General features: G+C 40.8%; 1 long non-coding RNA gene across 1 annotated transcript; it reads left to right on the forward strand.

The window, feature by feature from the left end:
• Positions 1-46599: 46599 nt before the first annotated feature.
• On the forward strand, positions 46600-54508 carry LOC140871157 (uncharacterized). The gene is made up of 3 exons (XR_012147625.1): positions 46600-46646; positions 46716-46748; positions 54348-54508. It is a non-coding gene; the product is annotated as an uncharacterized lncRNA (long non-coding RNA).
• The last annotated feature ends 17581 nt before the right edge of the window (positions 54509-72089 follow it).

A 72089-nucleotide genomic window follows, 5' to 3' on the forward strand; every position in this document is an offset into this window, starting at 1 on the left:
CTTCCAACATTAGTCGAGGCTTAGGAGTATCAACAGGTTTCCTTGGTGATTGTTCTGGTCCAGTAATCCTTAAAGGCTTGTTAGAGAACATTGGAGCCTTGAGTTTTTTATCCGTCTTTCTTGACTCTTTCATCTTCTTTAGATAATCATTGAATTTCCTAGTCATGAGAGAGATCGAATCATCTTCTAAATCAGATTGATGAACTTCTTGATGAAATTGAACATACTCCTCGTATGAGGGTTTTAAAGCTTGAAGGGCTATTGATTTTCCTTTATCCTTCTCTTGTTCTGTATTGTTCATCTCAAAAACTTGAAGAATGCTAATCATTTCAGTCATCTTCATCTTTGAAGTGTCTTTTATTTCTTCAAGTGCCCAAATCTTCCCATTGAATCTTTTAGGCAAGGATCGAAGAACCTTGTTCACCATAGTTTCACTAGCAATAGGTCCTCCAAGAGCATGCGCCTCTGTGGCTATCTCCTTAAGTTTCTTATCATAATCAGCAATAGTTTCATTCTCATCCATCCTGATATTCTCAAATCTTGCTTTTAACAATCTCATTCTTGTTCTTCTCACGCTATCAGTTCCTTCACAGTGTTCTGAAGGGCATCCCATGCATCCTTAGCAATGGTGCAGTCAGATATGATTCCATACATCCTCATATCCACAGTTGAAAAAATTGCATTGAGTGCTTTAGCATTGTAGCTTGAACTTTGTGTTTCCTCGGCAGTTCAAGTTTCTTCTTGCTTGATGATATAGTCTCCATCTTCATCTAGCGTCTTTGGAGGAGTCCAACCAGTCAGAATACTTTGCCAAGCACGAATATCCATAGCCTTAATAGTATATCACATTCTTCCATAATGCGTAATTCGTGCCATCAAGGACCGGAGGTTTCAAGAACGAGTTCGCAACAGATGATACGTCCATCTTATTCCCTGTAATAAAATAAACAAACCAAGATCAGTTCTTAGTGTATCAAGAATATGGCTCTGATGCCACTTGTAAGGGAATGTGGGTTGCACATAAACAGTTTAAGGTGTTGTCACAAGGTGTTGACAAATCCTACAATAACACCTTGAGTAATTTGCAGCGGAATATAATTTAAGCGTGAATAAAATAAATAAGCAACCAAATAAATAGACTCAAATGAATTAAACAAGAGTATAAAATACTCTTGCAGCGCCTCAGGATAAAACTTCACTAGAAAACTTTTAAAGAGTTTTACAAACCCTAAAACTAGTGATTATTGTAACAATCAATTTTCTCCAACATATGAAAAAATAAAGAGTAAAATTTCTCCTAAAAAATTCTATATGAAATAGAATAAAGAAAACGAAATAAAGAGAAAAACTCTTGATGCCAAAACTTGTAGAGACGAAACACTCTTTGATTTTTAATCTTCGAGTGCTCTCCAATTCTTCAAGGCAACAAGTAAGAACACAACCTCAATTAAGCTTTTAAGATCTTCCTCAACATACGTATATGAAGCTCATAAATCTCTCTTCTTTATGTATCGGTCGATCTCTCCAATATATAGACTCGAATCCATCCTTATAGATGTTTACTTGCAGACATAAGATTCTTTAGATTTGTTCATATCAAATCTACACAATATGAAAATAATATATTAGATAAAATATTATAATGAGCTTATCAAAATCTCAAATCACGTTATTCAAGGAAATAAATAATTTCATGTCCAAGAAAAGCAAAATATATTTAAATAAAATCTTTTCAAAATAGGATGATTTTAAGGAATAAAATATTCCTTTCAATATTTTTATCAAGTTAACATATATGTCTTATGTATAATCATAAGGGGATATATAAAATAAATAAATTAATTAATTAATTAAAATTTGTTATTTATGAATTTTCTATATTCTATATATATATATATATATATATATATATATATATAAAAGTTGGTTACGGATTATCATAACATAAAACCGCAAGTCTCATGTGTAACTTTTGTGAAACAGATCTCTAATTTGACACCATCAATGAAAATTATTATTTCTTGTTGTAGATATTGAAAGAGTGGGTGCCCGGTGAGCCAACTTGTGGCTAAGGGCTTTGATGACTCTTTGTATAAACAATCTTTTGTTTAATATAATTTACACTTTTATTAATGGCAATGACTTTGTCTTTCTTCATATTGTGATATTGTGATATACTATTGTTGTTTTGATAAAGACCTTGAATATACTATAGTGTATGTAAGATGTGGTAGAACATGGAGATGTCTATCATGAAACACATCTTATAGTCACTGTATATTCTAAACTGTTCCTAGTCGATTGAGCCGTCCGATAATAAGGATAAGGATCGCTCGAGTTTGAGACTAGCATTTGCGATGCAGAGTACCACGTTTCATTGGTAAGGAACATAGAGATGTTCGAAGCATGCAAATGGATATTCATATGATGAATGATCGAACTACCCTATCCGGACTTTCCAAGTGGTTATCACTTATCGAGTGGATAAAGTCCGCGGTTTTGGTTGTACACCATTAGTCCTTATTACTTGAGACATCATTGAGACTCTATATGCTAGTACTGTGCTTTGACTCGTTTACCGACTCTATTGGGGTCATCAGGTGTCGGGATTGGGTACAGTTACAACACATATAGGAGTCGATGCTTTGTTGTCAAGGATTCACCACATACTTGCGAGTGTGGATATCCTATGCGATCTGAGGAGATATTAGTGTGACGAATCTCTGGCCAGAGTACATGATGTGATTTAAGAAATGGTTTCTTAGTAGCACATGCGATGTCACTATTTGATCTTCAAGATGTATTGCATAGTTATCGAATCTCGAGCGACTCTCGATATACCAATGGTTGTTGATTCGATCGGGATATATGGATGAAGGGACCGTACTGTACGCTAACCAAAATCTACTGGTTCTTGTAGGCACTATCAGTGATACCTAGGGAATCATGGGGTGATGTTGCTAGGCGCTCATACCATGATTCGATGGGCAAGTCGGAAATTGTTGTTCCGAGTCACAAGGATTTGTGAGCCCACGGCTAGCTGTATCCCTGAACCATTGAGGGTCACACAGTGTAATGGATTTTTAATCCCCGTTGAGATAGTTAAATTTAAAGAGTTAAATTTAATGAACGAAGAAGTTGGACTTCTTATTTAAGAGTAGAGGAGTAAGATTTCCTAAAATGACATAGGGATGGCCATTTTTGGAAATCACTGAATTCGGATTCAGAAAAATTTATCTTGACTTTAAAAGGTGCAGAAATGGTTTCTGTGCACATTGGTGAAATCGGTTTATCAATCGGAGTCACGATGAATTTTATATTAATTTCTGAACATGCGGGCTTTGCTTGTCGGGCTTGAACTTATGACTAATGGGCCCTAAGCTGTTAGTGGCCTACATTATAAATAAGTTATTGCAGTACAGAAATATACACAACAGGTCACAAGGATTTTTCGAAAACCCTAGTCTATTTTTTTAAAGGTGGCCGTCCCCCCCTCTCCCTTTACTCGAGAAAAATCCAGCCTGTGATTTTGAATTACAGTCTGGTTTAACGGATCAAATTCGTTAATCTCTTCGTAGAAAACTTCTAATAGATTTTCTAGTGCAATCTATCAGAGGGATTAAATATCCGTTCGTGGACCTGATTGAAGAACAGTTCGTCCATCAGTTCCAGGGATATAAAACAAGAGCAGAGAAATCTGTTGGTGTCCAAAATCTCGATTCGAGATTAAAGGTAAAAATTTTATAATTGTTATTTAATTTTTACACACACAATTTAATCGTAAGGTTGATACCCATTATGGAATCGTTCCATACAAAAATTTTAAACTTCCGCTGCACCGGGTATCAATCATAATTGATCTGAAGGCCGAGTTGTCCAACAGTGGTATCAGAGCCAGGTTGCTCAGATCAAGCGATTAAATTAATCGATTGTACAAAAATTTTTAGGCCTCGGTTTTTGAAACAAAATAAATATTTTAAAATAAAAAATATTTTTCGGGCAAAAACCTGGGCAGCGATTGGATCGCTGCCCGGGGCAGGGGCAGCGATCGTCGCTGCCCCGGGCAGCGCACGGCGCTGCCCTAGGGGCAGCCGGGCTGCCCGGCCTGGGAATGTCCCGGGCGGCCCGCGGGAAAAATTATTTTTAATTTTTTAAATTAAATTTTAATATGTTAAAATTCTATTTTTGGTCCGATCGAAAATTGTTTTGATTGGTCCACGAGGCGTCGGATCGAATTGTTCGAGTCCGAAAATTTTAAAATTGATTTTTGGATAAATTTGAATTTTTGGAAAATTTTAATATTTTATCCTTTAATTGAATTTTGAAATTAATTATTTTTGGTACAATTGATGATAAGATATGATCTTATGGATATATATTGAGTAAAATATGATTTTATGTATAAAATTGGATTTTATAGATAAAATATGATTTTATTTGATAAAAAGATAAAATATGATTTTGTATGTAAAATAAGATTTTATGTATGAAATATGATTTTATCCTTTTAAATTTAAATTGTCATTGCATGTTATCCAATAAATTAATTTTGAATTAAATGTTATTGTATAAGGATGATCGATTGCCATGACCAATTTTGTAGGTGTATGTTAGGAATTTACATTTGTTTTTATTGTTGTTGGTTTTATTAATGGGCCTGGTTTATGGCCCAATATGAATGTCATATGTAATAAAAGTGGGCTTGGTTTATGGCCCGTTCCCACCCCTTAAAAATGTATCCCCTACTTGTCATTGTTATTTATTGTAAATACATTAGATTTAGTGGGAGATCAAGATTTGAAGATGGAGGTGGGCCCAGCAGACAATAAAGACAGAAGAAATGTAAATTGGAAGCAAATGTAATAGGATTGCATTGCATACTGCATATTACCTAGGATTGGACTAAGACTCGTGATTGGCAACCACGGGTCGATTAGAAATGGAATCGATCATCCTATATAATATGTGATATTATAGTTGTATGCATGTTTTAGACATAATTGTGTGAATCCGACAAGCATACAAAATTTTAAAAATGATTAGACAAATTTCTATAATTAAAAATCCCTCATTTTAAATATGATTTAAAATTGATATCAAGATAAATAAAGGAAATTTAAATTTGTTTAAATGTTCCTACCTTCCATCAACGATCAATGTATGAGATGCTACCCGCGGATACGGTCCGGCTCATATTATTGGGGGGCCCGTTCGTCGGAAAGCTGTACATTGGATCGACACATGTTGTAAGTTTGGTGGAACTCCCATGGGATCGGCTCATATTATTGGGGGATCCACATGGCGACCGTCCATCACAACTTAATATTTATGGGTCATCTTGACATGTCACAATAAACGGCGTCATATTATTGGGCCCTTATTGGACATGAGGTAAAAACATGGAGGTTGCTTTGGAAGCAATTGGGCTCTACCATTTTGAAAATTATGGTTGGCTGATATTATTCGGGACCATAAGTTTGTCAATTGAACTCCATGTTCTCACTAAGGAAAACAGTTTCCCGTTTTCACTAGAGGGTAGTGAAATCGTTAAAATAGTGGGAGTGAGATTCATAGAATAAATTTTGCCTATTTTATGTCTTAGTAAATTGCTTAAACAATCACTGATATTTGTCTGTTTCTTTTCAGTATTTCATACGATGAATTCGCGTAATCCACTTTTCTCGATCCTCGAACAAAATAAGTTGACTGGCGCAAACTATACGGAATGGTTCCGTAAGTTGAAGATTGTCTTGACTTCGGAGAAGATGCTCTACGTGTTAGAGAAATCTCCTCCGAAGGAAGCACCAGCTGACGTAAGTCCGGAGGAGTTAGCCAAGCTTGATACATGGTGGGACCATGATATCAAGACCAAATGCTATATGCAAGCCTCGATGTCTGATGAACTCCAGAGGCGATTTGAGGACACCGTGAATGCTGCTGACATTCACGTTCAACTCAAGGAACTTTTTGGGGCTCAATCGAGGGCTGAAAGGTTCGCTACTGTAAAGGAGCTAATGACGTGTCGCATGCGTGAAGGGACTTCGGTCCGTGATCATGGGGTACGAGTGATTTGGCTCATACAGAAGTTGGTAACCCTTGATTTGGTGTTGGAGCATGAACTCAACGTGGACTTACTACTTCTGTCTCTTCCTTCTTCGTTTGACGGATTTGTGGTAAATTTCAATATGAACAAGATAGAGGCCTCCCTTGAAGAGATGGTCAATATGCTTGTGACATATGAATCCACATTAAAGAAGGATAAACCGGCTTTCTTGGTGGGCTCCTCTTCTTCTGCTAAGAAGGGGCCAAGTACGAAGGGTAAGAAACGTTCTGCCCCACCCAAGAAAATCGAACCCGAGAAGAAGTACAAGACAAAGGCTTCAAACATGGAAAAATCCAAGGATGTTTGCCATTACTGCAAGAAGCCCGGTCATTGGAAGCGTAACTGCAAGGAATATCTAGAGCAGTTGCGAACTGCAAAGGGTATGTTCTATATTGAAATAAATGTTTCACTTAATACTACTTCTTGGGTATTGGATACCGGATGTGGATCTCACATTTGCAATGATTTGCAGGTGATGACAAGAAGTCGCAGGCTTAGGATGGGTGAGACCCAGCTGAGGCTCGGAAATGGTTCCAGAGTTGAAGCAAAAGCCGTGGGAGATGTTTATTTAATTTTGCAGAACGGTTTTAAGTTACTTTTAAGAGATGTTTTATTTGTTCCGGATTTGATTAAAAACATTATTTCTGTTTCTATGCTTGATAGAGATGGTTATTCTTGCAATTTTGTGAATGGGATTTGCAATATTTACAAGAATGAATGTTTGATTGGAAATGGACAACTTGAAAACGATCTATACAACTTAAAACTAAAAGATGTTCCAATAAATTATGCTGATAAACCGGCAACAACAAACAAAAGGAAAATCGATAGCCAAAACCCGGCAAACCTTTGGCACGCTAGGCTAGGTCATATTTCCTCAAGGAGGATGAACAAGCTAGTGGGAGAGGGCATGTTTGATATGTCTGATATTAACTCTCTACCTACTTGTGAATCCTGCCTAAAAGGAAAAATGACTAAATCTCCTTTTAAGGGGAAACCTGAGCGTAGTCAAAATCTGTTGGATTTGATCCATACAGATGTTTGTGGTCCATTTAGAGTTGGGACTCAATATGGCCACACCTACTTCATTACCTTTACTGATGATTATTCAAGGTATGGGTATTTATATTTAATTAAATATAAGTCTGAAGCATTTGAAAAGTTCAAAGAATTCAAGGCTGAAGTAGAAAACAAGCTAGGTAAAAGTATTAAAGCACTTCGATCGGATCGAGGTGGAGAATACTTGAGTACCGAGTTTTTGGACTATCTGAAAGAGAATGGGATTCTCTCTCAGTGGACTCCTCCTATGACACCACAGCTAAATGGTGTATCGGAGCGTCGTAATCGAACTTTGTTGGACATGGTTCGATCCATGATGAGCTTCACTGAGCTTCCACCTTCGTTTTGGGGCTATGCACTTGAAACGGCGGTATTGTTGTTGAACAACGTCCACACTAAAGCAGTGGACAAAACACCATACGAGTTATGGAATGGCAAAGCTCCTAAGTATTCGTACTTGAGGATTTGGGGATGTCCTGCTTACGTGAAGCGGACAGTGGGAGATAAGTTGGATAGTCGATCCAGCTTATGTTATTTTGTAGGGTATCCGAAGAATTCAATCGGATATTATTTCTATTATCCTGATGAAACAAAGGTGTTTGTTTCAAGGAATGCCACCTTCTTGGAGAAGGAGTTCTTATTGGATAAGAAAGGCGAGATGATGGAACTCGGAGAAATTCGAGAAGAACCCGAAATACAAAATAACGATCCTACACCTCAGGAACCATTGCTGGACACGCCTGTACCTAGAAGATCCGAGAGGACTTCTAGACCTCCTATTCGATATGGTCTTCTTCTTGAAGGGGATCAAGATGAACCCGATGTTGGATGTGATCCAAGAAACTTCAAGGAAGCAATTTCTGATGCGGATTCAAATTTATGGCTTGAAGCTATGCAGTCGGAAATAGATTCGATGCATACAAACCAAGTTTGGTCTTTAGTAGATCCTCTCGATGGAATTGTTCCAATAGGGTGTAAATGGATCTACAAGAGAAAGCTTGGGCCTGATGGTAAGGTATTGACCTACAAGGCGCGATTGGTGGCGAAAGGTTATACTCAAAGACAAGGAGTTGACTATGATGAAACCTTTTCACCAGTTGCAATGTTCAAGTCCATAAGAATCCTTATTGCCATAGCTGCATGGTATTACTATGAGATATGGCAAATGGATGTGAAGACTGCTTTTCTTAATGGAGACATTAAGGAAGAGATCTATATGAAGCAGCCTGAGGGGTTCACATCCATGGGAAGCGAGCATAAGGTATGCAAGCTTCAGAGATCAATTTATGGTCTAAAACAAGCATCAAGAAGTTGGAACCAAAAATTTGATGAAACAATAAAAGATTTTGGTTTCATCAAGAATCCGGAGGAACCATGCGTGTACAAGAAAGTAGTTAAGGATGCTGTGACATTCTTAGTACTTTATGTTGATGACATCCTACTCATTGGGAATGATGTAGGGATGTTGCAGTCAACAAAGATATGGTTATCAGGTAGATTCTCGATGAAGGATTTGGGTGAGGCATCATATATTCTTGGGATACAGATCTATAGAGATAGATCTAAGAGAATAATAGGACTCACTCAATCAACCTACATCGACACCATATTGAAACGGTTTTCAATGGATGGGTCCAAGAGAGGACATCTACCCATGTGTCATGGAGTTTCTCTATCCAAGTCTATGTGTCCCAAGACTGATGAAGAGATAGAGAAAATGACACATGTACCATATGCGTCAGCCATAGGTAGTATCATGTATGGGATGATATCTACCAGACCGGATGTAGCATTTGCTCTGAGTGTCACGAGCAGATATCAAGCTAATCCCGGTCAAATGCATTGGAAAGCCGTGAAGAACATTCTTAAGTACTTACGAAGGACTAAGAATATGTTCATGGTATATGGAGGAAGAGAACTAAAATTGGAAGGCTATACCGACTCTAGCTTCCAAAGTGACGTGGATGACTCGAAGTCAACCTCTGGATTTGTGTTCATGCTCAATGGCGGTGCTGTCTCTTGGAAGAGTTTCAAGCAGGACACCACAGCGGATTCCACCACTGAAGCTGAATACATTGCAGCATCAGCTGCTGCTAAAGAGGCCGTTTGGATGAGGAATTTCGTCCAAGATTTGGGCGTCATTCCTGAAGTTGTTGGTCCAGTCCCGGTGTACTGTGACAACACGGTTGCCGTTGCTCAGGCAAAGGAACCAAGGTCTCATCAAAGATCCAAACACGTACTGAGGAAATACCACATCATCCGGGAGATTGTGGAAAGAGGAGACATCACTGTCGAAAGAGTGGCCTCTGCAGACAATATCGCTGATCCACTTACTAAGCCCTTGCCAGGACCATTATTTGACAAACATCGCGAAGCAATGGGTCTACGTAGTATGACTAGTTGGCTTTAGGGCAAGTGGGAGATTGAAAGAGTGGGTGCCCGGTGAGCCAACTTGTGGCTAAGGGCTTTGATGACTCTTTGTATAAACAATCTTTTGTTTAATATAATTTACACTTTTATTAATGGCAATGACTTTGTCTTTCTTCATATTGTGATATTGTGATATACTATTGTTGTTTTGATAAAGACCTTGAATATACTATAGTGTATGTAAGATGTGGTAGAACATGGAGATGTCTATCATGAAACACATCTTATAGTCACTGTATATTCTAAACTGTTCCTAGTCGATTGAGCCGTCCGATAATAAGGATAAGGATCGCTCGAGTTTGAGACTAGCATTTGCGATGCAGAGTACCACGTTTCATTGGTAAGGAACATAGAGATGTTCGAAGCATGCAAATGGATATTCATATGATGAATGATCGAACTACCCTATCCGGAATTTCCAAGTGGTTATCACTTATCGAGTGGATAAAGTCTGCGGTTTTGGTTGTACACCATTAGTCCTTATTACTTGAGACATCATTGAGACTCTATATGCTAGTACTGTGCTTTGACTCGTTTACCGACTCTATTGGGGTCATCAGGTGTCGGGATTGGGTACAGTTACAACACATATAGGAGTCGATGCTTTGTTGTCAAGGATTCACCACATACTTGCGAGTGTGGATATCCTATGCGATCTGAGGAGATATTAGTGTGACGAATCTCTGGCCAGAGTACATGATGTGATTTAAGAAATGGTTTCTTAGTAGCACATGCGATGTCACTATTTGATCTTCAAGATGTATTGCATAGTTATCGAATCTCGAGCGACTCTCGATATACCAATGGTTGTTGATTCGATCGGGATATATGGATGAAGGGACCGTACTGTACGCTAACCAAAATCTACTGGTTCTTGTAGGCACTATCAGTGATACCTAGGGAATCATGGGGCGATGTTGCTAGGCGCTCATACCATGATTCGATGGGCAAGTCGGAAATTGTTGTTCCGAGTCACAAGGAGTTGTGAGCCCACGGCTAGCTGTATCCCTGAACCATTGAGGGTCACACAGTGTAATGGATTTTTAATCCCCGTTGAGATAGTTAAATTTAAAGAGTTAAATTTAATGAACGAAGAAGTTGGACTTCTTATTTAAGAGTAGAGGAGTAAGATTTCCTAAAATGACATAGGGATGGCCATTTTTGGAAATCACTGAATTCGGATTCAGAAAAATTTATCTTGACTTTAAAAGGTGCAGAAATGGTTTCTGTGCACATTGGTGAAATTGGTTTATCAATCGGAGTCACGATGAATTTTATATTAATTTCTGAACATGCGGGCTTTGCTTGTCGGGCTTGAACTTATGACTAATGGGCCCTAAGCTGTTAGTGGCCTACATTATAAATAAGTTATTGCAGTACAGAAATATACACAACAGGTCACAAGGATTTTTCGAAAACCCTAGTCTATTTTTTTAAAGGTGGCCGTTCCCCCCTCTCCCTCTACTCGAGAAAAATCCAGCCTGTGATTTTGAATTACAGTCTGGTTTAACGGATCAAATTCGTTAATCTCTTCGTAGAAAACTTCTGATAGATTTTTTAGTGCAATCTATCAGAGGGATTAAATATCCGTTCGTGGACCTGATTGAAGAACAGTTCGTCCATCAGTTCCAGGGATATACAACAAGAGCAGAGAAATCTGTTGGTGTCCAAAATCTCGATTCGAGATTAAAGGTAAAAATTTTATAATTGTTATTTAATTTTTACACACACAATTTAATCGTAAGGTTGATACCCATTATGGAATCGTTCCATACAAAAATTTTAAACTTCCGCTGCACCGGGTATCAATCATAATTGATCTGAAGGCCGAGTTGTCCAACAGATATTGATTATGTTGAAATGTCATTGTCTTATAGAAGAACTACTCTAATTATAATTCGATCTTGAACTCGAAATATCACCTGAAAATTGTCGTTTTGGTATCGGATGAACTACCATTATCGTCCTTGAGAGAAATTTGATAGATTGTTCGACCTGCTTCAATTCACCTTAAATTATGAAAAACATTTTCAGATAACAAATCGATTAAAAAAAAGGGAAAAAAAATGGGGGCGGTGCTCGTAAAATTCAGTATTTCTATTAAAATTTTGGAGGTATTATTAGGCCAAGATTAACTCGAGGTGGAATGAGGTTGAACCCATTGTAAACAGGATCAGCTACCAAAACACCTCATGTTTCGTGACATGTTATTCAGCAGAAGATCGAAACTCCACACCATTATTGGAGTCAACATCACAAAAAAGTGATTTTTTTTTTGTTTTTAATTTTTACCCCTAAATAATTCAGATCTGACAACAAGCTCTTTTTTATTTTAATTTTAATTAATAATACGGCTTTTTTTACTGAGGTCGGCCGGGCAGGGGTGGTGGGCTGCCACGTGGCATATCCTCTGCTGAATACATTCTTTCTGGGCCTATGACTTGTCACTGTCAGGTCCATCGGGAAGGCCCACTGGCTGTCCATAAAAAGCCCACTCTCTATCCTCATACCTTTTCATTCACATTCTTCTTCCACTCCCAATCTTTTTTAATTTTTCTCCTTCTCATCATCACTCTGTGTTTCTGCGACTTTCTTTCTTTTTCATGGAGAAAAGAGAAAAGGCTGCCGATTCTGCAACGTTTCGAGGTACATATCTCACTTTTTCCACACGAGATATTGAATTTTCATATATTAATGCTTTGATTAATATTCTAGGCGAATACGGATGCATTGGCACATATTCGATCGATCGAGAGGATCGGATGCTGGTTGATGGTTCCATGGAGATGATCGAACATGGACTTGAATCCGTGACTACTGTTTGTTGAGTTTAATCGGTGCTATCCTTGCTGAGCTTTTTTCTATTCATTTTTTTTTAAATTTTTTTGACTTGTTGCCTTTTGTTCTTGTATCGTTTCATGTTTTCTTGACCTTGTTAGACCTTTTCTTGACCTTGTAAGACCTTTTTTTGATTTTTTAAAACCCCACGTCATATCATACGGCTTTATTTCTCTTTTGTTTTCGGATACCACACCAGAACTTTCTGATGTCGGATTTATCCAACTTCTTCCTTCGTTCTCGCCCAACTCACATTCTCCTTCCTTGTCTATCCCTCCTGAGCTTTCCAATGTTGGACTCCTTCCTCGTCATATGCCCCAAGAATCACAGAACACGGTTGTACTGGCCCTGTCCATCGACTAAAGGGCACTCAGAAACTAATTAAATATAAGTACATAATAATATTTAATTATGTAATATTTGGATTGATAATATTCTCGTGTTAGGATCAATGATGTATGTTTGAAGTTTGTATTAAAAGAGGGGCAGATAGCCAGTTTTATACATAGTGTGTGTATTAATTCTGTGGCCCCTCGGTTTTGTTGTTTTTTTTTATGTTGTTGGGGCTGAAAAGGCAGTAAGAGAATAAATATTCTTGCAGACATCTGTGGAATTCAAAGGCTTCAATTCCCTTTTATTTTCTCGTGACTGCTATCTATCATGTATTATTGGATCCAACTCCCACTCTCTAATTTTCAACCCCACCCCATACAAGCCGCCCACCCACCCACCTCTCTAAAACCACTCTCTATATATATATATAAATATATATATATATATATATATATTAAGTACATATAATCAGTGTTTTCATAATCAGATCGGTGATCGAATCAGTTTACTTAAAAAAATGGTCCAACTGGTCGGACCATTTTAACCGGACGATCGAACCGAAAAATCGTTTATATAAATTAATATAATAAATAATATATTTTGGAATTTTATAAACTCAAAAATTATATAAATAGACATAAAATATATATTTAACATAGTTTGAAAGCTAAATAAATATGTAAATATATTTAAAATATCAATTATAGTTATAAATTATTTAAATAATAAATTATTTATTTTTAAAAAAACCAATAATTATTAAAATATTTTTTTAAATGAAGTATAAGTTTCAAATAATAATGTATTTATATATAAAAATATTAAATCTAAGGTTTAAAAATAAAAAAATTTAAATTTTCAAAAAATAAATAAAAAAAATTCGAAAAACCGGTTCAACCCGTTTTAACCGGTTGTACCGGTTTTCCGGTTCTTGGCCGGTCCAACCGGTTCTTGACCGGTTCTGACCGGTTGGACCGGTTTTTTGGTTTTTGAGTTCAGACCGGACCGGTCCGGCGATCGATTCCCGGTCGAACCGGCCGGTCAGGTCCGGTCCGGTTCCGAAAACACTGCATATAATTAACAATTTTACGAATTTCATTTGCTAGTGTTTTTTGAAGATATCGGTCTGATCGATCCTTAGAAGATCCATCTGGATAAAATTCTTAACGGTCCGATTTTTTTTGACATGGCCCTTGTCCCGTATTGACTTGGGTATCCGTAATTTTTTATTTTTATTTTTATACGGAGGGGACACCCGAATAACCACTATTAATTTACTAATGAAAAATGCACATACTTTGCATGTGTAAAATATTGGTTTTTATATTTAATTTTTTTTAAAGCAAAAAATGGAGTGAGTTGGAGGTTTAGTGGGATAGTGGAAAAGAAGGAGTAATTACGAAATAATAAATTTTGGTATTCTCAAAGTTAGTTAATATAATAGACCCATCTTTTATATAATAATAATATAGATTATACGAATTTTTCTATGTCTGTCAATGTTAGTTGTGTCTTCCTCTAAATCTTTATAAGCTTTCTGGGGTAAGTCTCAGTGAAAAAATCTATCGTCCGATTTTGTTTCTTATATATCTGTTTGATGTTAACTTCCCAATCTTTGGCTAAGATGGTGAGTTGGAGACTAGATTAGCCAGTGACGATAATGATAATTCATCTGTTTTAAGTCATTTAACTATTTTCATTGAGTCAACCTTGAGTATAATCTTCTTTAAACTTTTTCTCCAAGCAACTCCAAACCCAAACAGCCCAGATCTCCGCGTCCTATATTGAACAACACCCAATATTATTCGTTATTAATCGAAAAAGTAGTAGCATTTGTCTCTTTTAAATGTTTTTAGTACTTATGTTAAGTTCTGCGTAGTTATTTTGATCCGAGGCGGATGATGCTACCTATGTTTTCAACCGACTTAATTTTTAACATAACACACACTATTCGAAAATCCTTGACCAATAATATATACCATAAACAACTCAAATTTAGTTATTATTTTTTAATCTCAATTTTTTTAAACAAAATTGTTATATTTAATTATATATATATTTTTAAATTTCCCTCTCATTAGTTTAATTTTAGTCTTTATATCTTTTTTTAAAGGATTAATAAGTAATATCAATGATATCTGTGATAAATAAAAGGATTACAATCTTCAAACATAGCTTCATAAATATATTCTAGAGGTGAATGATATAAAATTTGGCATGAAACTGTTGGCTCTTTGCGAGAATGAAGTGAAAATTGACTACTCGATCGAGGCTTGTGGTTTTTTTTTAAACAATGAATTAGTAATAGAAAAACGTCTAAATTTCAAAACGTCTAAAATAAAACTATTTTGGTCCTTTTTTTCCCTTATTGTGATATACTTTGTTTAAAAAAAATAGTTTTAAGATCAAATAACAAGGACGAAAATATTTCCTAAAAAAAACAAGGACAAAAATAGTAATTATCTTTATTCGCTTACTTAATAATTTGTCTCCTTGGTTTAAAAAAAATTTAATTTGTCTCCTTCCCTTTTAAAGAAATTTAGGTTTTGATTTACAAATGTTTTTAACAACCTAATTCAGTCTTCACAAGCGTTAAAACTGTAGCGACCCAACACGAATCCACTACTAATCAGAAACTTAGAATGCAATTAACATTAATCAAAGAAAAGTTGCGGAAACTAAATAAATACTGGACCGGCGGAATACAATTGGTTAAATAAATCCAATAATACATCCCAATTGAATAATAAAATCTAACAGCTAACCCTGTTGTCTCTCTGGTTGCCGACTACTCCAAGTCACTGGGCGCACTAACTGCACCTGCCCCTCGAATGGGGTGTCCAGACATACAGAAAACACTGGACGTGAGCGACTATGCTCAATACGGAAGCAATAATATATAACAAATATGATGCATACAAATGAATTTAAAACAGGTAAAATCAGTCTGCTCAGGGGCGCCAACGAATGTACAGTACCATGCTGGAGAGCGACTCTGCGGGGTACTCGTATACTCCCCTATCACCGTAGCGTCAGTTTCCTCCGTCGCGATGTCTCCCGATGATAGAAAAAACCATACAGGGTTGAGCCTCTCCATCTGACCCACCTCTCACGAGATGCAGTCGGACATAAATCATGCATGTGCTAAATCAATAAAACATGGTATACAAAACACATACAAATGCAACATATAAAATCATATATCATGCCGGCTATCTCGGTCAGTACTTACGTACCTCACTAAGGCAGTCCTAAAAGCATCTAGGTTCCAAGCCTACCATCCCGAACTATAGTCTGCATCCGTCGTCAGTCCGCTGATGGCGATAGCCCCTAAACTTGGACACAACTCTGCAATAGTTTCGCTACTACTCCGGAGACTGGCTAGGAATATAAAACTACTACCTACTCCTTATTCTAATAAAGAGTACCCAAAAGCTCAAAAATGAGCTAACATGGGAGAGGAGAGGAAATTCTGAGCGTTGGAAAATGAGCTCCTCGACCCATATTTATAGACACAAATCGTATCATCCGATCCGGGTTAGGAGCGTCCGATCGCCACCACGTGTCAATCTGATCACATGCACAACGTAACCTGTCCTGCCTACTGTTCAGAACGTCCGATCTTTCTTTGGAGCGTCCGAAGTCCCATCCGTGATGTAAGAAATGATGTCATCTTGCTGACCTCATCAATGACGTAAGCCCTACTCAGATCGGAACGTCTGATCTTGCTATCGGAGCTTTCGAACGCTTCGAAACTTCCGTTTTTCATTTAGACCGTCCGATCCATGTGACTCTCCGGGCCATTTCCGGACTTCCTGAGTTCGATTAAAAATTCTTTAATCCCATTAGGAATTCCTTTAATCCTGTTTAGTCCTACTAATAATCATGATTAACACTTAATCACCTTATTGTGGGTACGAGTTACTACATTCTAACCCCCTTAAAAGGATTTTGTCCCGAAATCTAGGGAATATTTGAGAATTTATCTCAACATCTTCAAACCCATCAGTCTGATTCCCGCAGAAGATGAAATCTATTTCATTACTTGTAAAGTCGAACTTACTTGGCACTAACGTATCCCAAACCTAATACATTTTTTTCCTCAAATCTAATCTCTAAAGATCCTTTCACCGATCTGACATTCGCACGATCATATCTCGCAACCGAAAATATCTTGCACAATGATATTGGTTCCTCGTCACGGCCTCACGCAAGCATGTCAAACTAGATGTATTTGTCAGAATAAACAACCTTGATGGCCTCAATACATTGTTATCATTATCTTGGAACACATACTTGCTCACATTACCTGATTTTATATCGAAATCAATCATGTCTATCTCTGATCGAACCAGACGATAGTTCACAAGTAACCACTGGCATGAATTTCGCACCAGTATCAACTAATCACAATCGCGCTGGTCAATTTAGATATGAACACCTGTTTGTTTGCATTCACTATCCCAAGTGAATTTTATACTGAAGAATCCAAGCTGTAACCTAGCTGGCTCATGACATTCGCCTAATCACTTACTCAAACAACAACGATAACTGAAAATCTTAGCGATGACACTTCTGCTAAGACCATAACTAGTCATCCGCTATGTTTAGACGCGCACAATCTCTTCTGTTAACATACGAGATAACAAGATAAAAATACTTTGCATCCCGACTGGTCTAACACTTGACATCGCATCCCTAATGTTACCTCAAGCGTTAACCAATCCTCCTCAATTCTTGTAGCGACCCAATCCGGATCAAATACCTAATTAGAGTTAGAGCATAATTAAGCATGCAATAAAAATAAATCGCTGTGGAAGACTTCAATAAAAGCTGACCGGCAGAATACAACCGGTTAAATAAAATAATATACAACTCAATCGAATAAAAATAATCCTAAGGGTAAAAACCTACAGCTAAACCCGCTGGCTCCACTAGTCACTGGCCTCTCCAAGCGACTGGGTAGGCCTCTTGAACCTGCACCTGCCCTGTTGAATGGGGTGTCCAGACATACAGAAAATACTAGAAGTGAGCGACTAAGCTCAATACATAAGCAATGATATATATATATATATATAATATGCAGCACATAAGTGTAATCAAAACCAAGGTAAATGAGTATACTCAAGGGCGCCAGGAATATACAGGGCTGTGCCGGATAGCTAGTCTGTGGGGACCCGGATTGCTAATCTTATCTTGGGGCAATTTATGACTAAACATCATAAGTAAAACGTACGTCACCTTAATAAGACAAGAAATTGTTTTTTATACATGTCTCGTGCTCATCGCGCGCGCGCAAGGCAACATTCCAGCAAAATAGTTGGTTGCCCGCGCTCGCGCGAGAAGAGCTCTCACCCGCGTGCGAGGAAACAAACCAGCGATCCCTGGATGTCTCTCGCTCGGGCGAGGAAAACTCTCGCTCGAGCGAGATCTGTCCAGCCAGAAAAATGGGACCTGCCCTCTGATGCTTTCCATTTCATTTTGTACTATAACATGAAATAGCAATCATGATTATCTCATATAATCTTTTCAAACTACAATTCAAACATATATATTCATACATGAACATCGTATTCTAGAATACACAATATGTACCAAGCTATAAAGAGATGAATATCAAACATATGTACTAATATCTAGTTTTCTAACATGTTTTATACAAGATCTAATACATCAACTGCTAAACCCGAATCACCACATGCTACTACTCTCTCTCGAGCTATCCCTGTCGCTTCTGACCAGCTCCTGTCCCACCTATTGCCATGCACACATACAAAACAAAGCAATATCCGGATAACTCCGGTTAAAATAAAATCCCAGTATAAATAACAAAACATCCAATATAATAAACATGAAATGCCCTGATATCAAACAAATATCGGTTCTTTGGATCCCGAGGAAATAAAATATCAAAATAACACCAACTCACCCAATCGAGGTGAAGTCCAGTATTTTATTTCCCCTAACTTTGGTGCAACTATAGTGAGTCTTCTGGCTCTGGAAGTAATTCTACATTCCGTGCCACTCAACTACAGCCCTCAAAACTTCATATGCACTCTAGGCCAATCAGCCCTCTATTCTTTTCAGGTTTGAGTTCAAGATGAATGAAACATATTCTGTATGCATTAAATGCTATAAAACATCTTAAACAATTAATCAAAGAATCAAACCAAACAAGAACAAGCGTCAAAATCACATAAAAGCATAGAAGAAAACAAGTATGTGATTTAAAAGGGAATACTCGAAAATCATAGCTATTTCGAGTGTTCTCTCTCATCTGGTGTAACGCCCCAAATCTGTCTTAATTGAGCTTAGTTTAGTTAATCGGAGATTTCAGAATTTAAGAGCCGACTTGATTTTGATAAGGGATTATTTTTCAATTTTAGAAATTTCAGGGACTAAAATGCAAATAGTGGATTTGTTATATTATTTAAGGCATTTGACTTGTCTTCTCCTTCACTCTTCCTCCTTCCTATTCCTCTCGTCTCTCTCCCTCCATTGAAGAACCCATGTGAGCTTTCAAGCTTTGTGATTTCGATTTCCGGTCGATCCGTCCGTTAGAATTTAATTCTGAAGGCAGATCAGCGTTCACGGCAACGAGAGCTCCGTTATAGCGTAAGTTTATCTTCGATCGGACACTTTCCATTTTTTGGATATTGTTAGAATCGATTGGTTTTCGGGTATGTTGTTCTTGGCAGAGTTCTGATTGTTTATTCTCTTTCGGTTTTGAATTTGGACGTCGTTCGGAATTGTTTTGATTTTTGATAGATTATTCGAAATTTGGGTTTTGGAGATTTGTTGGGTTTGAGCAATTTTTGGTTGTTTGATGGTGGATTTGAGTTTATTGGATTGATATTATACTGTCTGTATTTCCGATTTGATCAGTTTTAGCCGTTATGCCGCTAGTTTGAGTTTTGGAATATCAATCGTTTATATTGATGAGATTTTGGATTTAGGAGTTGGAATTGAGTTTGAATGGTTTGATTTGGATGGATTGACATTGAAATTCTTTTATATCTCCTTTCAGATTCAGTTGCAGATTTCGGAGTCCAGAAATTACAGAATTCGAATCGTTGACGAATTGATCGAGGTTACTTTATTATTTAACTTGAATCGAATGATGATTGATTGAGCCTTTTGTGCTTGTAGATTGTCCGGATTTCAGCTACGCCAATCAAAGAAGAGGTAAGAGACGACATCGTTTGAAATGGGACGAGTTCTTGAATCGGATTTATATTCGAGAGTCTTGAAGAAATCACATACTTGCATGCTACTTGAAGTCTATGTGTTTGCTGTTTGATTTGCACTTGCATTCATATTGAGCCAACTACCTTTGTTTTGCGGGCAAGAGAGGCCCAGAAGAGTTAGATGTTTTGTGAACTATAGTTGAGTGACATTGGTTAGTAGATTTTTACCAATTGTCGAGAAACACTCTCTATAGGTGCCCAGAGTCTAGAGGAGTAAAATATACACCGTCCACCTCGATTGAGAGAGTCGGTGTGTTGGTGATATTCTATCCTCGGGATCCCAATTGAGAGAAGAGAACATTTACCTTGTGATTATCCAGACTTGATAATCCTTGTTTTAAAGACATGCATTGCATTTTATGCATTTTGATTTGGAATTATTGATATGCCATTGGAATTATTAACTGGTTGTGTCATATACTATGTTTGATATTTTAAGTGATATGCATGTTTTCTCTCTTTTACTGGGAATTGTATTCTCACCGGATTTATCCGGCTGTTGTCTTGTCTTTGTATGTGTGCTTGGCATCAGGTGGGGCAGGACCGAGTCAGAGATCGCATGGCTAGGTGGATGAGTTGATAAAGTGAGGCCTTATTATTGTGGAAGTCGAATTTGTATTTGAACTTGTATCGTATGGTATTTTGAATTTTGGAACTTAGAACCGATGTATGTTCTACTCTGTTGAGCGGTCGAACAACTCTATTAGTCTTGTATTGTATGTTACTGGAATTTTGTACCAATGCATGATTTTGTTGTTAGAGCAATGATCGTTTCACTCCCCCGAGCTTTGTTCGTGCGTTGGAATTATTTTTTTTAGCAGCAGGAGCAACGCGCCGCGCAGCCCGTTCCTTCCCGGGCAGGGCGCCATGCGCGGCCGCGCCTCGCATGGGCACGGCCGCGCGTTGGCCAGGGTACCATGAGCGGCCGCGCGGCCTCCCTTTGAAAAAAAAAATTGATTTCTTTTCTGCGGCTCCTCGTGTTCGTTTGTGTTTAATTAATCGAGTTTAGAAGATTAGAAACGGGGTCTCACATTAAGTGGTATCAAAGCGATAAGTTTCTTGGACTGAATTAGAATGAGAGGGGTAGATCGATTTCGCATGAATTGAATTATCGCATGTGATTGAGTTATTTAATTGAATTATTTAAATACCATGCGAGCATGCTTTATTATGTGAAGATTATTTGAACTGCATGATTTTGTGGTTTAATTTGTGAAGCATGAATTATCTGGAATATAAACTGTAATTGTTTCTCAATCGCAACTGAATATTTTTGAGATAGAAGAAAATTATTGAATAGAGATTATGGGAACGAGATGATTGAGATTGAGATTGAGATGTTGTTTCCTAATGCTCTCGAATTTGAAATATGTGTTTCTCGATAGATTTTGAACAGGAACATTCCGTATCGAAATTCTATTGAACGAGGTTGTTCTACGACCGAAGAATGGACGTTACTCCAATGGCGATGGAAGCCTTGTTGATGAGGTTCCAGACCTTTCAACCCCCAACCCTGAGAAGTTCAGAGAGTGCAGTGGAATGTGTGAATTGGTTAGAAGAAATCAACCAGTTATTTGATTCTCTGGAATACAACAATGACCGTAGAATTTGGTTAGTTATGTACCAACTGCAAGGGACTGCCAAAAGTTGGTGGATTTATAGGAAGAAGGCATTAGAGAATCAAGGTTTGGTTGTTTTGTGGAGTTTGTTCAAAGCTTAATTTCTTAGGCAGATTCTGTTCCAAAAACCGACCGTGTACAGAGGGAGTACCACTAGAGATCATTTGCCACCGAGAGGACGGTCATTCAAGAAGTATGGGAGTAGTTCTTCCAGCTCCAGCGGATCGAAATAGTCTGGTTCCGGACATAGTTCAGGATCTTTCGGTGTATCTTGCAATAACTGTGGAGGTCAACACCTCAGTGAGCATTGCCTTGGGATTTTTGGATGCTGCAATATCTGCCATCTGCCAGGACACTTTGCTAGGAGATGTCCTCAGCGTTATACGTTTGCGTCTCAGTCGTGGAGTTCTTTTAGACCGATGGTTCAACAGGAGGGACAAGCTCGTGTATTTCACTTCTTTCAACCGCCGCACCAGAATCGGCCTAGAGGCTCTGCGATCATGAATCAACCTCCGATTCAACAGACGCTGTATCTTGCTCTCAATGAGGATCCGCAGACTTGTGTTGCACCCGATGATGATACAACAGGTAATTGTTGAGTATGATTTTATGCTCTTATTTTGATAGTTCTGTTACGCTCCATATTCTAAACTGAGGATATTACTATGATGCATCCTCTGCCTTTTGAGCTTTTGCATTCCATAGTTGCTTTGTCTGTTGTATGACCGCTTGATTTTAGAATTGTACGGAGGAATTCTCTTTGTATGCAATTAATGTCCTAGAATCTAGCCTGAATTGGCTGATAAATCAGTGGTTAGAGAGTTTGCTGGTATTTCCAGATGAGATTCCGAGATTGCCTCTGATTTATGAGGTTAATTTCAGCAACGACTTGAGATCAGACATCATCAGTTGAGAGTTAGCAAGAAAGAGGTATGGAAGAGTGGATTAGGAATGAGGTATGGGCATTTTGATTTTGTTGTAGTACCGTTTGAATTGTTAACTCGGCTTCAGTTTTATAGACCCTTTGAACTGAACCTGTTAGAGATGTTAGATGAATTCGTAAGTATTCGATCGGTGGATTTCACATCCGTTTTAAGAGTTGTACTGATCTTTTAGATTCTTGGTTGATGATCACTGATTGCATGCCGACCAGTGATATGCTATATTACCGACGTCGAAATTTTGATTGGTTTGAGTTGTTCTTCTCAACCATGTTATCTGGAGGTGGAATTTCTGTTGATCACCTCAAGACCGGGACAATACGAATTGATCTGTATCGACGTCTTTACCTAGAATTTGAAGATGTTTGAGTCCTATCGCAGATTCTGTGAGAAATTCTTATCGTTCGTAAGCCGATTACTCAGCAGGATGTATTCTTATGTCTGGACTTAATCTTATGAGACCAGTTCTTATAGATTTGAATAAGAGATTGACCAGCACTTCAGAATTCTTTATTCTTGAGATTTGAGGCTTATTCTTGTTTGGAAGAATCAATTATTAGCCTGAGCATCGAGACAGCTGAAGACGCTAGAGACTCAATGTCTGAATCTGGACTTTGATCTCGTCGCGATCTTATTGATTAGAAGATCTGTATCGCTTTTCTTATGAGGAAATTTCCGTAATATTCCCTGATGTTGGAAGCTGTAGTAATAATTTTTCCGTACAGACTGAGTATAAGAAAGAGAAGATGATTAGAAGTACTGAGGAATTTCTGATTGGAAATCCTTTCTTTTCGAAGATATCGAATACAACAGCTGTTGCTCTGAGTCGAAAGATATGTTTTTATTTTATCTACTATCGGTATTTCTCTTTGAGTGACGATTGATACAGTTTCGATTTTGAGTTTGAAGCAGGTATGAGAATTCATTGAAGAAATTCAGATTGGGTTAACAGTTTGAGTTTCATTTCATTGCCGAGATCGTATGTTGGGAGTAATTGTTTTTGTTACGCCAGATGTTTTGAGAAAGCAGAGTATCTAGAGACCGGCACTTTGAAGTTATTCAGTATTTTTTTAGATGACAGACGGATATTCATAGGATTGATGAATTAATCTTTTCAGAACAGATGCAGAAGGAAGTTTAAAGAATAATTACTGATAGTCTGGATTGTCCACAGCTGGTAGCTAAGAGAGAGATCTAAATTCGGTGATACCGTTTATTATTTCAGAATAGAATTGGCAACTTTCGACAGGTGTTGTCGCAGAGCTACCGGTCAGTCTGAGTTTGAATTGCCATCCGAGTTTGATTGACCGATTGATGATTCTGCTATTGTATTCCCTACAGAATGGTTCTCAGACATGATCAGATGTTAGTGTTTCTGTCAGAACTTTTGTCAGATTGATTGAATGCCGAATTTGGTCATTTTAGATAGAGATCTTGGTTATGGCCTTTCTTTTGGTATAGTCTTCGAAGAGACTTTTGATATTCTAGTACATCTGAGTTCAGCGATTATCCTCAGAACGACGGACAACCAGAACAGATGATATGGATTAGAGTCTTTGCCTTCTGTTTAGAAAAGTTTTTGTATGAGCAGTCTATGCCTTCTCTCAAGCTCAACCTTAACCATACTTGGTAAATCATTGTACCGATCCTGAAAGTCCATGGTTCAAATGAGAGGAAGATATGAAACTCCCTGATCCCGGGAGGGGGAAATCTGAAGCATGGTGCTTGACTCTTGCACTAGCTGACGAGTGACGCTAACTTCTATGAAGTTCTTATACAACAAAAACTATCAGGTGATTTATCTGGATGAAATATTTTGATGAGTTGTGCGAGCAGAATTGAAAACCTCTTTTGTATTGGAATGGTTATTCTTCTGAATCACATGTTTTGGGATCAGATTTGTTTCGAGGTTTTTGAGCAGTTGACGATTGTGTGTCAAGAATGAAGAGGACTTGGACTTAGCGGTCGAAGTATTCAGATTTTAGATGCAGACTTTTGTATTTTGATCTAAAAGATCGAATAATTCTGAAGACTCCGAATTTTAGAAAGATTTGTCAGAAATGAGAAGAGAGATAAATCGTCTCTGAGATTGTTTGAATATCATTAGAGTCTGGAGATGATGGGCGATCTATCCTACAGACTTGTTTTATTCTGTCTCTTTCTGGTTTTCACGTAATGTTTTCCATCCTTTGATGCGGATTATCACCGAATCGTTGTTGTTGGGTTACCAGATTAGAATTTCTTTTTCTCTTTAGCTGATGAGACCGGATTTGTTGAGATGACAAATTGCTTGAGGTGACTGATTTAGAGTATGACCGAATAGAGTTGCAGCTCCATAGCCAAACCGTTTCAGTTTGTGTTAGTGCAGTGTAGTTGCTATAGATTTTAAGAAGAGATTTTAGAATTAGAGTTCGATTGGAGATAGCATTTTAAGGAATTTTTCTCAGAGTTGGATTCTCTTGTAAATTTTGGGTTTTTATCCCTTACCTTTGAGATTGAACTGTATTCGATTTCGAGGACGAAATCAGTTCTTAGAGGGGAAGAATTGTAACGCCCCAAATCTGTCTTAATTGAGTTTAGTTAAGTTAATCGGAGATTTCAGAATTTAAGAGCCGACTTGATTTTGATCAGGGACTATTTTGCAATTTTTTAAATTTCAAGGACTAAAATGTAAGTAGTGGATTTGTTATATTATTTAAGGCATTTGACTTGTCTTCTCCTTCACTCTTCCTCCTTCCTATTCCTCTCGTCTCTCTCCCTCCATTGAAGAACCCACGTGAGCTTTCAAGCTTTGTAATTTCGATTTTCGGTCGATCCGTCCGTTAGAATTTAATTCTGAAGGCAGATTAGCGATCACGGCAACGAGAGTCCGTTATAGCGTAAGTTTATCTTCGATTGGATACTTTCCAATTTTTGGATATTGTTAGAATCGATTGGTTTTCGGGTATGTTGTTCTTGGCAGAGTTCTGATTGTTTATTCTCTTTCGGTTTTGAATTTGGACGTCGTTCGGAATTGTTTTGATTTTTGGTAGATTATTCGAAATTTGGGTTTTGGAGATTTGTTGGGTTCGAGCCATTTTTGGTTGTTTGATGGTGGATTTGAGTTTATTGAATTGATATTATACTGTCTGTATTTCCGATTTGATCAGTTTTAGCCGTTATGCCGCCAGTTTGAGTTTTGGAATATCAATCGTTTATATTGATGATATTTTGGATTTAGGAGTTGGAATTGAGTTTGAATGGTTTGATTTGGATGGATTGACAATGGAATTCTTTTATATCTCCTTTCAGATTCAGTTGCAGATTTCGGAGTCCAGAAATTACAGAATTCGAATCGTTGACGAATTGATCGAGGTTTGATATCGAGGTTACTTTATTATTTAACTTGAATCGAATGATGTTTGATTGAGCCTTTTGTGCTTGTAATGTAGTAGCCCGTAACCAAAATCAGTAATTAAAGAATTAATCATAATTACTTGAATAGAGTTCGGAGGCTCCGAAGGTAGGTTCGGAAGTTCCGAACAGGATCGAAAGCTCCGATGCAGGATCGGAAGCTCCGATCATATTACATCAGGCATGACGATTGGCTAGATCGGAAGCTCCGATCGGGATCGGAAGCTCCGATCTCCCTATCCGAAGTCAACAAGTGATATTTTGACACGTGGTAGATCAGGATCTTCGGAAGCTCCGATAGCAGGATCAGACGTTCCGATTGAGGTTCGGACGTTCCGATCGAGGATCGAAAGTTCCGATCGTTGTCTATAAATAGAGGGCCGGGGCTTCATTTCCAATTGCCAATTTCGAGTATTTCCCTCTCCTTTCTAGTCTATTCGAGTTGTTCTAGCCTTCCTAGGCTTGACCCGGCGGTCGGCGAGGCGTTCGGAAGTCGTAGCAGAGTTGTGCCCAAGTTCTGGAGGCATCGACATCAAAGGGCTAACGACGGACGAAAGTTTAGCTTTTGCTTCCTATAAATATTTAGGAGTATGCAATAGCTTAGTTAAGGCTTTTAGAGCACTTTAATGATAGTAGTATCATTTGGCAGTGTAGAGCAAACTATAGGCGTGGACCTAGAGTTGGTAGAGCTTGCACTGTTTTGAGGTACGGAAGTACTGTTCGAGATATCCTGACTGAGTATGCATGTATTATGTGACTGCATGCTTTATATGTCATTGATTTATGCTGCATTCATTTGCATACTGAGCTATCTCCTTCGAGATGTCTGTTAGTAGGGTTTTTCCCTATCCTGTTAGTGGTTGGACTTCCATCGATTTGGGTCCGGCATATCCACTTGTATTATGGTATGGGAGCCATGTAGCGACCCGACCCGGATCCACTACCTAATCAGATTTAGAGCATAATTAACATGCATTAAATCAAATTGCTGCGGAAGACTAAATACAAGTAGACCGGCAGAATACAACCGGCTAATCAAACTTGATTTATACAACCCAATCGAATTACTTTAAATAAAACCTACAGCTAATCCTGCTGTCTTCAAGGTCATTGGCTATTCCAGGCTCCTGGTGCTCAATCCTGCACCTATACCTGCCCCATCTAATAGGATATCCAGATACACAGAAAATACTGGACGTGAGCTCTAAGCTCAATACGAAAGCACGGATAAACATACAAATATGATGCATGCAAATGACCGCGTATCCATATCTAGGATAACTGTATACAAACTGCTCAAATTGGCGCCTGGGATATAAGCTTGTCACATCGGGGTAGCTAACCACTGTGTGCGACCACTCATTCCCGAATCCCGGACGCGGACCGCGGAGTCCTCGAGGTATCAGTACCTAAGGGTACTCGATATCAAACGTTCTAACAGGGCTGAGCAACCCTAACTGGCTCATCTCGAAAGATATACAGATGTACATGAACAAGATGATATGCACATTCCGCATAACAATAATAACATGCTAACACATAAATGCAACATATAAGCATGCATATCCGCTGGCAATCTCAGTCAGTACTTACGTACCTTTCTAAGGCATTCCTAGTAGTTCCACTCTAGGTTCCAAGTCTACCATCAAGTCTACAATGCAAATACCCATGCATCATTCAATAAGCGCTAAAAGCCTTAACTAAGCTATTGCATACTCCTAAATAATTAAAGGAGACCATAGCTATACCTGCGTCCGTCGTCAGCCCACTGATGGCGACTATCCCGTAACTAGGGCACTCCCCTGCCGCGAATTCACAGCCTCGAACACGGCTCTACAACACGAGCGCTGCTCCGCTACTATGTCAGACACTGTCTGACTATACTAAAATATGTTCCCTACTCCAAATCTAAAATAAGAGTACCCAAAGCCCTAAAATATAGCCACGAGGGCGAAGGAAAGGAACTCGGAATTGGCAAGAAATGAATGCCTCGGACCTTATATTTATAGGCATCGATCGGAACCTCCGATCCTCGATCGGAACCTCCGATCCTCGATCGGAACGTCCGATCCTGCCATCGGAGCTTCCGAACATCCTTATCTGCCACATGTCAAAATCTCGCTGGTTGACTTCGGATAGGGCAATCGGAGCTTCTGATCCCGATCGGAGTTTCCGCTCCTGCCACACGTCATGCATGACGTAATATCGATCGGAGCTTCCGATCCTGATCGGAGCTTCCGATCTCACCTTCGGAGCTTTCGATCCTTCAGATGCCAAATTGGTTTAGTTAACATAATTAATCTCTTAATTACCAATTTTGGTTACGGGGTACTACATTCTCCCCCACTTAAGATATTTCGTCCTCGAAAATAGATCTTAAGTACCGAATGCAATACAAGGTACAGAAACATTCCTTATTCAAATCCAACGTTACAATCGAATACAACTCAAAACTGAAATCAAAACAACTCAGGATGGTCTTCACGCATCCTTTCTTCAAGCTCCCAAGTAGCTTCCTCAGTGCCTCGGCGCTGCTACTGAACTAAAACCAAAGGAATGACTTTGTTCCATAAAACCTTATCCTTATAATCCAGGATACGAATAGGTTTCTCAGCATAGGTCAAATCCTTGCTCACTTGAACCTCAGACCGCTGCAGTATATGAGACTCATCCGCCACATACCGTCACAACAGTGATACGTGGAACACGTCGTGAATACTGGAAAGATGCGGTGGCAAAGCTAGTCGATAAGCAAAATCGCCAATGTTCTCCGAGATCTCAAACGGACCGATAAACCCGGGAGACAACTTGCCTTTAAGACTAAATATGAGAATCTTATGAAAAAGTGACATTCTCAGAAATACTGTCTCCCCCACTTCTTTCTAGAAGAAAGGAGTATGACAAGTCGCCCGTACAACGCCTCAACAGGTGTCCTCCCAATGCTACGATGGTACCTATGGTTGTACGCGAACTTAATCAATGACAACTGATCTGGCTAAACTGAACCAAAAATCCATAGTACACGCCCAAAACATGTCCTCCAAGGTATGGATAACGCTCTCCATCTGACCATCTGTCTCTGGATGATATTCAGTATTTAAACTGAAAGCAGTGCTCGTAGCACGCTGGACACTCCCCCAGAATATGGAAGTAAACCTGGGTCTCGATCGCTGACAATGCCCACCGGAATTCATGAAGTAGAACGATCTTTTGGACGTATAACCGAGCCTTACGATCAATAGAGTTCTCTCGACTGCTCTTCGAATACCCACTGTTCCTACGAACCTTAGCAATGATAGTTCCTTGTCAAGTATACCACTTGATACCGACTATCCCTCTTGCTAGAATCAGTTCGTACTAACGAGAAGACCAGATACAACCAACCTGTATCTCCACTGGTCTAACACTGACATCAAATCCCAGAGGTAACCGCAAGTGTTAACCAAATCGATTCCCACTTCACGTCCTGCCACAGATAACAACCAATCCCGAAAGTTCCTAGCATCGACAGACTTACATTCCGTACTTATTTTCTTCGATGCTAACTAATATTCTCAAAGAATGTCACCGCTATAATGCTGAACACATAGATGGGACCGCAACTTCTACAACATTAGTAGTCTAGATTAAAGATCACCACTATCTCGTCACTCGAGATATCAATTGAATTCGCAACACTGGTTATCCAACCATAGATAACAATCCCAAGTCACACTTGACTTGCTACCAAGATGAACAAAACTAGTTCACCTCAACCCTTCGCGCAATCCATGACACATGCGGTAAACCAACGAATTTACCCGATAGATCTCGATCGATCCCAATACCTCAATGGCATAGCACATCAGAACGTACTGGGAAATCACCGACAACAATCTCACTAGACTCTGAACACAGTCTCAGCTGTCGTATCATCCCACGAACAAACAACTGATATCGGCCTGCTAATGCTCATTGAATTCCACAACACTCGTCGAATCACAATTTAACAAAAATCCTCCGAGAAAACTGCTGGAAATGCCTAAACAAGTATTCGGCTAACAGTTCCCAAAACTGTAATCCAATAGCATGGAACAATTCTATTTCCAAAACTGGGTCAACTATTGCTAATACCAAGCAATGTTTAGATCAATTATTTCTTCTCTTACCGAGAAGATACTCTTCCTGAAATGTCACTAAGTCCGAATGTCTCTGCTTACCACTGATAGCTTTTACCCGAGTTATCGAACTAGCCATGACTTACCAAAGTCAAAACATGCAATCACCTCCCGTGATCTATCGAACTTGAAAGTCCAAACGACTGCACTCCGAAAATCTCAACCACCCGAGAATCCTGAATGCAAATAATTCTCTTACTGTTCCGAGACATTTACTTAAAGGATCCAAAATCATAAGCACGATGGCTTATAGTATCGTCCCAAGTGTCTCTCGGTTCATGATATCTTAATTACTGATCTGCTCAACCAATCGACCTCGTCGATAAGTTGTGACTATCACACAACTTGTCAGTACCAACCAAAATATGGCAACCATCCGCCAGGTCTTGGTCATTTGAACTCTCACATGGCTCGATCAATAATTATGATCTCACGGCCATGTGTCCGCATATCCCAAATACTTGGAATCAAAAAGAATCACAGCTGATTCAACTCACCTATCTCTGACAAAGTCAGACAATAGCTATTAGTAGTCACCAGTACCAATCTCGCATCGATACTGACTCACTACCAACTGCCGCTAAACTTGCTCCTGATAACTATATCTCTTGCTAAGACTGCAACAAATCGAGACTGAGGTTACTTGCCGCGGTGTTCCACCTGAAATCACCACCAAGTGTACACTGGCATAAATCATGCTATCCTCACGCCTCAAATAGTCATGTAAAATCCTTAGCATCGGATATAATCTATCACTGAAGGAAACCATTAATGCTGAAAACTACTCATCTCCGAGTCAAATGTTTCAGGAATTTCACAAACCAAAACTCCTGGATAGCCCTTATCACAAGAGCATCCAAACCCCGACTAGATCCACTAGTCTAGCAGTATCCAATAGACTAAAACTATCTGTTCAGAGTACGTACTCGTCAAGGAAAATCCCTCCAAGATTGGTCCTTGTGACAAAACTGCAAACCAATATCTCTGACGACAGTCAGACGATATCTAAACCGCTGACACCTAACCAGGCATCCAATCCAGTGTCATACCCCGTCGTGACTATTACCAAAAACTCTAGACTAAGTAGCCTTCCCACCGCCAAATCCTGAAGCACGAAGGCTTCCAGGCATTCTCCGAAGTACGAAAGACTCCCAGAGTAACACTGGCATAGGGTCGCGCTTCATCATGTCTAGTCATGGTCCTAGTCCACAACTCTCGGCATATACCTGACTTGGTATCCCGATGAAATCCCATCATCACGAAGTCTGAACCTATGCAGGTCAATCAGACTACTGTCCTAAGGAAACAACTTAGAACAAAAACTCAAAATTCCAAACAAAGATCGATATTTCCATGCTCCCAGATGAATTACCTCATCAATGACACTAACTCAGTCAAATGACTAATTTTGTGATGCAGGCAGAGGAAGCAGCACCGGATAATTTGTAACGACCCACTGTATCAAGACGGGTCTTTTCAGCGTGCTTATGTCCTCACTCACACGCACCCTGAAAAACTTCCCAGGGGTCACCCATCCTATAATTGCCCCAAGTCAAGAACGCTTAACTTTGGAGTTCTTATGTGATGAGCTTCCGAAAAGAAGATGCACCTTCTTGATATGAGCAGTACATATGAAATCTTTTAAGCCCTCCTCAACTATGTAGTCCCATACCTACACAGTCTCAGAATCCCCTCTCATTCCGGCACGAGATCGGTTCATTCATGTCTCCCTCCGCCTAGAAGCCTACCAGAAGCCGCTCATTGTCCGTGCAACCTCTTGGCACCGGCGATCACTCTCTGCCTCTTCAGCCCCGGGCATCACATGCCCACCAGCTTCCGCTTGGTTCGTCCCCGAACCATACCATACTAAGAAAGGTCGGCTCTGATACCATTTGTAACGACCCACTGTATCAAGACGGGTCTTTTCAGCGTGCTTATGTCCTCACTCACACGCACCCTGAAAAACTTCCCAGGGGTCACCCATCCTATAATTGCCCCAAGTCAAGCACGCTTAACTTTGGAGTTCTTATGTGATGAGATTACGAAAAGAAGATGCACCTTCTTGATATGAGCAGTACATATGAAATCTTTTAAGCCCTCCTCAACTATGTAGTCCCATACCTACACAGTCTCAGAATCCCCTCTCATTTCGGCACGAGATCGGTTCATTCATGTCTCCCTCCGCCTAGAAGCCTACTACTGAATTTTTTTTTTTTAAAATCTCTAATTATAAAATAATAAATATAAATATATATATGCCCATACATATATATATCGTACTTAAAAATAACTTTACTTAATTTAAAATACAAATACCCCAAAGACACAATAAAAGTACACACATGCAATTAAATACTTAAAAATAATTACTAAATAATAATTTATATGAATGCCATAATAAAACTCCTAAATAATATTTCTTTCACAAAAATTCATGAAAACTTAGAAAATAACTACTTAAATCTAAAATCATGCATATACAAAAAAAAATCTATAATAATAAAACATATGCGGAAATAAATGTTCTAGTCTCAACATAAAATTCATCTTAGAGCAATGGTCACGGGTTCTAGCCGCCTGGATACTCATACGCCCTCGCCGCCAGTCGGGAACACATTAACTTCATTAACATTCTGCTCACCTGCACCATTTAAATCTAGTGAGCCTAGAGGCTCAGCACGTTCTATCCTTACATAACAAAATGAAACCACACATAAGCACACATCATATAAAATACGTGAATAATAATTATACGTGCATGATCTTAAAATTATATGCATATAAACTTGAAATAAAATAATTATACTGTTTTATCATAATGCTAAACATATATCATAATACTTAATAAATCTCATAAAATAACTTATCATGATTTCTTAGTTCTCAATAGGTCGTATCCATGTCGGTGGCATCATACTAAATGATTGATCAATCTATAAACCAACGTACACGGCGGTGGGGTTTCCACCTCTGTGCTGCCACTTCACCAGCCCTCTCAGCTGGATCCATAAGCTCATCATACTTATACATCATTAGGAAGGTCACCGGGCCCAGGTATCCCGGCCTCCAACCACATCACTTTCCACCTTCACTTCAACTTCCATAAAAATATATTTTTCTTAACATGCATTTAAAATTATCATAAAAATTCTTACATGATGCATGAACTTAAAAATTCTCATTATTTCTTTATTTCATGAAAGTTTGTCCGTAAATATATATTTAATTTATCTTCTTAAAAATCTTACTTTTATAGCTAATAAAATACATGCATGAATTAAATATATATTTACGGACATTTTATTTTCCAAGGACATGTTCGAGCTGCTGACCACTAGACTTAAACTCAAAAATTCTTAGACTGGCCCAAAAACCCAAAAGCCCAACCTGACCTGGCCCATTAAGCTTCATGGGCCCTCAAGCCCAAGAGAAACTAATGGGCTCACTTAAAATATAATTTAAGCCCATTAACTAATTAAATAAAAATTTAATTAATAAAAGTATTATTTAACTATTAATTATAAACTAGATCGATAAAATTATTAAACCCGACTACACTTGGCCCAATAATTCTCATGGATCACACGGTCCATGAAAAATTAGTGGCTCACTTTCATAATTATTAAAGCCCATTAAATTAGTCTAATAAATTAATTAATCAAGCCCAACCCATTTATTTACTAACTTAAACTCTTAATTAATTAAAAATAAAAATAAAAGCAAGCCCAATTAATAAAAATCTAGACTCGGACTAAAATTATTTGAACCATAAATTTAGACCCGACCCGGACCCAAAACCCGGCCCGGCCCGCCTAAACCCAAAACCCACACTGTACGACATCTCCCCATTCTCCCCTCCTAACACCTCACGGCAGACTCCCTGTTTTTCCTTGCTACTGCCCGGCTCCGGCCACCCATGGCCGGAGCGCCGCCGGCAGGACCTCCCCAGGGTCCTGCCGGACCGACCAGACCAGGCCCTGGTCCAGCCAGCCCCCTTAACTGAGCAAACCAGGAACTTTATGACCAGCTCCGGCCACCACCGGCCAGAGCCCCGACGACTGGACCATCCCAGGGTCCAGCCACAACACGTGACCCAGCCCTGGCCCAAACCAAGCCATGCATGGCTCGGCCAAGGCCCCTAAATCCCGTACTACAACCTGCTCGCCTAGCTGCTGTCACGGCCCCTTCTTGCATGGTTCCAGCTGCTTCCAGCCCTGAACCAGCCTTCCAAACCCGACCCTAAGGACCCACCTAGACCCATGAACGACCAGCCAGCAGTTCGAACCAAGACATGTCCAGAAATAGTGCAAAACCAAGCCATGAAGTGCAAAAACGTGGGGAACATGCATGAACTTCAATGTTTTCTTTTCTAGATCATAGCACATGCAATAACAGATCTTGTAAGCATAAAATATTTGTAATATGATTTAAATGGTGTTAAAGAATGGAAATCAAACGTGCCTTGATGAATATTTGATCAAAGCGTTGATACCGACGCGTATTCGGTTACCGGACGACGAACGACGAACAAAACTTGATAAAACTCCAAAGGTCGGTTATGGTGGTCTAGAAATCTGATGAGGAGCGTGGAGATGGGGAAGAGAAAAGGTGGAGGAGGCGGCTAGGTAAATTACCGTAGGTTTTTAAAGGGGTAGGATTAGGTTAAATCTTTAATAAAACATGGTTAAGATATTAAGTAATTATTGAATAAAATAAAATAAAATTAAACTCTTAAATACAAAATAATTAAATCTGATATTTAACTTAAATCCCGAAATATAAAAATAGGGGATTTTTAAAAGTTATTAAAAGTCATTAAAATGACTTATTTTGGGTAAAAACTAGCACATAATTAAATATATATCTAAATATATTAATTTTCTTCAAATTATACCATAAAATAATATTTTAAGGCTCCTAAAAATATCATAAAATATTTTGGGTGTAAAAGTAATATTTCGTCCGTCCACGGTCCCGCCTACGCGATCATAAAATAAACTTTCTAAGATAAATTCATAAATCACATCATACCTATTTAAATGCCGAACAAATATTTAAAACATGCTAATAAATCATATAATTTAAATAATCACTCATAAAAACAATTTGACACATTTTCACATTATTTTAAAATTATTAAATCCCCTAGTTATGCATGCGGATTTACGTGCCGAATTTCTGGGCGTTACAAATTTGGTCAGCCTTAGGTAGACACCTAGACTAACCCCATGTCAATCCGTTACCGTTGACTTACTCAAAATCCATGAGCTATCCTAGTTGATTAGTCAACTAATTCCAAGCCAAACTCAGTAACAGTACTTGTAATCAAACACGAATCTTTGAATAAGTAAAACATGTATTATTACTTCAAGTTATGTACAATTTCCTTTATTACAATCCCATGTAATACATATAGTATTCAAAATACAACAAAATGTACATCCAATAACTTGAACTGATACAACCAATTTCTGATGATTCATTACAACTGAAATACTGTTTACAAATACATCAATACAGTATTTAAAATCGTCGAACTTGTCTTCACTCCTTGAGCATGAAGCTTCCAATCGACACACGCATCGATACAAGCATACTTCCGTCCAAGTCTCTCTACATGTCCTCCAGCGAAGAACTCCGGATAAATGGCACGTGATAGCTAACCAGCTATGCTCTGCGTCAGTGCATGTCAGTCAACTTCTTCTGCTCACGATCTACCATTAGCATTCTTCTTGTATCTAAATCATGCTTTTGAACATGAAGTATTCCGTATGCCTACCAAAAGCATCGATACAAGCATACCGGCAAAACCATGTTCTGCACGAGGTTAAAGACCTCACTCTCGAAACCTGTCATGTTTTAGGCACTCGAGGCATTCTCTGGTGAAGGTCTATCTGACAATCTCTCCAACTATGAGTGGAGAATCTTCAAGGACTGGAACCACATGGATTACTAAACACCATTCATTCCAAAAAGCCCTCAGAGGTATCTGACGCGATATAACCGATCTTCTCTTCCAGTCTTCCCTGGCTGGAATCCCTATGTTCTTCGATCAACATCCCAATGCATCGAATGACAAACCGTCCACAGCAGTCAGTCTATCTATCGATATGCTACTACTGGTGTTCTCATCACTGTTGCATTCCTTATAGTAAAAACTTCTGCCGCAAACCTTGGCACTGAAGAACCAAATCTTCTTTCGCTTGCCTCAATCAATCCTACAAGGATAATCAAGAAGTCTTATTATCAATTTCCTAAGTTCCTTGCATGCAGTGCTCTGATACCATAAATGTAGCGACCCGACCCGGATCCACTATCTAATCAGAGTTAGAGCATAATTAAGCATGCATTAAATCAAATTGCTGCGGAAGACTAAATACAAGTAGACCGGCAGAATACAACCGGCTAATCAAACTTGATTTATACAACCCAATCGAATTACTTTAAATAAAACCTACAGCTAATCCTGCTGTCTTCAAGGTCACTGGCTATTCCAGGCTCCTGGTGCTCAATCCTGCACCTATACCTGCCCCATCGAATAGGGTATCCAGATACACAGAAAATACTGGACGTGAGCTCTAAGCTCAATACGAAAGCATGGATAAACATACAAATATGATGCATGCAAATGACCGGGTATCCATATCTGGGATAACTGTATACAAACTGCTCAAACTGGCGCCTGGGATATAAGCTCGTCACATCGGGGTAGCTAACCACTGTGTGCGACCACTCATTCCCGAATCCCGGATGCGGACCGCGGAGTCCTCAAGTTATTAGTACCTAAGGGTACTCGATATCAAACGTTCTAACAGGGCTGAGCAACCCTAACTGGCTCATCTCGAAAGATATACAGATGTATAGGCACAAGATGATATACACATGCCGCATAACAATAATAACATGCAAACACATAAATGCAACATATAAGCATGCATATCTGCTAGCAATCTCAGTCAGTACTTACGTACCTTTCTAAGGCAGTCCTAGTTCCACTCTAGGTTCCAATTCTATCATCAAGTCTACAATGCAAATACCCATGCATCATTCAATAAGCGCTAAAAGCCTTAACTAAGCTATTGCATACTCCTAAATAATTAAAGGAGACCATAGCTATACCTGCGTCCGTTGTCAGCCCACTGATGGCGACTATCCCGTAACTAGGGCAATCCCCTGCCGCAAATTCACAGCCTCGAACACGGCTCTACAACACGAGCGCTGCTCCGCTACTATGTCAGACACTGTCTGACTATACTAAAATATGTTCCCTACTCCAACTCTAAAATAAGAGTACCCAAAGCCCTAAAATAGAGCCACGAGGGCGAAGGAAAGGAACTCGGAATTGGCAAGAAATGAATGCCTCGGACCTTATATTTATAGGCATCGATCGGAACCTCCGATCCTCGATCGGAACTTCCGATCCTTGATCGGAACGTCCGATCCTGCCATCGGAGCTTCCGAACATCCTTATCTGCCACATGTCAAAATCTCACTGGTTGACTTCGGATAGGGCGATCGGAGCTTCCGATCCCGATCGGAGTTTCCGATCCTTCCACACGTCATGCATGACATAATATCGATCGGGGCTTCCGATCCTGATCGGAGCTTCCGATCCTTCAGATACCAAATTGGTTTAATTAACATAATTAATCTCTTAATTACCAATTTCGGTTACGGGGTACTACAAGCCACCTCCTGAAGCGACGGCACAACGTGCTACATACCAGTGCCCGGTCTGTCTCTGTTATCTGATCCTTGACCTCGAGTTTATAGGGAGTTCACTTTGCATGCATGTATACTCATACTCTCGTACTGAGCGTTTTATGCTAACGTCTCGTACTCTGTGTTTCTGGACACCCTGTTCCATGGGGCAGGTTTGCGATTGGACGAGGCGGGTGGATCCAAGAGGGGCTAGTCAGTGGCTGACCAGCTGGAGCTTCGTCTAGGTTTTATTTCTGTTGTTTTGAGGTTGATACAGCTATTCGATTTGGTTGTATATTAATTGGATAGATTACAGATTTCTTTACTTGGGATTGTATAATGTTTATGGTTTCCGCAGTTTTATTCTGATATCTATTTAATTAAGTTAATTTCATGCCTAAGTTCTGTTAGTAGGTGATCCGGGTAAGGGTCAGTACCTTTATGGTATCAGAGCATGCATAGTATTCTTGGGATTTAGACTCTGCATAAGGTAACCGTGAGGTATTTTTGTAGATGGCAGATCGTGACGACCGGAGTTCTCAAGGCAGTATTGGTGGGCGTTGGGGTGATGCCGACCGGGAGCCTCGTCGAGAACGGCGTCATCATCATCATGACGACGAGCATTTCACTGTGCATCTATTCTTAGCTATGGGTCCTAAGCCCTTAGTTGGAGGTGAGTCTCCGGAGGATGCGAAGAATTGGTTAGACCGCATGGAGACGACTTTTCAGACTTTTCAATGCACCGAGGAGCAGAATATGGAGACCCTGGGTTATCTTCTGGATGGACGTGCGCGCAGGTGGTGGAGGTTTACTTCTGCACCTTTTGTGGCGGCGAGAGGAGTGGCCACCTGGACCGAGTTCCGCACAGCTTTTCAGAAGCTGTATTTTCCTCCTGCACTCCGACAGTCGAAGGCATGCAAGCTACTGAGTCTGCGACAGGGAGCCATGTCTATCGATGAGTATCAGCAGAAGTTCTTTGATCTGCTATCCTATTGCCCCGAGATTGATGACAGCTTTGGGATGAAGTATAATCTGTTCCTTCAGGGCCTTAACCTTGAGATCCATGACCGTGTGGCGGTTGGCGACGACATGTCCTACGAGGGTTTGGTGAGCCGTTGTCACTAGGCGGAGGACAGCATTCGGCGGAACAGGTCTTTCCCTCAGTCGAGGCCTGCTAGTTCTTTGGGTCCCCGTGCCCAATCTTTCAAGAAGTCTGGATCTAATTCTTCCTCTGGTTTTGAAGGTGTTGTCCGTTTTGGTAAGAAGGACAAGTGTGATCACTGTGGGAAGAACCATCCATCCGAAAAGTGTCGTAGAGCTTCTAGAGCTTGTTTCCGTTGTGGAGAGACTGGTCATATCCGGAGAGATTGTCCACTATCTGGGGGAGGCGGTTCTGGATCTGTTTCAGGATCTGGTTCTCAGGCCATCGTTCAGCAGAGGTCGCAGGGACAGCCTGCTGGGAGTTCTCATTTGAGGCCACGAGCTTCTGGCCAGGTGTTTGCCCTGAGACATGATCAGGCAGTGGAGGAGAATGAGAAAGTCATCGCAGGTACATTTTTGCTTTATGGTATACCTGCTCTTGTACTTATTGACACTGGTGCATCTCATTCCTTCATTTCTGCACGTTTTGTTAAGATGCATACGTTACCATGCATTGCACTAGACGTAGTGATGTCTGTTTCTACTCCAACGGGCCAATCTACTTTGGCTAAGCGTCTAGTGATGGGTTGCCCTTTAGAGTTCGAAGGGAACATTCTGTTAGCGAATCTCATGGTCCTGGCAATGGACGACTTTGATTGCATTCTGGGAATAGATATGTTGGCTACCTATCGAGCTTCAGTGGACTGCTATCAGAGATTAGTACACTTTCATCTGGAGGGGAGTGAGAGCTGGTTTTTCTATGGTGAGGGAGCGCGACCCCCGATGCCTTTGGTATCAGCTTTGAGGGCCTGTCGAGCTCTAGAGTCTGGCGGGGAAGGCTGCCTTATCTATGCAGTTGTTTTGTCCGCTGAGAGCATTGGGATAGAGAGCATTCCTGTTGTGGATGAATTTCCAAATGTATTTCCTGATGAGATTCGGGGTTTTCCTCCTGCTAGGGAATTCGAGTTTGGCATAGAGTTGATGCCAGGTACTTCACCTATTTCTAGAGTACCGTATCGTTTGGCTCCATCAGAGATGCGTGAATTGAAGAATCAGCTACAGGATCTTTTGGACAAGGGGTACATTCGTCCTATTGTATCTCCTTGGGGAGCTCCTGTTCTTTTTGTAAAGAAAAAGGATGGGTCGATGCGGCTGTGCATTGACTATCGGTAGCTGAATCGAGTCACTGTGAAGAACAAGTATCTGTTGCCTCGTATTGATGACTTGTTTGATCAGCTGTAGGGCACGTCAGTTTACTCCAAGATTGACTTGAGATATGGGTATCATCAGTTGAGAGTCCGTGATCAGGACGTAGCCAAGACTGCATTCCGTACTCGCTATGGGCATTACGAGTTTCTAGTAATGCCATTTGGTTTGACTAATGCGCCGGCTATATTCATGGATCTGATGAACCGTGTTTTCAGGGAGTATTTGGACAAGTTTGTCATGGTATGCATTGACGACATCTTGGTGTATTCGCGTAATACGAAAGAGCATGTTTCTCACTTGCGGTTGGTACTGCAGACTCTTCGAGATGAACAGTTGTACGCCAAGCTGAGCAAGTGTGAGTTCTGGATGGATAGAGTGGTCTTTCTTGGCCATATCATATCCAGGGAGGGGATTTCTGTTGATCCAAGCAAGATTTAAGCGGTACTTAATTGGTCGAGTCCGACGACAGTTGCTGAGATCCGTAGTTTTTTTGGGTCTAGCAGGGTATTAACGTCGCTTCATTCTGAACTTCTCTCAGTTAGCTCGACCGTTGATGCAGCTTACCCGCAAGGGTGTGGATTTCGAGTGGTCCTCCGAGTGTGAGGAGAATTTCTGTGAGCTTCGACGGCGGTTGACTTCTGCGTCGGTGTTGGCATTACCGTCAGGATCTGGAGGGTATGTGGTATACACTGATGCTTCTCTTCAGGGGTTAGGTTGTGTTCTGACTCAGAATGGGCATGTGATCGCATACGCTTCTAGACAGCTGAAGCTTCACGAGGACAACTATCCAGTCCACGATTTGGAGTTAGCAGCCATTGTGTTCGCTTTGAAGATCTGGCGTCATTATCTGTATGGCGAGAAATTTGAGATCTTCATCGACCATAAGAGTCTCAAATATTTGTTCACTCAGGCGGAGTTGAACATGAGGCAGAGACGTTGGATGGACTTGCTTAAGGACTATGATTGCGAGATTAAGTACCATCCGGGAGCTGCTAATCTCACCGCTGATGCCTTGAGTCACAAGGTGCGACTATCCGCACTTCAGACATGTTCGATGTCTAGTGCGATCAGTGACTGTTGTACTTCAGGTTATACCTTCAAGCATAAGAAAGGTATGCAGAGTATCCAGATGTTTGCGATATTATCTGAGCCAGCCTTGTATTCGCGGATTCGAGATGCTCAGATGTCTGATTCGAAGACCCAGCATTTAGCTCGTCTAGCTAACGAGGGTAGCTCGTCTGGATTTCATTATCAGTCAGATGGCTTTCTGTGTTTGTCTGGTAGGCTTGTGATTCCGCAGGATGAAGAGTTGCGAGAGGAGATTTTGTCTCAGGCAAAGTTGAGTATTCATCCTGGGAGAAACAAGATGTACAAGGATATACGTACTCGTTTCTGGTGGAAGGGAATGAAACGCAGTGTTTATCAGTTTGTTTCGAGATGTTTGGTGTGTCAATAGGTCAAGGCAGAGCACCGACGACCTGGAGGATTTCTTCACAGTCTGCCTATTCCTGAATAGAAATGGGAGTTTATCACAATGGACTTTGTGACCCATTTGCCGGTATCCCCGAGGAACTCTGATGTTATCTGGGTTGTGGTGGACCGACTCACCAAGTCAGCGCATTTCATTGCCTATAGCCGAGAGTACTCTATGGATCGCATGGCACGAATGTACATTCAGGAGATCGTTCGACTTCATGGAGTGCCTGTGAGCATTGTCAGCGATCGGGACCCCAGGTTCACTTCTAGATTCTGGGGGAGTGTTCAGCGTGCGATGGGTACTACTCTCAATTTGAGTACTGCCTATCATCCAAAGACTGATGGTCAGTCAGAGCGCACTATCCGTACTTTGGAGGATATGCTTAGAGCGTGCGTCATGGATTTTGGTTCAGCCTGGCAGGATCATTTGCCGTTGACCGAGTTCGCGTACAACAACAACTATCATACTAGTATTGGGATGACACCTTTTGAGGCGTTGTACGGGCGACTTTGTCGTACTCCACTCTTCTGGGAAGAAGTGGGGGAGAGACAGGCTGAGGGACCGGAGTTTATCCAGCAGGCGATAGACATTGTTGATCAGATCAAGAAACGGATTAAGACTGCACAGGATCGTCAGGCCAGCTATGCTAATATCAAGCGTAGGCCTTTGCAGTTCGATGTCGGGGAGAAAGTGTTTCTGAGAGTGTCACCTTTCCGCAAGATTCTCAGATTTGGCCTTAAGGGCAAGTTTACTCCCAGGTTTATCGGTCCGTTTGAGATCTTGGAGAGCATTGGCGATTTGGCTTATCGACTAGCTTTGCCACCGCATCTATCCAGTATTCACGACGTGTTCCACGTATCTCTGTTGCGACGGTATGTGGCGGACGAATCTCATATTCTGCAGCGGTCTGAGGTTCAGGTGAACAAGGATTTGACTTATGTTGAGAAACCTATTCGTATCCTGGATTTTAAGGATAAGGTCTTGCGGAACAAAGTCATTTCTTTGGTTTTAGTTCAGTGGCAGCGCCGAGGCACTGAGGAAGCTACTTTGGAGCTTGAGGACAGGATGCGTGAATATCATCCTGAGTTGTTTTGATTTCATTTTTAAGTTGTATTCAGTTGCAAACCCTGTAAAAGTTTGATTTGAATAAAGAATGTTTCTGATTTCTGTATTATATTCAGTACTTAAGATCTGATTTTGAGGACGAAATATCTTAAGTGGGGGAGAATGTAGTAGCCCGTAACCAAAATCAGTAATTAAGGAATTAATCATAATTACTTGAATAGAGTTCGGAGGCTCCGAAGGTAGGTTCGAAAGTTTCGAACAGGATCGGAAGCTCCGATGCAGGATCGGAAGCTCCGATCATATTACGTCAGGCATGACGATTGGCTAGATCGGAAGCTCCGATCGGGATCGGAAGCTCCGATCGCCCTATCCGAAGTCAACAAGTGATATTTTGACATGTGGCAGATCAGGATCTTCGGAAGCTCCGATAGCAGGATCGGATGTTCCGATCGAGGTTCGGACGTTCCGATCGAGGATCGGAAGTTCCGATCATTGTCTATAAATAGAGGGCCGGGGCTTCATTTCCAATTGCCAATTCCGAGTATTTCCCTCTCCTTTCTAGTCTATTCAAGTTGTTCTAGCCTTCCTTGGCTTGACCCGGCGATCGGCGAGGCGTTCGGAAGTCGTAGCAGAGTTGTGCCCATGTTCTGGAGGCATCGACATCAAAGGGCTAACGATGGACGAAGGTTTAGCTTTCGCTTCCTATAAATATTTAGGAGTATGCAATAGCTTAGTTAAGGCTTTTAGAGCACTTTAATGATAGTAGTATCATTTGGTAGTGTAGAGCAGACTATAGGCGTGGACCTAGAGTTGGTACAGCTTGCACTGTTTTGAGGTACGGAAGTACTGTTCGAGATATCCTGACTGAGTATGCATGTATTATGTGACTGCATGATTTATATGTCATTGATTTATTCTCCATTCATTTGCATACTGAGCTATCTCATTCGAGATGTCTGTTAGTAGGGTTTTTCCCTATCCTGTTAGTGGTTGGACTTCCATCGATTTGGGTCCGGCATATCCACTTGTATTATGGTATGGGAGCCACCTCTTGAAGCGACGGCACAGCATGCTACATACCAGGGCCCGGTCTGTATCTGTTATCTGATCCTTGACCTCGAGTTTATAGGGAGTTCACTTTGCATGCATGTATACTCATACTCTCGTACTGAGCGTTTTATGCTCACATCTCGTACTCTGTGTTTCTGGACACTTTATTCCATGGGGCAGGTTTGCGATTGGACGAGGCGGGTGGATCCAAGAGGGGCTAGTCAGTGGCTGACAAGCTGGAGCTTCGTCTAGGTTTTATTTCTGTTGTTTTGAGGTTGATACAACTATTCAATTTGGTTGTATATTAATTGGATAAATTACAGATTCCTTTACTTGGGATTGTATAATGTTTATGGTTTCCGCAGTTTTATTCTGATATCTGTTTAATTAAGTTAATTGCATGCCTAAATTCTGTTAGTAGGTGATCCGGGTAAGGGTCACTACATTTAGCTTGTCCGGATTTCAGCTACGTCAATCAAAGAAGAGGTAAGAGACGACATCGTTTGAAATGGGACGAGTTCTCGAATCGGATTTATATTCGAGAGTCCCGAAAAAATCACATACTTGCATGCTACTTGAAGTCTATGTGTTTGCTGTTTGATTTGCACATGCATTCATATTGAACCAAGTACCTTTGTTTTGCGGGCAAGAGAGGCCCAAAAGAGTTAGATGTTCTGTGGACTATAGTTGAGTGACATTGGTTAGCAGATTTTTACCAATTATCGAGAAACACTCTCTATAAGTGCCCAGAGTCTAGAGGAGTAAAATATACACCATCCACCTCGATCGGGAGAGTCGGTATGTTGGTGATATTCTATCCTCGGGATCCCAATTGAGAGAAGAGAACCTTTACCTTGTGATTATCCAGACTTGATAATCCTTGTTTTAAAGACATGCATTGAATTTTATGCATTTTGATTTGGAATTATTGATATGCCATTGGAATTCTTAACTGGTTGTGTCATATACTATGTTTGATATTTTAAGTGATATGCATGTTTTATCTCTTTTACTGGGAATTGTATTCTCACCGGATTTATCCGGCTGTTGTCTTGTCTTTGTATGTGTGCTTGGCATCAGGTTGGGCAGGACCGAGTCAGAGATCGCATGGCTAGGTGGATGAGTTGATAGAGTAAGACCTTGTTGTTGTGAAAGTCGAATTTGTATTTGAACTTGTATCGTATGGTATTTTGAATTCTGGAACTTAGAACCAATGTATGTTCTACTCTGTTGAGCGGTTGAACAACTCTATTAGTATTGTATTGTATGTTACTGAAATTTTGTACCAATGCATGATTTTGTTGTTAGAAAAATGATCGTTTCACTCCCCTGAGCTTTGGTCGTGAGTTGGAATTATTTTTTTAGCAGCAGGAGAAGCGCGTCGCGCAGCCCGTTCCTTCCCGGGCAGCCCGTTCTTTTCCGCGGCTCCTCGTGTTCGTTTGTGTTTAATTAATCGAGTTTAGAAGATTAGAAACAGGGTCTCACATCTGGATTAACTGTCATTTATACCTTTCAATATCGAGTCTGAAAGTACTTCAAATCTGAAAATATAACATCAAGATCATCTATCAAAATCTGCTCAACTTATGACAACTTGCTCAATGCAAACAAACTGCAAACCTTCAACAATTCTTTCTCGGTTCGAAGGCTAAATTCTCGAGTCGTCAAACTTTAATATAAAGATGAAATATAGTATTTGGAACAATGCATATCATCTTCTAACTCAAGAATTCTCAGCTCAAACAATAATATCAAAATCTTGACAATTCTTGAACCGGCGGCGTAACGGTTAAAAACCGACAACCGAAATAATATCAAAATCACTCTACCAATCCCTACCAACCATTATCCTCAACAAAACATCAATATACATTCACGACCAGCACAATTCAGAAAAGAAAGAAATCGAATTTTGCTTCTAAATTCATATAAAATCTAAACAACAGTCTTTTTCTGAACTGTCTGCGAATACGTAATCGGTACTAGCTCAATCACATATAGAATAGAAAATAATAACAACCCATCTTCAACATAAAAATAAAATCTGAGAAAAGTGAATGAAACTTGTACCAAAACGTAGCTCTTGGAGCGGTGATCGCAGATATATATTTGTAACGCCCCGTTTTTATCTTAAATTAGTTTATTTGAGTTAATTGGAGATTGGAGAATTCACGAGCCGACTTGATTTTGATCAGGGTTTATTTTGCAAATTTTAAAAATTTCAGGGACTAAAATGCAAATATTGAAATTGTTATATTATCTACACTTGTAGACTTAGTCCACTCTCACCATCACCTTCCCCAACTCTTTATCCTCCATTAGAGCCGCCCCCTTCTCATTCCAAGCTTCCATATTTCTGTCCGAGCTCGATCCGGCCGTTGGAATTTATTTCTGAAGGCAGTTTAGCGATCACTGCAACGAGAGCTACGTTATACCGTAAGTATTTCTCCGATTAGATACGTTTTGTTTTTCGGATGTTGTTAGAATCGATTGAGATTTGAGTATGTTTTTCTTGACAGAGTTCTGATAGTTTATTATCTGTCGATTTTGAAATAGAGCGACGTTCGAAATTGTTATGATTTTTGTTAGCCATTTTCGAAAAAGAGTTTTTGAGATTTGTTGGAATTTCCTTGTTATTGTTGTATTAACATTGATTCGAGTTGTTATCGATATTGAACTGCTGTCTACGTTTTCGGTTTAATCATTTATAGCCGTTATGCCACCGGTTTGAGTTTTGAGGATTTTGAACCGTGTTTGAGTTGAAGAACTTTGGGCATTGGGTTTGTTCGTTGTTGTTGATCATCTTTTGTCTCTGTAAAGATTCATTTGGAGTTGTTGAGACAGAGAAGCAGCAGTCGATCGTCTAGAGTTTGACGAAGAATCGGTAAAGAGATTACCTTGAGCCGATATTGTTGTTAGGTTGTATAGTTCTGATATAACCTTTTTATTGTAGCTTATCCAGAGTTGGAACTACTTGCATTGAAAGGTAAAAGCAGTCATCGTTAGCGGGATAGCATACTCGGGACAGTTGGTTCTCGAGTTTCCCTTAAAATCACATATTGCATCGATATTGTTCTAGCATGTGGGACTTGTATTTTTTTTATTATTTGATTGTATTTTTATGGATAAATGCCTTATGTTTTCATATGCATTCATATTGAGCCAGCACTATCGTTTCAACGGGCAGAACAACCCTTTTGTTCGACGTTTGGGAGCTATAGTCGAGTGGCCTAGGACGTAGTTGTTGCACCTAGTGCTAGCATACTCATTATAGTTGCTCAAAGTCTAGAGGAGTGGGATACGTGGCACCACCTCGATTGGGTGGGTCGGTGGGTTGTTTACGTGATCTCGTCCTCGGGATCCCAAAGCAGAGCAGCAACCCCTTGTTTATCAGAGTTGATATACCTATTTTAAAGATATGCATATCTTTTGTTTTGTGTTGATTATGTTGTCTTGAAAGCATGTGGTTGACTTATTACATGTATTACTTGTTATGTTGTTTTTACTGGGAATACTTTCTCACCGGACTTATCCGGCTGTTGCTTTGTTTTTGTGTGTGTACTTGGCAACAGGTGGGGAAGGATCAAGTCAGAAGAGGCATGGTTAGTTTCGAGGGCAAGAAGTAGAAGTGAGACTCGGTTTAGAAGTCAAATCAGCATGACAATCTAGTTTATATTTCATAGCATGTTTAGATTCGAACTCGTCGTTTCTGTTGTATCGATCCTGCGAGTACCCTGGACTGAAGGTTGTCGTTACATGTATTATGAACCATGTTATGTTTGAATGTCGTTTTGGTCATGTATGCATGTTGAGAATGGATCGGTTTTGTATTGGATTGGTTGAGCTAATTGCTGTTTTCTTTACTCAGTTTTGGTCTCGCTCGAGCGGTAGTTGGTGCTCGCTCGAGCGAGCGTTTTTCTGTGTGCGAGGCAGAACCCTGCTCGCTCGAGCGAGGGTGCTTCCCTGCTCGAGCGAGAGTTCTCTTGGCAGGCGGGCAGAACACTGCTCGCTCGAGCGGGCGTGTCTTGCCTCTCGAGCGAGGATCTTAAAAAATAAAAAATAAATTTTTTTTCATTACTTTTAAATCTTGGATCTTGTTTGCTTATTTTATTGTTCAATCCGAGTTTAGTTTGATGTTTAGAACCAAGGTCTCACAGTAAGTGGTATCAGAGAACTAAGATTCTTGGTTGAACTAGAGTGAGCGGGGTAGTTCGAGTCCACATGTATTGCCTCCTCGCATGTGTTTGATGTTTTTCTTTAATTGTTTAATTAATACCATGCGAGCATGCTTTATTAATTGAGCATTAATTGAATTACATGATTGTGTGATTTAAATTATAAAGCATGAACTACTTGAGTGTTTTTGTTATCGGCAGGTATCCGGTGTTCCAAGCGGTTGTAAGGGCACCGTATTGTAGCGATTGAGGTATCTTGTGTTCTAACCTTTTATTATCAGATGGGTCCTCGTCGAGTGATAAACAGAAACACACCGCCAGTTATTCCTGCGACTGAGCAAGCTAGCACTGAATTTGATCAGTTGGATGCTACAGCAACGCCGATGGAAACCCTGCTGAAGAGGTTTCAGTCATTTAATCCGCCCTTGTTGTTGGGTACAAAAAATCCAGTTGACTCTGAGAGTTGGTTGGATGACATTGATCAGTTGTTCGATTCCATTGATTACACAGATGACCGCCGAACTAGGTTAGTCATTCATCAGCTCCGTGGTGTTGCCAAGAACTGGTGGAACACAACCAAGAGATCCTTGGAGAACAGAGGTAGAGTTGTTAATTGGTCTCTTTTCAAAACTGAGTTTTATAAGTGGTTTTTTCCTGTTTCGTACCGGAAGGACATGGGAGCAGATTTTGCCAATCTGAGGCAAGGAAATCTGAACATCGAGGAGTACGTAGCCAAGTTTGACAGCTTGTTGCATTTTGCCCCGCACATTGCCGACAATGAACAAGCCAAAGCCGATCAGTTTATCAACGGCTTGAATCCCAACATCTTCACGTTGGTGAACACTGCTAGGCCAGATAACTTTGCAGATGCCATGAATCACGCAAAGGGAGCAAAAGCAGGCTTGTGGAGGCAGAGAGGTAATCAGATGGTGTTTCAGCAGCAGAGGCAGTTTCAGAACCAACCATCTCAGCATCAAAATCAGCCACCTCAGTTTCAGAACCAACAGCAGAGGTATGAAGGTGGAAATAGTGGGGGAAACAGAAGGGATCAGTACAAAGCAAGAGGGAAACAGTTCAAGAGGCAAGGGAACAATTCTTCTAGTTCCAGTGGTTCCAAGCAGTTTGGTTCAGGACAGAGTTCTGGATCATCATCTTTGTATTGTAGCAAGTGTGGAGGTAGGCACTCACCAGATCAGTGTGTGGGAGTCTTTGGTAACTGCAACACCTGTCAGCAACCGGGACACTTTTCTAAGGTATGCCCTCAGCGTAACAGAGATCGAGTTTAGAGTGGAAGTTCATCTCGACCTACAGCTCAGCCTGAGAGGCAGTCTTCTACAGTGCACTCTTTCCAACCTCAGCAGCAGAACCGACAGGGAGGTAACTCTAGTGCAAACCAGCCTTCGAGACATCAAGCACGAGTCTTTGCTTTGATAGAGGATCAGACTCAGGCAGCACCAGATGATGTTATAGCAGGTAACTGTTCAATTTTCGGTTATTCTGCTCATGTTTTGATAGATACAGGTGCTTCTCATTCCTTTATCACTGAGAAATTTGTGTTATTGCATGCTTTGCCTACTGAGTTGTTACCTACTGTAGTAGCTGTTACTTCACCTTTGGGTGGAGGTATTGTTTCTGTTAGAATAGTCAGGAACTGTGAACTCTGTTTTGAGGGAAATCTGTTATATTTCGACTGTATTGTGCTTGGACTGTCTGATTTTGATTGTATAGTCGGTATAGATGCTTTAACCAAGTACATGGAAACAGTCGATTTTTTTCTGAAAGTTTTCAGGTTCAGACTCGAAATGGCAGACGAGTGGAAATTATTTGGTAAGGGTTCTCAATCTAGAATTCCTTTGATTTTAGTGTTATCTATGACTCCTTTGTTGCAGAGAGGTGCAGAAGGATTTTTGGTGTATGCAGTTGATGTACTGAAATCTAGACCTGAATTGGTTGATATACCAATGGTTAGAGATTTTGCTGATGTGTTCCCGGAAGATGTTCCTTGATTGCCGCCTATTCGAGAGATCAAATTCAGCATTGACTTAGTGCCAGGTACTCAACCTATTTCCAAAGCTCCTTATCGTATGACACCTATTTAACTGAGAGAGTTGAAGGAGCAGCTTGAGGACTTGATTTCCAAGGGATACATCAGACCTAGTGTATCGCCTTGGGGTTCTCCTGTTATTTTTGTTCGGAAGAAGGATCGTTCTATGCGACTCTGTATCGACTATCGTCAGCTGAATCAGGCTACAGTCAAGAACATGTATCCTTTACCCCGAATAGATGACCTTTTTGATCAGCTGCAGGGTTCTTCTGTCTATTCGAAGATTGATCTTAGATCAAGTTATCACCAGCTGAGAGTGCGAGAGGAAGATGTTCCTAAGACCGCATTCAGAACAAGGTATGGTCATTTCGAGTTTATAGTCATGCCGTTCGGTTTGACTAATGCTCCAGCGGTTTTTATGGGTTTAATGAACCGTATGTTTCAGCGCTATTTAGATGAGTTCGTCATTATCTTCATCGATGATATTCTTATTTATTCGAAGAACCGTACTGACCATGCAGAACACTTGAGAATCATCTTGCAGATTTTGCGAGTTGAGAAGTTGTTTGCCAAACTATCTAAATGTGAATTCTGGTTGGATCGAGTTGTCTTTCTCGGTTATATTATTTTATGAGATGGGATTTCTGTTGATCCCAGCAAGATTGAAGTGGTTATGAATTGTCCTAGACCGACATCAGTACCTGAGATCCAAAGCTTCATGGGTTTAGCTAGTTATTATTGCCGATTCATTGAAGGTTTCTCGTCTATTGCCAAGCCGATTACCCAGCTGACTCAGAAGAATGCGTCTTTTATCTGGACTGCAGATTGTGAGACTAGCTTTGTTGATCTAAAGAGGAGACTGACCAGTGCTCCGATTCTTTCTATTCCGAAAGGTAATGGAGGTTTCACAGTCTATTGTGATGCTTCTAACTGTAGCTTGGGATGTGTTCTTATGCAACATAAGCATGTGATAGCGTATGCATCGAGGCAGCTGAAACCGCACGAAACTCGTTATCCGGTTCATGATCTTGAACTAGCTGCGATCGCCTTTGCTCTGAAGATCTGGAGTCACTATCTTTATGGTGAGTCTTTCGAGATTTTTTCTGACCATAAGAGTCTTAAGTACTTGTTTTCACAGGCAGAGCTGAATATGAGACAGAGAAGATGGTTAGATCTGTTGAAAGATTTCGGCTGTGAAATCAAGTATTATTCGGGAAAGCCCAATGCAGTTGAAGATGCCTTGAGCCAAAAACTTTGTTCTTTATCTCTTTCTTCTATCGGTGTTTCTCAGTTGATCGACGCTTGTTGCACTTCTGGTTTGGGGTTTGAAACAGATAGGAAGACTATCAGAGTGTTTGCTATTCAAGCCGAGCCGGAGTTGTTTATGGCGATCAAAGATGCACAGAAGTCCGATCCGGGCATTCAGGTTTCAGTGGAGAAAGTCAGATCTGGGCATCAGTCGGAATTCCAGGTTAGGGATGATGTTTTGTTTGTGAATAACCATATTGTTGTGCCTGATATTTTGGAGTTGAGGCAGCGTATTCTCTGAGAGGCTCATTGCTGTCGGTTCAGTGTTTATCCTGGAGGCCGTAAGATGTATAACGATCTGAAGAATCAGTTCTGGTGGAAGAAAATGAAGAGTGATGTTGCGAGGTTTGTATCTCGATGTTTGAACTTCCAGCAAGTGAAAGCAGAACGGAGGCGACCCGGTGGTCTGTTGCACAGTCTATCTGTTCCTAAATGGAAATGGGATCACATTTCTATGGATTTCGTCACGAAGCTACCGCGATCTGTTCGGGGATGCGATGTTGTCTGGGTAGTGATCGACCGATTGACGAAGTCTGCTTGTTTTATTCCGTATAGGATGACGTATCGTCATGATCAGATGGCTGGGTTGTATGTTAGCAATGTTGTGAGATTGCATGGGGTGCCGAAGTCGATCATTTCAGACAGAGACCCTAGATTCACGTCGCACTTTTGGCACAGTCTTCAGGAGGCACTTGGTACTCGATTGCTTCTGAGTACAGCTTATCATCCTCAGACCGATGCACAGTCAGAACGGACTATCCAGACGTTAAAGGATATGCTTCGAGCGGTAGTGCTAGACTTTGGCACTAGTTGGCAAGATTCTTTGCCTCTTGTTGAGTTTTCTTACAACAACAACTTGCAAGCGAGTATCGGTATGGTGCCTTTTGAGGCTTTGTACGGCAAGAAGTGCCGATCTCCTTTGTTTTGGGATGATTTGTCCAAGTCACCTGATTTGGGATCGGATATGCTTAGAGATATGGCAGAGCAAGTTAAGATCATTCAGTTGAGAATGAATTCAGCTCAAGATAGACAGGCGAAGTATGCGAATGTCAGATGTAGACCTCTGAGTTTTGAGCAGGGAGACCGTGTATTTCTTAAGATTTCTCCTTTCAGAGGTACAGTCAGATTTGGTAAGAGAGGAAAGTTATCTCCGAGATTCATCGGGCCGTACTAGATTCTCGAGAAGATAGGCGATCTTGCCTACAGACTTGCACTTCCTCTATCTTTATCTGGCATTCATGACATTTTTCATGTCTATATGCTGTGGAAGTATCATCCAGATCCTTCTCATATTCTTTAGCTTGACGAAGCCGAGTTAGACGAGACTCTGAGTTATTTCGAGCGATCGATTCAGATCCTTGATTGGAAGGAGAAGCAACTCAGAACCAAGTTAATTTCGTTGGTGAAAGTGCAGTGGAGCCGTCACGGCGTCGAGGAATCGACTTGGGAGACAGAATCCAACATGAGACAATGTTTTCCTGAGTTATTCGGATGACGTGAGTTCTTCTTACTGTCCTTAGTTCTTTATTCTAGCTTATAAGTTATGATTCTTATTGATTTCGAGGACGAAATCTCTTTTTAGTGGGGGAGAATTGTAACGCCCCATTTACATCTTAAATGAGTTTATTTGAGTTAATTGGAGATTGCAGAATTCACGAGCCGACTTGATTTTGATCAGGGTCTATTTTGCAAATTTTGGAAATTTCAGGGACTAAAACGCAAATATTGAAATTGTTATATTATCTACACTTGTAGACTTAGTCCACTCTCACCATCACCTTACCCAACTCGTTATCCTCCATTAGAGCCGCCCTCTTCTCATTCCAAGCTTTCAGATTTCTTTCCGAGCTCGATCCGGTCGTTGGAATTTATTTTCTGAAGGCAGTTTAGCGATCACTACAACGAGAGCTCCATTATACCGTAAGTATTTCTCCGATCAGATACGTTTTGTTTTTCGGATGTTGTTAGAATCGATTGAGATTCGAGTATGTTGTTCTTGACAGAGTTCTGATAGTTTATTATCTGTCGGTTTTGAAATAGAACGACGTTCGGAATTGTTATGATTTTTGGTAGCCATTTTCGAAAAAGAGGTTTTGAGATTTGTTGGAATTGCCTTGTTATTGTTGTATTAGCATTGATTCGAGTTGTTATCGATATTGAACTGCTGTATGCATTTTCGGTTTGATCATTTATAGCCGTTATGCCGCCGGTTTGAGTTTTGAGGATTTTGAACCGTGTTTGAGTTGTAGAACTTTGGGCATTGGGTTTGTTCATTTTTGTTGATCATCTTTTGTCTCCGTACAGATTCGTTTGGAGTTTTCGAGACAGAGAAGCAGTAGTCGATCGTCTATAGTTTGACAAAGAATCGGTAAAGAGATTACCTAGAGCCGATATTGTTGTTAGGTTGTATAGTTCTGATATAACCTTTTTATTGTAGCTTATCCAAAGTTGAAACTACTTGCATCGAAAGGTAAAAGCAGTCATCGTTAGCGGGATAGCATACTCGGAACAGTTGGTTCTCGAGTTTCCCTTAAAATCACATATTTCATCGATACTTGTTCTAGCATGTGAGACTTGTATTTTGTTGATTATTTGATTGTATTTTTATGGCTAAATGCCTTATGTTTTCATATGCATTCATATTGAGGCAGCACTATCGTTTCAACGGGCAGAACAACCCTTTTGTTAGATTTTTGGGAGCTATAGTCGAGTGGCCTAGGACGTAGTTGTTGCGCCTAGTGCTAGCATACTCATTATAGTTGCTCAAAATCTAGAGGAGTGGGATACGTGGCACCACCTCGATTGGGAGGGTCGGTGGGTTGTTTACGTGATCTCGTCCTCGGGATCTCAAAGCAGAGCAGCAACCCCTTGTTTATCAGATTTGATATACCTGTTTTAAAGACATGCATATCTTTTGTTTTGTGCTGATTATGTTGTCTTGAAATCATGTGGTTGACTTATTACATGTATTAATTGTTATGTTGTTTTTATTGGGAATATCTTTTCCACCGGAGTTATCCGGCTGTTGCTTTGTTTTTGTGTGTGTACTTGGAAACAGGTGGGGCAGGATCAAGTCAGAAGAGGCATGGTTAGCTTCGAGGGCAAGAAGTAGAAGTGAGACTCGGTTTAGAAGTCAAATCAGCATGCCAATCTAGTTTATGTTTCATAGCATGTTTAGATTCGAACTCGTCGTTTATGTTGTATCGATCCTGCGAGTATCGTGGACTGAAGGTTGTCGTTACATGTATTATGAACCATGTTATGTTTGAATGTCGTTTTGGTCATGTATGCATTGCTAAGAATGGATCGGTTTTATATTGGATTGGCTGAGCTAATTGCTATTTTCTTTACTCAGTTTTGGTCTCGCTCGAGCGGCAGTTGGTGCTTGCTCGAGCGAGCGTTTTTCTGTGTGCGAGGCAGAACCCTGCTCGCTCGAGCGAGGGTGCTTCCCAGCTTGAGCGAGAGTTCTCTTGGCAGGCGGGCAGAACATTGCTCGCTCGAGCGGGCGTGTCTTGCCGCTCGAGCGAGGATCTTAAAAAAAAAAAATGAAATTTCATTACTTTTAAATCTTGGATCTTGTTTGCTTATTTTAATGTTCAATCCGAGTTTAGTTTGATGTTTAGAACCGAGGTCTCACAATATTTATTTTGAATTTCTGACGGCCGGATCACAAGTTATTAGAGCTTTTACAGATAAAAAATAGCGTTGGGGAAGGTTCAGCCGTTCTTCTGCCCTCTTTGCTGATAATCACGTTGGAAATAATATATTATAAGTGGAAATTGAGATATATATAGCATAATTGCAGTTTAGTCCCTGAACTTTTGGCTATTTGCAATTCAGTCCCCCGAAAAGCGATTTAATTAAATTTCAATCCTTATTCATTTAAGAATATTAGAATTTAATTCTAAACTCTAAATATTCCCAAATTAAATATTCTTGGATTAAAATTAAATAATCATGGGCCTTACATTTCTCCCCCACTAATGCATGAGTTCGTCCTCGAAATCATAAGCAAGTTGTATATGCAATTCTTATACACATAAGATAATGAAATAACAGAAAATAGAATAAGAACTCACATCAATGAAACAACTCTGGAAATCTCTGTCTCATATCTGACTCAGTCTCCCAAGTCGCTTCTCCAGTGCCATGTCGACTCCACTGAACTTTGACTAACTGAATCGTCTTATTTTTGAGCTGTTTATCTTTGCGATCAAGAATGTGAATAGGCTGCTCAAAATAACTGAGAGTCTCGTCAAGTTCAGCTTCATCAGACTAAGAATATGGGAAGGATCAGGCTGATACTTCCGCAGTATAGAGACGTGGAATACATCATGAATACCAGACAAAGATGGAGAAAGAGCGAGTTGATAAGCAAGATCGCCTATCTTCTCGATAATCTCATATGGACCAATAAAACAAAGAGATAACTTTCCTCTCTCGCCAAATCTGACTGTCCCTCTAAACGGAGAAATCTTCAAGAACACTCTTTCTCCCTGATCAAAAGATAGAGGTCGTTGTCTGATATTCGCATACTTTGCTTGTCTATCCTGAGTCGTTTTCATTCTTTTCTGTATAAGCTTCACCTTTTCAGTCATTTCTCGGATCATATCAGGCCCAACGTCAGGTACTTCTGAGATATCATCCCAATACAATGGTGATCTACATTTCTTTCCGTACAGTTCTTCAAATGGAGCCATCTCAATGCTAGTCTGATAGCTGTTATTATAAGAAATTTTTGCAAGTGGTAATGAATCTTTCCAACTAGTACCAAAGTCTAGTACTACAGCTCTTACCATATCGTCAAGTGTCTCGATAGTCCGCTCTGACTGTCCGTCTATTTGAGGATGATAAGCTGTACTCAGATGCAATTGAGTACCAAGAGCGTGTTGCAAGCTATGCCAAAAGTGTGATGTAAATCTAGGGTCTCGATCTGAAACGATAGATTTAGGCACACCATGTAATCTTACCACTTCTCTGACGTAGATCTCTGCCATATGATCATGTCTGTACGTCATTCTGTACGGAATAAAGCATGCTGATTTCGTCAACCTATCAATAATCACCCAAATGGCATCGCACCCTCTGGATAAACGTGGTAGCTGTGTAACAAAATCTATGGAAATGTGATCCTATTTCTATTCTGGAACTGATAAACTCTGCAATAAACCACCTGGCTTCTTTCGTTCAGCTTTTACCCGTTGGCAATTCAAACATTTGGATACAAATTCAGTCACATCTGACTTCATCTGTGTAACGCCCCGAAATTATCTTAATATAATTTATTTGAGATAATCAGAGATTACAGAGTTCAAGAGCCGACTTGATTTTGATCAGGGTCCTTTTTGCAAATTTTGGATTTTTGAGGGACTAAAATGCAAATTTGGGATTTGTTACATATTTAAGAGAGATTTGACTCTTCTTCCTTCCGCATTCTCCTCCTCCATCGTCTATCCCTCCATTGAAGAGAAAATATTGAACTTCAATCTTTCTGATTTCACTTTCCGGTCGATCCGTCTGTTAGAAATTATTTCTGAAGCCATATTAGCGATCACGGCTGCGAGAGCTTCGTTCTATAGTATGTTTTTCTTCGATCAACTAGACTTCTATTTTTGGATGTCGTTAGAATTGATTGAGTTTGGAGTATGTTGATCTTGGCAGAGTTCTGATCGTTTATTCTCTGTCGGTTTTGAAATAGAGCGTCGTTCGGATTTGTTATGATTTTTTGGAAGCCATTTTCGAAAATGAGGATTTTTAGATTTGTTGGGTTTGAGCTTTTTTTGTTGTTTGGGCATTGTATTGAGTTGATATCGTTTTTATGATGCTGTTTGCGATTCCGGTTTAATTATAATATAGTCGTTATGCCGCCGGTTTGAAATTGAGATTTTGAACCATTTTGAGTCGATGATATTTGGCTATATAGTTTGATCGTCATTGTTGATCTTCTCTTACCTCCGTACAGATTCGTTCAAAGGCCGTTGAGTTGTGAGATTTCAGGAGTTGAATCGCTTTGAAGATTGTAGCCGGTATAGTATCGATTTCTTATATTCGATTGAGAAAGTTTGATGGAATCTTGATTGAGGAATCGTTTTTGTTTCCAGGTTTGGAGCATCGACGTTTGAGAAAAGGTATAAGATGACTTAGACTGAAATGGAACGAGTGACTCGAATCCGACTTGATTCGAGTGTTCCGAAGAATCACATACTTGCATGCTATTTTCTTTTGCTCGAATTTAGTTGATTGAGTTATGTTTGCATTGCATTGATCTTGAGCTAAGAATCCTTGATTTCAGTGGGCAGGACGACCTTTTTATGTTAGACGTTTTGGGGGCTATATTGTGAGTGGCCTTGGTGTAGCCGTTTTACTTAGTGCTAACAAAATCCTTATAGTCGCACCAAAGTCTAGAGGATGGAGATACGTAGCACCACCTCGATCGGGAGAGTCGGTGAGTCGTTTACGTGATCTCATCCTCGGGATCCCAAAAGCAAAAGCATCCGGACTTGATAATCCAAGAGTTTTAAAGACATGAATTTCATTTTGATTTGTCTTGAAATTGCATGGTTGATATTTGAATATCTGGAAGTTGATGTATTTCGATTTGAAATGCTTATTTGATATTGCATGCTAGTCTCTTTTACTAGGAATATTATTCTCACCGGATTATCCGGCTGTTCTCTTGTCTTTGTATGTGTGCTTGGAAATGGTGGGGCAGGACCGAGTCAGAGATCGCATGGCTAGGTGGATGAGTTGATAGAGTGAGGCCTTGTTGTTGTAGAAGTCGAATTTGTATTTGAACTTGTATCGTATTGTATTTTGGATTGTGGAACTTAGAATTTATGCATGTTCTACACTTTTTATGTAATTGAATGCCTCGTAGTTGGAAAAATATTAGTTGGATCATGTTAGAGTCCTTATGAGTATGATATTACAATTTTGGAGTCATTTTTGGAGCAGAAACAGCAGGCCATGCGCGCCCGCGCAGCCCAAAAGGTGCGACCGCGCGTCCTGCACTCTCTCGGAGGCCTGGACAGGGCGTTATGCGCGCCAGCACCTCGTTTGGGGCGCCCGCGCGTCCCTCCTTGTTAAAAAAAAATAAAAAACTCTACTTTTTGCGACGTGATTTTGCGTCGCCTTTATTGATTTATCTCTTGGATTTTTTTATGATTATTGATAGGATTAATTCTTGATTAGATAATTAGAATCGAGGTCTCACATTAAGTGGTATCAAAGCAATAAGATTCTTGGACTGAAATTAGAAGTGAGCGGGGTAGATCGAGTCCGCTTGAATTAATTTCTCACATGTGATTGAGTTATTTAAATTGTATTGTTTAAATACCATGCGATCATGCTTTATTAATCGAGAATTAATTGAATTACGTGATTTTGTGATTTGAATTGTAAAGCATGAATTATTTGAGATATGAACTGTAATTCACCTGTATCTGGAATTTTGAGATATTGCAAGGGCACCGAATTGCAGCGATTGAGATATCTTGTGTCCTAACCTTTGATTATCAGATGGGTCCTCAACGAGTTATTAACAGGAACTCACCGCCAGTTATTCCTACGACTGAGCAAGCTAGTACTGACGTCGATCAGTTGGATGCCACAGCAACGCCGATGGAGACTTTGCTGAAGAGGTTTCAGTCGTTTAACCCTCCTTTGTTGCTGGGTACAAAGAATCCTGTTGAGTGTGAGAGCTGGTTGGATGACGTTGATTAGTTTTTCGATTCCCTTGACTATTCTGATGACCGCAGAACTAGGTTGGTCATTCATCAGCTTCGTGGTGTTGCTAAGAACTGGTGGATCACGACGAAGAGATCCCTGGAGAATCGAGGTACAACTATTAATTGGAATCTATTTAAGTCTGAGTTTTATAATCGGTTTTTCCCAGTTTCGTACCGAAAGGACAAGGGAGCCGAGTTTGCCAATCTGAGGCAAGAGAATTTGAACATTGAGGAGTGCGTAGTCAAGTTTGACAGCTTGTTGCGTTTTGCACCGCACATTGCCGACAATGAAGAAGCTAAAGCCGACCAGTTCATTAATGGTCTGAACCCTGATATCTCGCTGGTAAACACTGCTAGGCCAGATAATTTTGCGGATGCCATGAATTATGCAAAAGGAGCTGAAGCAGGTTTGTGGAGATAGAGAGGAGCTCAGTTGGTGCCTCAGCAGCAGCAAGGACAGTTCCAGGCACAACCTTCTCAATATCAGAACAAACCGTCCCAATACCAGAATCAATCTTTTCAGATTCAGAATCAACCATCGAGTTCTGAAGGTGGTAGCAGTGGAGGTAATAGAAAGGATTAATATCTTCCGAGGGGGAAGCAGTTTAAGAAGCACGGAGGCAGTTTAACTTTTAGATTGGCCCAAAAATTCAAAGACTGGCTCAAAAATTCTTATGGGCCCACGAGCCCATAAAAATCATTAGGCTAACTTAAATAAAATATTTAAGGCCTAATTAAAATTATTTGGAGGCCCAAATAATTTTATAACTAATTAATTTAGCTCAAAAACACAATAAATCATTAAACACTTAAAAATAAAAATACCTGAGCCCGGACCACCTAAACCGAACCCGGACCAACATGACATGACCCATGACCCTACTGAACCGACCCAGGCCCCAGACTTGACCCGAAACCCATCTGGAAACCCAACCCGATCCCCCTCTCTTCTCTCCATTGTCGCGGCTTGAGCAACCTCCAAATAGAGGCAGCGGCCGCCCTGCACCGGCCACCTAGCCCACTTAAAGACCTTTCCAAAAAGCCAAAAACCAGACCAAATCATCGACTATGGAGGGAGAACGACGCTTTGGAATCTTGCCCATCTGCAGCTCACGCGCAGACGCGAGCAGTTGCGGCGTTTTCCATCGTGCAGCTTGCTTAGACCACCAATGACCATGAAACTACTTCCTAGACCTAAACAACATCCATACGGTTCTAAGCCAACAAGCCACGCACAAATCCTTGGCCTGAGGAAGGAGAACGAACCCCCTTTCCTCAGAACCCTGAACCTGCGCGAACCATGCACCAGAAACCAAAAGCTTCATGTCTGACCATTCCAGACCCAAACTGACTACACCACTCAACCCTAAGGACCCTAAGACACGTCCCTAACCCCCTGTCAACATCCTGATCCGAACCATATCAGAAAAGCAAAGAAAAACGTGAGAAAATATGGGAAAAGAACATATACAGTTCAACATGGTTGCATATTCTTTATGAAAATCTAAAACACATGCAATATCAATGGTTTTCATGCAATAATCAGAATATAAAACTTAAATGGTGGCCAAAAAGAGAATTCAAACGTGCCTTTCTCGAAGATTTTGAAGAAAACGATAATATGGCGCGTACGGCGATCACCGGGACGAACGATCTACAATCTTTTGCTTAAAATCTTCAAAATTTGTGTGTGCAAGTGGGTTTTCTGCTAACGAACGATGAAGAAGAAAAGAGATGGCGGCTAGGTATTCTACGTGAAGAAGGAGATTGTTTTAGGAAAAGAATTTATATTATTTACGTAATTAGTTATTAATTTAGATTTTAGGAAATATTTATCAGACTTAATATAAAAATATAACTCTCAAAATTTAATATATTACTGATAAATTTTCGGAATATTAGCTTACATAATTTTAAAGGCTCCTTAGAAGCATTTAAAATAGCTTATCTTAGTGAAAATTTGTTCCATAAATATTTATATACATAAAAACTATTATTTTCTGAAAATAATACCTTAAAATAATATTTTAATGCTCATAAAATTATCATAAAAATATTTGGAATAAAATCCTTATATCTTGTCCGTCCACGGTCCCGACTACGCGATCAGAAAAACTTTATTTCTAAAAATCTCATAAATAGCATAAATGGAGGTTAAATGATAAAAATAATATTTAAATCATGCAAATAAATTCACATATTTCACATAGAGTCATTTAACCCATTTTTTAAATTTTAAAATAATTAATTGTCCTAATTATGCATGCGGGTTTACGTAAACGAATTTCCGGGCGTTATAGAGTATCTCCAAATCCTGACCCGAATCCAAAACAGGATACAAGTCCCATACGAAAACTGTCACAACCTGACTCGAGTCCATGATGAGATACATGCTCCTTATGACGACTGTCAATGACTTACATTTCTCGGGATGCGGTCCAGTAAAAAAGTATGCATGTGCTAAAGCAGTAAAACCATGCAAAACATATAGCACATACTCATGCAACACATACAATACATATATCATGCTGGTCATCTCAGTCAGTACTTACGTACCTTACTAAAGGCAGTCCTAGCAATCAAACTCTAGGTTCCAAGCCTATCATCAGCTCTACAATGAAAATTATCCATGCATCATTATTTAAGCTCTAAAATCCTTAACTAAGCTTTTGCATACTCCTAAATAATTTTAGGAAGCAAAAGCTATACCTGCGTCCGATGTCAGCCCGCTGATGGAAACTACCCAAACTCCTGGGCATACACTACTGCTGCAGCCCCGCAGCTACGAGCACAGCTCCGCTACTCGGATACCGCTCCGCTACTATGTCAGACACTGTCTGACTATACTAAAATATATTCCCTACTCCAAATCTAAAATAAGAGTAACCAAAGCCCTAACATAGAGCCATACGGGCGAAGGAGAGAAAATTGGTGCGGTTTGAAATGAGGCCCTCGCACCCCTTTATATAGAGCATGATCGGAACCTCCGATGCGCGATCGGATATTCCGTTCCCCCTTATCTGCCACATGACACTCTCTCATTGGCTGGCTGCGGATAGGGGAGATCAGAACTTCCGTTACCGATCAGAGCTTCCGATGTCACGCACGTCATGGCTGACGTAATATTTTCGGAACTACCGATCGTCATCAAAGCTTCCGATCGCTATCGAAGCTTTCGATTGTCACAACGGAGCTTACGTTCCCAACGTATGGTCCGGTCTTTTAAATTGGATTGTGCAATCCTTACTGACCCTCTGGGCTATTCCCGAGTATTATGGATTCATCCGCAGACTCTGTCAATTCATCTAGAATTTTCTTAATCATGTTTTACTTTATCTAAACATGATAACTCGATTAAATAACAATTAATACTTAATTCTGGATATGGGTCACTACATTCTCCCCCCCCCCTCCTTAAAAGATTTCGTCCTCGAATCTAGGGTAAAACCTCGAGAACGTACTAAAGACCCTTCTTGCATGTCTGTTCGAATAGCCTTCGACACCCTCAGACTCATGTCTAAATTCCTGCAAGCTCCATAAACGTCGAACCACTTTCAACATTCCTCAAACTCCTCAGTTTGGTTCTGAAAGCTTCTACGCTACCATACAAAAGTCAAACCTCCATGGCACTAGTGTATCACAACACTGATATATCTTTCGTCCTCAAGGCGCATCTCCTCGAGATCCTTATACCTAGCTAACACTCTCAACTATAGTTAATGATCTTGTACCATTTGGCCATGGTTAAAAGAACGTAATCATCAGCTTGCTCAAGATCATCCTTCCAAGAAAAATCTCATACAGACGAAACCTATGTCGAAACCCAATTGGTTCGCGACATTCGTCGAAACATTAGCTAGATCCATCTAACTATTGGTTCCACAAACTCTCGGTACAGAACACCTATAGTTAGGGAACACAAATCCCAACACTGCTCTTTCATTAGCAAAATATGAATCTCTTCTCAAGAGAATTTAGTCGACACAAAGCTATACTTCAACGTAACTGCTCCACATGATTTCCAGGCTGGTTCATTCTTCCCACTCTCCCTTGAAGCAAAGAAAAGCTTCTAAAGAAATACTTGGAACTCAGTACACCAAGTCTAGTACATTTTGCTGTCCACGTTTCATAGTATAACTCAACACTGTGTCATGATGAAATTCTCATCACATGACAATCATGTCGTAAAGTCCTTCTTGAACCATTGGTCTGCGAAGTCACACACGTATGCTGCAATGGTGAGACTAACATTTCTGATGAATTTCGTCACCCCAGTCACATGTTACTTACCTATTAGTTTCAAACTATAGACTAGTCAAATCTCTCTACATGATTCCGTTATCGTTGGATATCCCCCTAATAGTTATACATGCTTGTAATCACTGTAAAAACATCAAGACTAAGGCAAGCTTCCACCAAGATGATCGACTGGGACATTACACAGTGCACTGGCATATGGAACTCTTCCTATCCTATCTCGAAACTCGACAGTCATTGCATCCGATATAAATCATCTCGGAGTTCCTGATGACAACCATCATCGTCAATTCTACGAAGTCTTCGAATCCAACGGCAATCTTGTTGTCTACTAAGTCTGTAGTGACCCTAACCCGGATCACCTACTAAACAGAACTTATGCATGCAAATAACTTAATAAAACAGATATCAGAATAAAACTGCGGAAACCATTAACATTATACAATCCCAAGTAAAGGAATCTGTAATTTATCCAAAAAATATACAACCAAATCGAATAGCTGTATAAACCCAAACAACAGTAATAAAACCTAAGCGAAGCTCCAGCTGGCCAACCACTTACTAGCCCCTCCTGGATCCACCCTCCTCGTCCAATCGCAAACCTGCCCCATGGAATAGGGTGTCCAGAAAACACAGAGTACGAGACGTGAGCATAAAACTCTCAGTGCGAGAGTATGAGTATACATGCATGCAAAGTGAACTCCCTATAGACTCGAGGTCAAGGATCAGATAACAGAGATAGACCGGGCCCTGGTATGTAGCACGCTGTGCCGTCGCTTCAGGAGGTGGCTCCCATACCGAGATAACCGTGGATACGCCGGACCCAAATCGATGGAAGTCCATCCACTAACAGGATAGGGTACAACCCTACTAACAGACATCTCGAAAGAGATACAGCAAGATGCAAATGAATGCAGCATAATATCATGGCATATAAATCATGCAGTCACATAATACATGCATATTCAGTCAGGATATCTCGAACAGTACTTTCGTACCTCAATACAGTGCAAGTTCTTCCACTCTAGGTCCACGCCTATAGTCTGCTCTACACTGCCAAATGATACTACTATCATCAAAGTGCTCTAAAAGCCTTAACTAAGCTATTGCATACTCCTAAATATTTATAGGAAGCAAAAGCTATACCTTCGTCCGTCGTTAGCCCTTTGATGTCGATGCCTCCAGAACTTGGGCACAACTCCGCTATGACTACCGAACGCCTCGCCGACTTCCGGACCAAGCCTAAGAAGACTAGAACATCTCCAAAAGGACTAGAAAGGAAAGGAGAACTCGGAATTGCCAAATGAAAGTGAAGCCTCGGCCTTCTATTTATAGACAACGATCGGAACTTCCGATCCTTGATCGGAACGTCCGAACCTCGATCGGAACGTCCGATCCTGCCATCGGAGCTTCCGAAGATCCTGATCTGCCACATGTCAAAATATCACTAGTTGTCTCTGGATAGGGGTGATCGGAGCTTCCGGTCCTGATCGGAGCTTCCGATCTAGCCACACATCATGCCTGACGTAATAACATCGGTGCCTCCGATCGCTCATCGGAGCTTCCGATCCTGTTCGGAGCTTCCGATCGTGCCTTCGGAGCTTCCGATCCGTCCAATACCCAATTCAATTAATTAGCATTAATCCTTTAATTACTCAATTAGGGTACGGGCTACTAAATTCTCCCCCACTTAAGATATTTCGTCCTCGAAATCAGATCTTAAGTACCGAATGCAAATACAGAAATCAGAAACATTCTTTATTCAAATCAAACGTTTACAGAGTTTGCAACTGAATACAGCTTAAAGAATGAAATCAAAACAACTCAGGATGGTCTTTACGCATCCTGTTCTCAAGCTCCCAAGTAGCTTCCTCAGTGCCTCGGCGCTGCCACTGAACTAAAACCAAAGGAATGACTTTGTTCCGTAAAACCTTATCCTTATAATCCAGGATACGAAGAGGTTTCTCAACATAAGTCAAATCCTTGTCTACCTGAACCTCAGACCGCTGTAGAATATGAGATTCATCTGCCACATACCTTCTCAACAGAGATACATGGAACACGTCGTGAATACTGGATAGATGCGGTGGCAAAGCTAGTCGATAAGCCAAATCGCCAATGCTCTCCAAGATCTCAAACGGGCCGATAAATCTGGGAGACAACTTGCCTTTAAGGCCAAATCTGAGAATCTTGCGGAAAGGTGACACTCTCAGAAACACTTTCTCCCCGACCTCGAACTGCAAAGGCCTACGCTTGATATTAGCATAGCTGGCCTGACGATCCTGTGCAATCTTAATCCATTTCTTGATCTGATCAACAATGTCTATCGCCTGCTGGATAAACTCCGGTCCCTCAGCCTGTCTCTCCCCCACTTATTCCCAGAAGAGTGGAGTACGACAACGTCGCCCATACAACGCCTCAAAAGGTGCCATCCCAATACTAGTGTGATAGCTGTTGTTGTAAGCGAACTCGATCAACGGCAAATGATCCTGCCAGGCTGAACCAAAATCCATGACGCACGCTCTAAGCATATCCTCTAGGGTACGGATAGTGCGCTCTGACTGACCATCAGTCTCCAGATGATAGGCTGTACTCAAACTGAGAGTAGTACCCATCGCACGCTGAACACTCCCCCAGAATCTAGAAGTAAACCTGGGGTCCCGATCGCTGACAATGCTCACAGGCACTCCATGAAGTCGGACGATCTCCTGAATGTACATCCGTGCCATGCGATCCACAGAGTACTCTCGGCTATAGGCAATGAAATGCGCTGACTTGGTGAGTCGGTCCACCACAACCCAGATAGCATCACAGTTCCTTGGGGATACCGGCAAATGGGTCACAAAGTCCATAGTGATAAACTCCCATTTCCATTCAGGAATAGGCAGACTGTGAAGCAATCCTCCAGGTCGTCGGTGCTCTTCCTTGACCTGTTGACACACCAAACATCTCGAAACAAACTGATAAACACTGCGTTTCATTCCCTTCCACCAGAAACGAGTACGTAGATCCTTGTACATCTTGTTGCTCCCAGGATGAATACTCAACTTAGTGCGATGCGCCTGAGACAAAATCTCCTCTCGCAACTCTTCATCCTGCGGAATCACAAGCCTACCAGACAAACACAGAAAGCCATCTGACTGAAAATGAAATCCAGACAAGCTACCCTCGTTAGCTAGACGAGCTAAACGCTGGGTCTTCGAATCAGACATCTGAGCATCTCGAATCCGCGAATACAAGGCTGGCTCAGATAATATCGCAAACATCTGGATACTCTGCATACCTTTCTTATGCTTGAAGGTATAACCTGAAGTACAACAGTCACTGATCGCACTAGACATCGAACAAGTCTGAAGGGCGGATAGTCGCACCTTGCGACTCAAAGCATCAGCGGTGAGATTAGCAGCTCCTGGATGGTACTTAATCTCGCAATCATAGTCCTTAAGCAAGTCCATCCAACGTCTCTGCCTCATGTTCAACTCTGCCTGAGTGAACAAATACTTGAGACTCTTATGGTCGGTGAAGATCTCAAATTTCTCGCCATACAGATAATGACGCCAGATCTTCAAAGCGAACACAATGGCTGCCAATTCTAAATCATGGACTGGATAGTTGTACTCGTGAAGCTTCAGCTGTCTAGAAGCGTATGCGATCACATGCCCATTCTGAGTCAGGACACAACCTAACCCCTGAAGAGAAGCATCAGTGTAAACTACATACCCTCCAGATCCTGACGGTAATGCCAACACCGGCGCAGAAGTCAACCTCCGTCGAAGCTCATGGAAATTCTCCTCGCACTCGGAGGACCACTCGAAATCCACACCCTTGCGGGTAAGCTGCGTCAACGGTCGAGCTAACTGAGAGAAGTTCAGAATGAAGCGACGATAATACCCTGCTAGACCCAGAAAACTACGGATCTCTGCAACTGTCGTCGGATGCGACCAATTAAGTACTGCTTCAATCTTGCTTGGATCAACAGAAATCCCCTCCCTGGATATGATATGGCCAAGAAAGACCACTCTATCCATCCAGAACTCACACTTGCTCAGCTTGGCGTACAACTTCTCATCTCGAAGAGTCTGCAGTACCAACCGCAAGTGAGAAACATGCTCTTCCGTATTACGTGAATACACCAAGATATCGTCAATGAAGACCACGAAAAACTTGTCCAAATACTCCCTGAAGACACGGTTCATCAAATCCATGAATATAGCCGGCGCATTAGTCAAACCAAATGGCATCACTAGGAACTCGTAATGCCCATAGCGAGTACGGAATGTAGTCTTGGCTACGTCCTGATCACGGACTCTCAACTGATGATACCCAGACCTCAAGTCAATCTTGGAGTAAACTGACGTGCCCTGCAGCTGGTCAAACAAGTCATCAATACGAGGCAACGGATACTTGTTCTTTACAGTGACTCGATTCAGCTGCCGATAGTCAATGCATAACCGCATCGACCCATCCTTCTTCTTAACGAAGAGAACAGGAGCTCCCCAAGGAGATACACTAGGACGAATGTAACCCTTGTTCAAAAGATCCTGTAGCTGATTCTTCAACTCACGCATCTCTGACGGAGCCAGACGATACGGTGCTCTAGAAATAGGCGAAGTACCCGGCATCAACTCTATGCCAAACTCGACTTCCCTAGCAGGAGGAAAACCCGGAATCTCATCAGGAAACACATCTGGAAATTCATCCACAACAGGAATGCTCTCTATCCCAAAACTCTCAGCGGACAAATCAACTGCATAGATAAGGTAGCCTTCCCCGCCAGACTCTAGAGCTCGACAGGCTCTCAAAGCTGATACCAAAGGCATCGGGGGTCGCGCTCCCTCACCATAGAAAAACCAACTCTCACTCCCTTCCGGATGAAAGCGTACTAATCTCTGATAGCAGTCCACTGAAGCTCGATAGGTAGTCAACACATCTATTCCCAGAATGCAATCAAAGTCGTCCATCGCCAGGACCATGAGATTCGCTAACAGAATGTTTCCTTCGAACTCTAAAGGGCAACCCATCACTAGACGCTTAGCCAAAGCAGATTGGCCCGTCGGAGTAGAAACTGACATCACTACGTCTAGTGCAATGCATGGTAACTTATGCCTCTTAACAAAACGTGCAGAAATGAAGGAATGAGATGCACCAGTGTCAATAAGTACAAGAGCAGGTATACCATAAAGCAGAAATGTACCTGCGATGACTTTCTCATTCTCTTCCACAGCCTGATCATGTCTCAGGGCAAACACTTGGCCAGAAGCTCGTGGCCTCAAATGAGAACTCCCAGCAGACTGTCCCTGCGACCTCTGCTGTACGGTGGCCTGAGAACCCGATCCTGAACCAGAACCAGAACCACCTCCCCCAGACAGTGGACAATCTCTCTGGATATGACCAGTCTCTCCACAACGGAAACAAGCTCCAGAAGCTCTACGGCACTTGTCGGATGGATGGTTCTTTCCACAGTGATCACACTTGTCCTTCTTACCGAAACGGACAACACCTCCAGAACCAGAGGAAGAAGAAGATCCAGACTTCTTGAAAGTTTGGGCACGGGGACCCAAAGAACTAGCAGGCCTCGACTGAGGGAAAGACCTGTTCCGCCGAATGATGTCCTCCGCCTGGTGACAACGGCTCACCAAGCCCTCATAGGACATGTCGTCGCCAACCGCCACACGGTCATGGATCTCAGGGTTAAGGCCCTGAAGGAACAGATTATACTTCATCTCTGAGCTATCAGCAATCTCGGGGCAATAGGATAGCAGATCAAAGAACCTCTGCTGATACTCATTGATAGACATGGCTCCCTGTCGCAGACTCAGTAGCTCGCCTGCCTTTGACTGACGGAGTGCAGGAGGAAAATACCGCTTTTGGAAAGCTGTGCGGAACTCGGCCCAGGTGGCCACTCCCCTCGTCGTAACAAAAGGTACAGAAGTAAACCTCCACCACCTGCGCGCACGCCCATCCAAAAGATAGCCAAGGGTCTCCACCTTCTGCTCCTCGGTGCATTGGAAAGTCTGAAAAGTCGTCTCCATGCGGTCTAACCAGTTCTCCGCATCCTCCAGAGACTCACCTCCAACTAAGGGCTTAGGACCCATAGCTAAGAATCGACGCACAGTGAAACGCTCGTCGTCATGGTGACGATGACGCCGTTCTCGACGAGGCTCCCGGTCGGCATCACCCCAATGCCCACCAACACTGCCATGAGAACTCTGGTCGTCACGACTTGACATCTACAAAAATACCTCAAGATGAGACTAAATCCCAAGAATTCTTTTGCATGCTCTGATACCATAAAATGTAGTGACCCTAACCCGGATCACCTACTAAACAGAACTTATGCATGCAAATAACTTAATAAAACAGATATCAGAATAAAACTGCGGAAACCATTAACATTATACAATCCCAAGTAAAGGAATCTGTAATTTATCCAAAAAATATACAACCAAATCGAATAGCTGTATAAACCCAAACAACAGTAATAAAACCTAAGCGAAGCTCCAGCTGGCCAACCACTGACTAGCCCCTCCTGGATCCACCCTCCTCGTCCAATCGCAAACCTGCCCCATGGAATAGGGTGTCCAGAAAACACAGAGTACGAGACGTGAGCATAAAACTCTCAGTGCGAGAGTATGAGTATACATGCATGCAAAGTGAACTCCCTATAGACTCGAGGTCAAGGATCAGATAACAGAGATAGACCGGGCCCTGGTATGTAGCACGCTGTGCCGTCGCTTCAGGAGGTGGCTCCCATACCGAGATAACCGTGGATACGCCGGACCCAAATCGATGGAAGTCCATCCACTAACAGGATAGGGTACAACCCTACTAACAGACATCTCGAAAGAGATACAGCAAGATGCAAATGAATGTAGCATAATATCATGGCATATAAATCATGCAGTCACATAATACATGCATACTCAGTCAGGATATCTCGAACAGTACTTTCGTACCTCAATACAGTGCAAGCTCTACCACTCTAGGTCCACGCCTATAGTCTGCTCTACACTGCCAAATGATACTACTATCATAGAAGTGCTCTAAAAGCCTTAACTAAGCTATTGCATACTCCTAAATATTTATAGGAAGCAAAAGCTATACCTTCGTCCGTCGTTAGCCCTTTGATGTCGATGCCTCCAGAACTTGGGCACAACTCCGCTATGACTACCGAACGCCTCGCCGACTTCCGGACCAAGCCTAAGAAGACTAGAACAGCTCCAAAAGGACTAGAAAGGAAAGGAGAACTCGGAATTGGCAAATGAAAGTGAAGCCTCGGCACCTCCACGCCGCTCGACTGCAGTTACTGTTCAAGAGATGGCCGCTTTCACGCAGCACCAGAACATGTTCATTGCAGCCACTGCTGCCAATTTTCAGGTGCTAGATTATATCACTCGTGGCATCTCCGAGCGACTAGGGATTGATCCCACCATGCTCCCACCAGCTGTTCCTTTTCCGCCATCTTTTGAGTTCCCATGGGTTGACCCTGTGCCACCGCCAGAGCATGATGAGGACGGGGCGGATGCCAATCCATAAACCTGGGGAGTTTTCTTTTTATCTTTTCATTGCATTGCAGTCATTTTCTTTTGTGTTGTTAGTTGTTTAGTTTAGTTCTCGAGCATTGAGGGCAATGCTTCGTTTAAATGTGGGGGGGTTCATTCAGTGTTTTGTTGTTTGTTTTGCATTATGTTTGTTGCGTATTTGCATATAGTTCGTAAATTGTGTTATGAGGTTTTGTTGTGTATAAGTAAAGGATGATTTCTAGCCTATGATGAGATAGTTGAAAAATGTTAATTTTTGAAAAAAATATTGACTCTTAGTTGGATATGAGAAACTGTAGGTTGTTTGTTGAATATTCTTAAGCACGCATGTTTAACGAGTGAAGTGTAGAGATGTATTAGATATCGTGGATGTCTGTTGGACCATTGCACGACAATAGGTGTCTGTGAAACTTGATAGTTTCTTGAACCTTGATGATTTTTTTTTGATGTGACACCTACGATCTTGGGCGCACCTAAAAAAAAAAAATATAATAAATGTACAACTCCATACGGGCCTTGACAGGATTTAAATCCTAAAAGAGCAAGATCAAGGCTAAGTATGCGGATAAAATGGGGTTGATGCTCCATCCGGGCTATAAACGAGGGGATTGAAATTCTAATCCTGTCTTAGTTGTAGCTAAGTTTGCGGGTAATTATTGGGGCTATTGCAATATCGGGTGAAAAATCCGGAGGTGCGTAATTATTCTCAAGAAAGTTGTGTTGTATTGAATGATTGTTGAGAGGAGAGTTCTTGATGGTGTAGCTTACACTGAATTGTTATAGGTCGGCGAACAGTCTTAAAACTTTGTTCTTTTGAAGTTGCAAGTAACTGGGGTAACATGACACACACGCAAGTTCGCATTCGACTGAAGGTGTATCATTGATGATTGGTAGTCGCTATGAACTTATTTGTTAGATGAAAGTGGTTTTCTCTGAGGCTATGGTATGCGTGATTCGTCCTTTCTTATGTTTTCGTTGTGTTTATATTTTGTTTTGCATAACTTGCTCGAGGGCGAGCAAGGTTTAAGTGTGGGGGTATTTGATAGTAGTGTTTTGTTTGCATTTTTAGTGTCGTTTTGATTAGTGTTTTGCATGCATTTTGTGTCATTGTTTGTGTTTTATTCTAGTTTTACTTTATGTCATGCATTGAGCTTCTTAACTTAGTTTTTATTCATTGTGTAGGAATTGCTATTTTATTGATCGAAGAAATCGAAGTGCGTCCATGCGTCCAAAGAAAACAGCAGAGCATAATTTTTCATCGGGATGCATGCGCTC

This window comes from Henckelia pumila, unplaced genomic scaffold (genome assembly GCF_033568475.1).
Source record: "Henckelia pumila isolate YLH828 unplaced genomic scaffold, ASM3356847v2 CTG_429, whole genome shotgun sequence".
In the NCBI taxonomy this organism is placed as follows: Eukaryota; Viridiplantae; Streptophyta; class Magnoliopsida; order Lamiales; family Gesneriaceae; genus Henckelia; species Henckelia pumila.